Raw genomic sequence first — 72089 nt, forward strand, 5'->3', positions numbered from 1 at the left:
CTCTTGCCCCAAGAGAGAGCCACAGATGTTGGTTTTTGCTCCACTCAGAAGCACCGAAGGCAGGATGTCGGCTCCGATAAGTACATCTATTTGTGCGCTCTCATAGAACTTTGGATCCGCCAATGGAAAATCGGGAAGATCCCGAAGGAAATTTTGCGGAATTGGGTAGGAAGGCAGATTTCCGGCTAGTTGAGGGAGGACATAGGCCGTCGTCTCCAACTGCAACGCGGGCCTAGTCGGAGATCGGATGGTGAAACTGCAGAGCTTCTTGGACTGAGCAGCTACTGTTTGGTTTAAGCCCGAGACTTGGGCTTGAACCACCTGGAATGGCAATCTAATTAGATTGAACAGTCGCTCGGTTATGAATGTCGCCTCTGATCCGGAGTCGATCAGGGCGCGTGCCTTAAAGTTAGTGCCAAGATGGGAAATATTGATTATGGCAGTGCCAAGAAGGATAGCTCTTGAGCCTGTGGCGAAATAATTCTGAACACCGGCTTGCTCATTTGGAACGAAATTGGCCTGATTAGCGGAAATTGGCCTTGCAGGATTTGAAGGGCTTGAATTGCTGGAACAGAGGTTGTTTCGGTGCAACAACGTGTGATGCCGGCCACGGCAAGTAAAACAATTGTGAGTGCTTTTGCACTCACGAAGCTGATGTCCCTTTGCGAAGCAGTTTAAGCATAACTGCTTCCGTTTAATGTAGGCTGACCGGTCGTCAACCGACATTTGGAGAAAACGCGGATGTCCGCGTTTGTACTCGGACAGGATGGTTCTCCTTGTTGCACAAGTCGCAACTTTTCAATTTTGGAGCCACTCTCGTCTCATAGGAATTTAATTTTCTAGAGGGCCCACTTGAGTTTATCGCTTTGGAATGCGACTGACTCGGTACGGACGGTCTCACATCATCGATGGCCTCTAAGGTTCGATGACGTTCTGTAAGGAAGGTGTTCAGCTCTCCCCATGTCGGGATGTCGGCTTTCTTATGTAGCGACTGCTCCCATAAGGAGAGAGTTATCTTCGGGAGCTTGGATGAGCACAGATATACCAGCAGGCAGTCCCAGTTCTCAGTGTTGATGCCTGACAGTTCTAAGGCAGTCAAGCAACCTTGAACAGTACTTTGCAGTACCTTCAAGGCCGCCCCAGATTCCTGTGGTATCGACTGCACATTAAACAGTATTTTCAATTGACTGTTTACCAACAATCGTTTATTTTCGAAACGCTCTATCAGGTTTTCCCACGCAGAGCGGAAACCCTCGTTGGTGAGAGGCGAAATCGAAACTATGGCATGCGCGTCGCCACTTGTTTTGGCATTTAAATGGAATAACTTTTCAACCGGAGTCAGCCGTGGATTATTGATATAAATGGCTGTGAAAAGATCCCGGAAAGTCGGCCAGCGAAGATAGTCGCCTGTGAAAACTTCTGTATCGCATGGAGGCAACCGACAGCCAGAGGAAATGTAGGCCTGGGGCGCAGCGTTCGCGGTTGGGATGGACTGAGAAGTGCCCTGCTCGATTTTATCAACGAGCTGGGCAACACACATTTCATAGACTGAATAGCAATAATTGTATTTATCGCCTGCTGACACAAGGCACTCTGAGCAGAGATCGTATTCCTTTTCAACCTTGTCCCATAGGGTTCGGACTTGGTCGCGACGGACGCCAAGCATCGTGACAGTTGGAGCTGCGGATTCCGGAGTGTTGATCTGAGCCTCAAATTCGCTTAAGCGGTCAGAAACCGAAATGAATTTGGCTAGCGCTAGATCTGAAGCAGCCATATTTTTAGCTATGCGCTGTACTGTGGCTTTGGATGGAGTAGCACAGTCGTCGGAAATCTGCGCAGGCGTTCTCACCGAAATGCTTGGGATTCTTGGACTCTTGGGCCCTTGTGGTGAAAAAATAGACCTGGGCTTGTCAGCGGACAATTTCTTCTTATCGTCCCCGATGGGCATAATCGAAGAAATACGAAATGGAAGGGAAGCGGTTTTGGAGCCCGGTCAAACTTTTGAAAAAGTAGACAGATTCCTCAGACTGCACTTAATAATTTAAGTGGTGTAAAATTTACGAAGTGGAAACGTCGTAGTTTAGACTGATCGGACAGGTGACTCGGAGTGAACAGCGAATTGTATAAATGACCTGTGATTTACGGTAATTGGGTCCACCTTATTTATGGAACCCTTGGAAATTGGAACACGGTGATATAAAATGTTTATTAGAAGGAAGAAAATTTTATTCTTTTATTTACAACTGGAAACGGAGAAAATGGAATGACTGGAATTGAAGTCTTTTCTCCGCGCTGTAAATACTTCTAAAACAACCACAAACTAATATCCCAGCAATACGAAAAGGAAATATTTGTCGGGTGAACGACTTGTATTTGGCCGTATTATTTATTTATGGATGATTATTTTTTTGAAAATTTTCAAAAAAATTTAAAAAATAATTTAATAAATATTAAAAAATGTTTAATTTAATTTAAAATGTATTTATTGTTCGGAAATTAATTTGGAAATTTACGGAAAAACATTGATGGAAAATAAAACGCCTTTTCCGCGTCGGCACTTGGAATAAATTTTATTTGTGGTATGGACTTGCCGACGGGAAACAATCAAAACTTAGGTAAACTTTGGTTATACGCCTTTTCCGCGTCGGCACTTGGGAACAGGCAATGTAAACTTTGGTACACTTTGGTTAAAGGGAATGCAGATAATCTGCGCAATGTATGTCGCTAATATGTGTGATGTATATGGAGATGTGTGCGTATATGTATTTATATGGAGATGTAATGCATGCAATGTATATGGGTAAATGGCGGGTAAATATTTAATTAATATTTTACTTGGAATGGCCAGAGGGTATGTGTTGTTTATTGTTGTATTTGAATGTATAGCGAATTGTGTTAAGCGGACTGCGGAGTTGAAGCAAAAAATGTGCGAAATTTGCGAAAAGAATTTGGCTTGCGTTGGACACAGTGAAAACGAGAATAGAATTTTTGCCACTTTTGGCAGAGTGTTGGACTTTAGGAATTTTCACTGAACTTGGCACAAATTAATTTCACTTTCTTCACATTTGGAATTTTTCATTTTTTGGACTGAATGAATATTTAAATATATTCGGAAAATTGGGACTTAGAAATTTAGAACGGTGGGTAATACGGCGGCGCCCGTGAGAATGGATAAGTACTTTTCTTTAATTGCCTTTTGTCGGATAAATCCGTTTGATTTGACAATAAATCTCAGCAAATTGAACGAAATTGGATTTTCGAACCTTTTGCTGCAGACCGGCAATTAAAGGGGATGGAAGTTTCGTACTTATCTTATAAGTTGGTCGCTGGTGGACAAACTTGAAAAATCCAGGATATCCGGCTCGAAGGACCAAAATGTTAGGGTGATGGGGTTGCTGGTCCTGGAAATTTCCTAGTTTGCTGAAAATCGAACACTCGGAGAAAAGCGAACACTTGACTTTGTAAATGCGCGGGCGCGACCGGGCGTACGTTTATTGATCGTGGTAGTAATTTCACACTAAAGCTTATTCTAATGAGTTGGGTTCTCCCAAGCGCAGCGGAGACTCCTCGGAGACTCTGTGGTGAAGAGCGGGAGAGCGTGAGAGGGAGTGGGGAGCGTAAGAGGGAGCGGAGAGCGGGTGACAGTCCACACCCCGTAACTTGAACATTCCGCCACCCTTGCAATCACTGGGGTTGCAACATAGCCATCCTACGGCAGGCTGCAGGCAACGGACACGATCCACCCAAACACAGTTTTTTGAGCGACCGGCATTCCCTCGTCGAAGGTCAGGAATCCGGATTGGATAACCTTAGGATAAACATCTGCTCCTAAGACCATGGAGACGGTAGCCGGCCGATGGAACTGTTCATCAGCCAGCATGATGTCCCGGTACTTGGATACTATGGTGTCGCTCACTGCCCGGACAGGTGTGCGGATCCGCACCCTGGGCTCGATCTTGAGCACGACCTCCAGCTTAGTATTCGCGTCGATCCTGGAGCGGATCGTCGTCGTGCAGACCTTCTCGTCGCCAACATTGGTCATCGGAAGCGTAAAGGCTGACGCCAACGAAGCGTCGATGCAGCTCATGGGGCTGCACGGATCGATCAGTGCTGCGGTCTCGAAGGTCTTCGTCCCGGTCTCCAACTTGACCAGCGCTGTGGGAAGGATGTTCACGCTGTGGCGTTGCAGCAACGACGAGAGCGATGGGCCTGGCGTGGTCGATTCCGGGCGTCGTGGCGATGAACTCCTACGCTGAGTTGGCGGATTGTGCCGGCGGGAACGTTGGGACGAGGCCGAAGCTGCTTGCCGGGTTGGCACCGGTTGGAGACGTGAGCGCGCTCGCGACCGCGACAACGAGCTAACCTGCTCGTGCATGTGGAGCAGCGTGTGGTGGGATCGGTCGCACTTCTTGCAACGATCACCGCTTCGGCAGTCTCCCGTGGAATGCTCGTGAGCGAGGCAATTGGCGCAGTATTTGTTAATGAGGACTGCTCGCAAACGCTTTTCAGCGCTGAGCTTTAGGAACCTCGCGCACTTCCGAAGAGGATGGATACCGCGGCAGACTCGGCATCGGTAGGATTGAATACCTCGGGTACGTCTGCTCTCCACGGCACGAGCACTGCGTGCGTTTTGTTGACGAGGGGCCATGCTGCGCGTAGTCGAATGTCGAACGGAGATCGAAAACGAAATGAAAAATAATGGATGATTAGTGGATGATAATGGATAGCTAGTGAACTACAACTAAGGACGATAGGAGCGCCTATTATTGTCGAGATTCGGAAGACTCCGTCGGCAAAAGCACCACTTTTGCTACTGGACGTTTAACAACTCCACGCGCAGTACGGATATTTACTACACGGACGTTGCCGTCGGCTCCTGGGAAAACAGACTCAATTCTGCCGAGCCGCCATTCATTAGAGGGCAAGTTGTCGTCCTTGATGACGACCATGTCATCGATGCGGAGATTTTTGGACGGGGCCTGCCATTTGGAGCGCTTGTGGAGTTCTTTGAGGTACTCTTCTTTCCATCGCACACGGAACTGCTGATGAAGAGCTTTCAAATGCTGCCACCGATTAAGAATGGATTTCGTTTCCCCCTTTACTTCGGGTTCCACCGTGGACATAAGGGGTCCCCCGACAAGGAAATGACCTGGCGTCAGAGCCAGCAAATCTGTCGGGTCCTCAGACATGGGAGAGAGCGGCCTGGAGTTAAGGCACGCTTCTATTTTTGCCAAGAGCGTGGAGAGCTCTTCGAACGTGTATTTTCGTGTGGCAGTGCATTTGTAAAATAGCGTCTTGAAACTTTTTACGCCTGCTTCCCAAAGGCCTCCCATATGGGGTGCCCCCGGAGGAATAAATTGCCATTGCATCTCTTGATGAATATAGGCATTCGTCACCGACTCTTTTACGGCTTGAAGGAAATCGCGGGAAAGCAGGGTGGCAGCGCCAACAAAGGTTTTGCCATTGTCTGATTGGACTTGACGTGGACACCCTCTTCTGGATACAAAACGAGAGAAAGCGGCAAGAAACTTCTCGGTCGTTAAGTCAGATGTAGGCTCTAAGTGGATGGCCTTGGTGGAGAAACAAACAAAAACTAACACATACCCCTTTGTAATAAGACATGCTCTTCCCGTATAGTTCTTTATATCGAACGGACCGGCGTAATCCATGCCCGTATACGTGAATGGTCGGGAGAACGATGCTCTTTCTTTTGTCAGGACACCCATCAGTTGGCTTTGCAGCCGCTTTTTGTGGATCACACATACTTTGCACGAATTAACTACTGCTTTCATCAGGTTCTTAATTCTCGGAATCCAGTATTTCGACCGAATGAGGCGCACCATTAACTGGTTACCACCATGGAGAGTTATGCGATGAGTGAAATTCGCAAGGAGGCGAGAAAGCAGGCAGTTGTACGGAAGAATCACTGGATGGCGTTCATTGTATTGAAGGCTTTCGGAAGCCGCCACACGGCCGCATGCCCTGATCAGTCCTTGCGGATCTAGAAACGGGTTCAGGCTTAGGATGGCACTTGAACTTGGCACTGGACGCTTTTCACTTAGGCAGTGATATTCCACAGGGAATTCTCTGCGCTGAGTGTTTGAAATTAGGAACCGCTCGGCGGCGGCGATTTCAGTGGCTAGTAGATGCACATCAGATGGAGATGTCTGCTTCCTGCACCGCTGAATGAAGCGATAAACATAAGCAAGGACTCGTAGAGCTTTCTCTAGCTTGGAGAAACGTGCCAACAACTCTTCAGAAGGAGCTGCGAGATGTACTTTTAGAGCACGCTTCTCCAGGTCGGTCACCGGAGCGTTGTCGACCTGAGTTGGCCATTGGTTACGTGGATTTTGCAACCAAGTCGGTCCGTGCCACCATAAGTGGCTATCGGCTAGATCTTGGAGGGAAACTCCTCTACTTGCCAGGTCTGCTGGATTATGCTCAGATTGAACATGAGACCAATTCTCTGTTTTTGTGGCCTGGGCGGGAGAGAATTCCGGCGGAATTCAGAGCGTCTCGGAGCTCTAGCACCATGAGCTGAGCGTCTTCCGTGGAGTCCGCTCCGGCTAGAACATCATCCACATACATGAAATTTCGAATGACATTGCTAGCTTTTGGATGGCTGAGTTCTACGTCAGCTGCTAGCTGCTGCAGTACTCGGATGGCCAGGAAAGGCGCGCAATTGACTCCAAAGTTTACTGTTTTCAGTTCGAAATCTCTGATTTCCCCTCTATTGTTACGGAAAAGTATTCGCTGGAATGGAGTGTGTCTCGGATCTACCCAGATCTGCCGATACATTTTCTCGATATCGGCGTTGAACACGTATCGGAAATAGCGCCACTTCAGAATTTGAATGGTCAAGTCGGACTGTAAGACAGGGCCAGCATGAAGGATATCATTTAAACTGGTACCATTCGATGAAGGGCTGGAGGCATTGAATACTACACGGAGTTTAGTAGTTACGCTCTCCTTTTTTAAGACGGCGTGATGTGGCATATAATAGGCATTGCAATCATGCGTAGGAAGAACTTGTCGCATGTGCTTTAAGTCGAGATATTCCTGGATCACCGAATCGTATCTCGCTTTCAAGGCCTCATCTCTTTTTAGACGCTGCTCATTTCTTAAGAACTGAGCCAACGCGAAAGACCTAGAATGCCCTAGCCCGGAACCGATATGTTCTGGGTCGCGAAAGGGCAGAGTAACGACATATTTGCCGCACTCGTTTCTCGTGGTCGTTTGGAGGAAATTCTTCTCGCACATGGAATCGGATTCTTTTACCAACTTTGTTGGTATATCCTCCACCTCCCAAAATTTTGTGAGGAGTTTGTCCAGTGAATTATCGTACGCGTGGGAGATCTGCGTCGAAAAAGAGGAAATTCTGCTTTGGGCTGAGGCTGACACTGGCCCAGTTAGTACCCAGCCGAAAATGGTCTCTTGCCCCAAGAGAGAGCCACAGATGTTGGTTTTTGCTCCACTCAGAAGCACCGAAGGCAGGATGTCGGCTCCGATAAGTACATCTATTTGTGCGCTCTCATAGAACTTTGGATCCGCCAATGGAAAATCGGGAAGATCCCGAAGGAAATTTTGCGGAATTGGGTAGGAAGGCAGATTTCCGGCTAGTTGAGGGAGGACATAGGCCGTCGTCTCCAACTGCAACGCGGGCCTAGTCGGAGATCGGATGGTGAAACTGCAGAGCTTCTTGGACTGAGCAGCTACTGTTTGGTTTAAGCCCGAGACTTGGGCTTGAACCACCTGGAATGGCAATCTAATTAGATTGAACAGTCGCTCGGTTATGAATGTCGCCTCTGATCCGGAGTCGATCAGGGCGCGTGCCTTAAAGTTAGTGCCAAGATGGGAAATATTGATTATGGCAGTGCCAAGAAGGATAGCTCTTGAGCCTGTGGCGAAATAATTCTGAACACCGGCTTGCTCATTTGGAACGAAATTGGCCTGATTAGCGGAAATTGGCCTTGCAGGATTTGAAGGGCTTGAATTGCTGGAACAGAGGTTGTTTCGGTGCAACAACGTGTGATGCCGGCCACGGCAAGTAAAACAATTGTGAGTGCTTTTGCACTCACGAAGCTGATGTCCCTTTGCGAAGCAGTTTAAGCATAACTGCTTCCGTTTAATGTAGGCTGACCGGTCGTCAACCGACATTTGGAGAAAACGCGGATGTCCGCGTTTGTACTCGGACAGGATGGTTCTCCTTGTTGCACAAGTCGCAACTTTTCAATTTTGGAGCCACTCTCGTCTCATAGGAATTTAATTTTCTAGAGGGCCCACTTGAGTTTATCGCTTTGGAATGCGACTGACTCGGTACGGACGGTCTCACATCATCGATGGCCTCTAAGGTTCGATGACGTTCTGTAAGGAAGGTGTTCAGCTCTCCCCATGTCGGGATGTCGGCTTTCTTATGTAGCGACTGCTCCCATAAGGAGAGAGTTATCTTCGGGAGCTTGGATGAGCACAGATATACCAGCAGGCAGTCCCAGTTCTCAGTGTTGATGCCTGACAGTTCTAAGGCAGTCAAGCAACCTTGAACAGTACTTTGCAGTACCTTCAAGGCCGCCCCAGATTCCTGTGGTATCGACTGCACATTAAACAGTATTTTCAATTGACTGTTTACCAACAATCGTTTATTTTCGAAACGCTCTATCAGGTTTTCCCACGCAGAGCGGAAACCCTCGTTGGTGAGAGGCGAAATCGAAACTATGGCATGCGCGTCGCCACTTGTTTTGGCATTTAAATGGAATAACTTTTCAACCGGAGTCAGCCGTGGATTATTGATATAAATGGCTGTGAAAAGATCCCGGAAAGTCGGCCAGCGAAGATAGTCGCCTGTGAAAACTTCTGTATCGCATGGAGGCAACCGACAGCCAGAGGAAATGTAGGCCTGGGGCGCAGCGTTCGCGGTTGGGATGGACTGAGAAGTGCCCTGCTCGATTTTATCAACGAGCTGGGCAACACACATTTCATAGACTGAATAGCAATAATTGTATTTATCGCCTGCTGACACAAGGCACTCTGAGCAGAGATCGTATTCCTTTTCAACCTTGTCCCATAGGGTTCGGACTTGGTCGCGACGGACGCCAAGCATCGTGACAGTTGGAGCTGCGGATTCCGGAGTGTTGATCTGAGCCTCAAATTCGCTTAAGCGGTCAGAAACCGAAATGAATTTGGCTAGCGCTAGATCTGAAGCAGCCATATTTTTAGCTATGCGCTGTACTGTGGCTTTGGATGGAGTAGCACAGTCGTCGGAAATCTGCGCAGGCGTTCTCACCGAAATGCTTGGGATTCTTGGACTCTTGGGCCCTTGTGGTGAAAAAATAGACCTGGGCTTGTCAGCGGACAATTTCTTCTTATCGTCCCCGATGGGCATAATCGAAGAAATACGAAATGGAAGGGAAGCGGTTTTGGAGCCCGGTCAAACTTTTGAAAAAGTAGACAGATTCCTCAGACTGCACTTAATAATTTAAGTGGTGTAAAATTTACGAAGTGGAAACGTCGTAGTTTAGACTGATCGGACAGGTGACTCGGAGTGAACAGCGAATTGTATAAATGACCTGTGATTTACGGTAATTGGGTCCACCTTATTTATGGAACCCTTGGAAATTGGAACACGGTGATATAAAATGTTTATTAGAAGGAAGAAAATTTTATTCTTTTATTTACAACTGGAAACGGAGAAAATGGAATGACTGGAATTGAAGTCTTTTCTCCGCGCTGTAAATACTTCTAAAACAACCACAAACTAATATCCCAGCAATACGAAAAGGAAATATTTGTCGGGTGAACGACTTGTATTTGGCCGTATTATTTATTTATGGATGATTATTTTTTTGAAAATTTTCAAAAAAATTTAAAAAATAATTTAATAAATATTAAAAAATGTTTAATTTAATTTAAAATGTATTTATTGTTCGGAAATTAATTTGGAAATTTACGGAAAAACATTGATGGAAAATAAAACGCCTTTTCCGCGTCGGCACTTGGAATAAATTTTATTTGTGGTATGGACTTGCCGACGGGAAACAATCAAAACTTAGGTAAACTTTGGTTATACGCCTTTTCCGCGTCGGCACTTGGGAACAGGCAATGTAAACTTTGGTACACTTTGGTTAAAGGGAATGCAGATAATCTGCGCAATGTATGTCGCTAATATGTGTGATGTATATGGAGATGTGTGCGTATATGTATTTATATGGAGATGTAATGCATGCAATGTATATGGGTAAATGGCGGGTAAATATTTAATTAATATTTTACTTGGAATGGCCAGAGGGTATGTGTTGTTTATTGTTCTATTTGAATGTATAGCGAATTGTGTTAAGCGGACTGCGGAGTTGAAGCAAAAAATGTGCGAAATTTGCGAAAAGAATTTGGCTTGCGTTGGGCACAGTGAAAACGAGAATAGAATTTTTGCCACTTTTGGCAGAGTGTTGGACTTTAGGAATTTTCACTGAACTTGGCACAAATTAATTTCACTTTCTTCACATTTGGAATTTTTCATTTTTTGGACTGAATGAATATTTAAATATATTCGGAAAATTGGGACTTAGAAATTTGGAACGGTGGGTAATATGGCGGCGCCCGTGAGAATGGATAAGTACTTTTCTTTAATTGCCTTTTGTCGGATAAATCCGTTTGATTTGACAATAAATCTCAGCAAATTGAACGAAATTGGATTTTCGAACCTTTTGCTGCAGACCGGCAATTAAAGGGGATGGAAGTTTCGTACTTATCTTATAAGTTGGTCGCTGGTGGACAAACTTGAAAAATCCAGGATATCCGGCTCGAAGGACCAAAATGTTAGGGTGATGGGGTTGCTGGTCCTGGAAATTTCCTAGTTTGCTGAAAATCGAACACTCGGAGAAAAGCGAACACTTGACTTTGTAAATGCGCGGGCGCGACCGGGCGTACGTTTATTGATCGTGGTAGTAATTTCACACTAAAGCTTATTCTAATGAGTTGGGTTCTCCCAAGCGCAGCGGAGACTCCTCGGAGACTCTGTGGTGAAGAGCGGGAGAGCGTGAGAGGGAGTGGGGAGCGTAAGAGGGAGCGGAGAGCGGGTGACAGTCCACACCCCGTAACTTGAACAGTATCTCACAATGTAATTAAAACAGATCCTGAGAAAATCTCCACAATTATGAAGTATCCGATTCCACAAAACATTAGAGCTATTACCGTAAATTTGTCCGAAATTATGCAAAAATTGCCAAACCTTTAACCAAATACCTAGGAGGAGATAATGGAAAAATTTCTAGGAGAATGTCAACTAAAATTTCAATACAGTTAGACGACCCAGCTGTTAAAGCTTTTAAAGAACTTAAAGATAATTTAATAGCACAAGTGGAATTAGTTCAACCAGATTATAACAAAAAATTCACTTTAACGACAGACGCATCAGATGTAGCTATCGGAGCAGTTTTATCACAGGATAATAAACCAATTACTTTCATATCCAAAACTTTAAAGAAAACCGAACAGCTTTATGCCACAAATAAAAAAGAATTGTTGGCAATAGTTTGGGCTCTTAAAAATCTCAGGAATTACTTATATGGTGTAATTGGTATAGAAATACAAACAGACCATCAATCTTTATCTTTCACAATCTCAGATAAAAACCCGAACGTAGAAATGAAAAGATGGTACTCCTTTATAGAAAGTTTCACCCCGAAAATAATATATAAACCCGGAACAACTAATTTCGTAGCCGACGCATTATCTCGAATAAAAATAAATAATATTACTAACAGCGACTTAGAACAATCAAACTCACATCAAAATACACAGCATTCTGCCGAAAGTAGTTTTGAAAATGTAATACAAGAGACCCGAAAACCGTTAAATCAGTTTCAACAACAACTGTTATTAACAAAGGGGAGGTATACAATACATGAGTCATTGAATGTTTTTAATAAGACAAGACATATAATTGAATATGATACGCCAGAAAACTTAATAGAAATATTAAGGGAATATCTAAAACCAAACATAACGGTAGGAATTCATTGCACTTTAGAAGATCTTTTTCATATTCAATTACCATTAAAAAATAACTTTACCAACAAATTTCTTTATACTAAAATATTTCTACAAGACGTGGAAAATAACGAAGATAAGGCTATCATAATAGAAGAAATACATAGTCGTGCTCACAGAGGACTAGACGAAAATTATAAACAAATCAATAGATTATTTTATTGGCCAAATTTATATATCAAATTAAAGGAATATATAAAAAATTGTACAATTTGCAACGAAAACAAATACAACCGGCATCCTATTAAAATCCCTATTGGGGAAGCTCCTATTCCAACTAAAGAAGGAGAGAATTTACACATCGACATTTATTACGCGCAAAGTCTTATTTTCTTAACCTGTATTGACGCATATTCAAAATTCCTCGTTGTAAAAGAAATTCAAAATAAACTAAACAACGAGAATAAAGTAATGGAATTACTCCAACAGTTTCCCCACGCCAAAGTAATTATGACTGATAATGAACCGAGCTTCACCTCTGCTCAATTTAAATCTTTTGCACAAAGATGTGGTTTAACTCTACATTTCGCCGACCCCAGACACAGTACCTCGAACGGACAAGTAGAAAGGGCACATTCAACATTAACAGAATTAGCTCGTTGTATAAAAGAAGAATTTAATCTCACTGACTATTCTGAAATAATTATTAGAGCCGCAAAAGAATTCAATCAAAGCATTCATTCCACAACAAACCAAAAACCTTTTGATATTCTATATAATAAAGTTGATCACGAAAATATTTAAAGAATTCTAAAGAACACACAAGAAAAAATGTTAGTAACACACAATGAAGGTCGTAAAGAAAAAGAATATCATGTAGGTCAAGTTGTTTATGAGAAGAAACACGGAGAAAGAAATAAGCTAAAAACTAGATACAAAAAATAGGTTGTTAAGGAAAACTTACCTAACAAAGTTATAATCAATAATAGAAACAGGACTATTCACAAAGACAACATTAAGTTTTAACAAATACCATATTTTTTTTATTAAATTACAGAAAATGCATTTCGTATTACTTTTAATAACATTCGCAATGATAACCACTTCAGAAATAATTGATTACTCCAATCACGAATTCTTCCTGTTCAAGGACAAAAAGGATGTCCTTACCTATGAATCATATGCTGACTTATTCCACGTAACTAACTTAAGTTTTTATAAAGAAATAATCAATCTAGAATCAGGATATGTAAGAAAAGATAAAAATATACGGACACAATGGGAAATAACTTACGAAATACAGATAATAGAATTAATTTTGTCACAACTGATACCAACTAGATCTAAAAGGGGAATAAATGAGTTAGGTACTGTTTGGAAATGGTTAGCTGGAACTCCGGATCACGATGATTTCATTAAAATACAGAATAAAATAAATGATTTAATTGAAAACAATAACCAACAATTTATTATTAATTCCAAATTGTTTAAAGAGATAAAATCACTTTCCGATCATTTTAAAAACATTTTTATCGACCAAGAATTGCCATTAAGAAAACATCGTTTACGTTTATTAACATTTGACTTACAAAACATTATTGATACTATCACACTGGCCAAAATTGATTTATTCAACACAAAAAATGAAATGAAGACATTAAAGAAATATTAGATCACGAACAACAGCCTGTACTTATTGCAGACCTAATGGACATCGCCATATTCAAAATTGTATTGCATAAAGAACTCTTAGTAATTTATATAAAATACCCCGCTTACTAAATGGAGAAAAATCAATTTGCACAAAAATTTTAGAAAAAAATAAGAATATAGATATCATTCAAGAAGGAGCCATTCTAATAAATGGAAATAATATTGTGAGCGATTCTCATTTAAACAGGTCATATTTAATAACATTTAACAGCACAACTACAATAAATAATATTTCATACACCAATTCAGAAAACAAAATACTTGAGTACATAACTACCAACCACTTTAAAAACTTAGAAATATCAGAATTTATAAAATCCAACAATTCAGAACTTTCTCTTGACAACATTAATATTTTAAACCCATTTATTGAAATTTATAATTGGAAAATTTCAATTTAATTTATATTATTAATTTTAATCATTTTGTATTTCATTACTATATTAATAATAAAATTCAGATATTATATATTTGTAACCAAACAAAAACGGCCAGAACCAGAAAAACCAAATAATGATGTAGAATTTTTAACAGAATTAAATGAGCGTTTGAACGAAATTAATAATGAAGCGGGACGCGTCATTTTAGAAGGGGGAGAGTTATCCAACCCATGAACATAACTCCCTTCCACAGTTTATAAACAAATTTCAATTCTCAATCTCGTCGGCATTTCCTTTGTCTTTGTTTTTGTCATTGCCTTTGCCAGCACTCAGCTACCCGCTAACATAAGCTACCCAAACTTAACGTAAACACAGCTTCCGCTTGGAGACCAAACCACGGCCGACTTATTGCATATCAATCAAAAACTGCATCGATCAGCATAATTGCTTTCCAGCATAAAGCTTTTATCGAAAGTTCGGTAATTTTCCGAAAGAAAAGCTTCTGGCCGAGGTTGATTGGATTAGGACTTAGAATTTGAAGATCAGTCAGTCGGAGTCGGAGTCTGAATCGGGACGAGATCGTCAACAGCTCGAAGCTAAAGATAAGCTACCAACAGTATAACAGTGTCTCGTAATAGTATAAGTGAAAAAGTTTATCACCAAATAAATGTTAAATAATAAAAAATAAAATTTATTTTTTTAAATAAATAAAGAGTAACAATTTTAATTTGCATGTGAATTCGTTTCTTCGATCAGAATTGATTTTGGCCCGTCTTCTAGCACAAGTACGCATACATATACACGTTCTCGTCTATTGTTTTTACTCACACAAGCAAGCTAATTTTTAGATTTCTTACGCTCTCAGCGTAAGCGAGCGGACAAAGAGCAATTTTGGCCGTCACCAAAAAAGTGGCTGCATAGTGCCAAACCAATGTATGGCCGTTACGCATCTTGTTATTCTAGTGTCATTGCTATTACCGTCCCAGGCAGACGTTATATCAATTAATAGTCATGCCTTTTGGGTATCTAGTATTTCTGGCCTGGTCTCGTTTCTGATGTCAGGGCCTATATAAGTGCAGGCTTGTATGAGTACTAAAGCACCAAATTTTACTCTCAGACCGCCGCTAGGAATAGCGCCTGAGTCTCAGCAATTCTGTCAACGTTTATTCATCGATTTTTTCGGTCCGTATTCTAGGTCAAGGAGGTATCTTCTTTGTTCTGAATCATTTTTCGAAGTACGTTTTCTTGAAGCCAGTAAAAAAATCGATTCCAGCGTCGTCATAAAGTATCTGGAAAACGAATTTTTCATGACGTTCGGAGTCCCCGAAGTGATACTATGAAACATCGGTTCTCAATTTCGAGCTAGAGTGTTCCAGAAACTGATGGAGCGGTACGGCGTTAACCACAAGATGACCGCTGTTCACTCGCCTGAGGAAAACTCTTCTGAGCGTGTAAACCGGCCCGTAATTACTGCAATCAGGGCATATCTACGCCGCGACTAAAAAGATTGGGATGAATTCCTCAGTCGAATATGTTGTACATAAAGGTCAGCAGTATATTCTAGGATTAGTACAAGTCCTTATTATATGGTATTTGGGCAGCACATGATCACTTCAGGGTCGACATACTCGTTGATTAGACGATTAAATCTTTTGGGCGATCGTTCTCTGACGTTCGAAAGGCCCGATTCTTTCGAGATAATGCTGACCAGATACGAAATTAAGCACGACGAGAACGAAAAACGATTTAATCTCCGTTCTCGTATGGTATCGTTTGTCGAAGGGTAAGAAGCTTATCGGCGTAATTTCGAGCAAAGCTGCTTTCAAGCAGGTTAAAACGCCAAGTTCGAACCTACGTTCGTTAAATATCGAGCTCGTTAGACGATCGGCAACTCGTAGTACGAGCTGGAAGACCTCCAAGGAAGAGTTGTGCGTACATATCATGCCAAGGATATTCAACAAAAAGGTGCCTTCTTTAGAGTACCATAGTCTGAGTGTAGCGGGCGGTTTTGTATTGCCGACTTAAGCTGATATTTTAGATTAATGTGAAACCTCCTGATAGGCAATCTTTAGGAAGCTTGAGCTAGGGAAGCATCGGGAATATACTAGACGAGGTGCAACTCTTCATCAGCTGCACCCGGAAAGTTTTGGGATAATTTGGCTATCGTAAATAGAGTGACTTTCAGCTGATCGTGATTTCCGATAATGGCCTAGACCCCGGCTTGAGTTTCCGTTTTATTTATTTTCTAATAAAATAGTCGTGGAGCACCCGTGGATCACCCCTTTCCATCGAGAAACTGAAGCCTAGAGAAGCAACCGCAGCGGGACAGCAGCCGAAAAACAAAATTTAGACCCTGTGATCTGTATTTAATTTAATTGCTAGAAATATGTATTAATAAAAAAAGAGCCCAAAGTAAGGTTAAGCACGCGGACAAAAATATCAGGGTTAGGAGACAAGAATACACTGGAAAAACTGTCTGATGAAGTAAACATATGAAAAATCAAAAATATATAAATTTGGTTAAATTTGGGAAGAAAAAGTTTATGTAATGTCGATTTGTTTCGAAATTCGAGTGAAAGTATTTGTATGTTCATATTTTTTCAAAGTATTCGTGGGAGTGCCACGCTTTTATTTTAGCTCATCTGCGCCGGGAGATCGATCTTTCGCCGAGGATTACAAATTTGAGTGAGTTCATAAAAAATGTATGTTGGAAATGACAAACTGCGAAAAATTACGAAGAGAAGTCAAAACAATTACAAAAAAAATTTTGTTTTCCAATCATACACCGGGAAAAATCATGGATGCTAAATAGACAAATGTAAATAAATTAAACATTTTTTTAAATTTATTTTAGAACTTTGATTTAAACCACATGATTTAAAAAAAAATCTAATGAATACACTGCGAACAATTTATTGGACCCTAATGATATTGCGGAAGCAAACAATTAAATATTTATTAAAATTTAACCGAATTTACTCGCAACATACTCTGCTACTGTCGTCGTGCGTCACATGGAGTTGCCTTAAACGGCTACCCCACGCATTGGTTCCCGAAAGAAAGGGCAGACTAATCCGTGGTAGTAGAACACGTTTTATTCTGGAAGAATTCAATGTTTCACAATTGCAACTAACTTAACTTATTAGCTCATCGCAGTGTGTCCTCCAACTCTTACACGACAATGAAAAGCTAAATTTTCCCGGCAATTTACAATGGCGAGGCCGTATTCCTCGAGCTAGTTTCGCTGTTTGCGGCACCAGCGCGCAAACCGTAGGACCCAGGCTGTGGTCCTCACCAGGCGACTGAAGCTCGAGAATCTCTGAAACGGAATAACAAAATCGTCTGCCGCAACTAATGCAAACTCACTGGGCATCTCTTCTTCATCAGGGGCATCTGGAACACGCTCAGTTCCTTCCTCAGGCCCCGGCCAGCTGGCTGCTGGCTGCCTCAAAAATGCAGGTCCTCTTAGCCACCTTGATTCCTGGCTGAGGTCATCATCAGCCGCATTGTCGGCTGTAGGCACCCATCTCCATTGGGAAACCTTCGACGACTCCAAAATCTCCGCCACTCGGTTGCCAACAAACTGCTTATACCGGCTTAGAGTCCGTCCATAACACCAGGTCCGTGATGACCACACTGTGCTCCTCCTTGACAGTGTTCATCAGCCTGGTTCCAAGAACTGCTGCCTGTAGCTCCAGCCGTAGGATCGTCATCGTTCTCATTGGGGCACACTTCGTCTTCGCACTCACGAAGCTCACCTGCACGTCGTCGTCCTCATATGTGACCCTCCAATAGGCCACCGCCGCGAATGCTGCCTGACTAGCATCCACGAAGACGTGCAACTCTACGGCCCAGACTGCTCCACGCCTAAAATAATGGCGCGGACATCGGAACTGTCCCACGGCGTCCATCTCTTTGCGCCAAATCGCAAAGGCTTTGCTTAACTCCTCCGGTAGTGGTTCGTCCCACTGGATCTTCTGCCTCCAAATCTCTCGCAGCAGCAGCTTCGCTGTAACCATGAGGCAGCACAGGAATCCCAGGGGATCAAACGTTGACATCACCAGGCTCAAATATTCCCTCTTCGTAGGGACTCGATCTCCACTCAGGACGCTGCTTGGCACTCGATGATACTCCACGTTGAATCTGAAGTCATCTGTTGCTACTTGCCAACGCATTCCGAGGATCTTCTCTTCAGCCTCACCCCATCCCACGTTCTTGACTCGACCAGGTCCTAAAGCCGTCTCCACGGCGGGTGAGCTGGATGAAAACTGGCATAATTCGAATCCAGCATCCTTGTGTATCTCCTTCACTCGGGTAGATACGCTGATAGCCTCGCTCTCTGTAGCGAAACTGTCCACATAGTCATCGACATAATGGTAGTCGGTGATGGCCTTGACCGCTCACGGATCCGAATCGCGATACTTCAGGGCATTCATAGTCTTCACGTAATGCGCAACGCTCGGCGAGCAGGCTGCTCCAAACGTCATTACGTTCATCTCATAGACATCCGGATCTCTCTCGTCGTCGCCATCTCTCCAGAGGGATCGTTGGGAACATCTATCCTCGGGTCGGATCAGCACTTGGTGGAACATCTCCTTGATGTCACCGCAGACTCCGACGGCTCCCTCTCTGAAATGAAAGAGCACAGCTGGCAAAGGCTTATAGTGCTGAGGCCCTTTGTCCAGCTCCGAGTTTAGCGAGGTTCCTCCAACTTTGGCTGCAGCATCAAACACAAGCCGTACCTTGCCGGGCTTGTTTGGGTTTTCGACACCAAAATGTTGCAAATACCATAGGCGATCGCTCCTTACCGCGACCTCCTCCGTCTGCAGCCTCCTCGCGTATCCTTCAGACACGTAATCCTTTATAATCCCATCGTATTCCTGCGCCAACGGCTTGTTGCGCTTCATCTTCTTCTCGACGTTGACCAGCCTCCTGTACGCCATCTCATAGCTCGGTGGCAGCACAACGTGGTCGTCCTTCCAGAATAATCCCGTCTGGTAGCGACGTCCCACTTTCACCGTGGTGTCTTCGAGTATCCTTTGGGCCCGAACATCGTCGCTGGCTGCGACCGGCGGCGCGGTCTTCACTTCAAAGTTCTCCATGTCGAAATAGTCCTCCACCATCCACTGACACGGCAAGTAGGCAGGACCTCGGTGACGGCGTGGTCGGTTGCCCACTTACAGGCCCAAACACAACCCAGCCCAGCTCGGTTGCGGCCGGATACGGTCCCTCTCGAGCGAACCGCCTCGTCTTAAGTGGCAACCCCAGATGTCCGTGATCCAGGCCGATGAGCAGCTTCGGCACCACGTTGTTGTAAGGCTTCATCGGCAGACGCGCATCCCTGTGCACGCCCTGGACATCTCGTCGGCTCAATGTCTGCATCGGCAAACTCAAACTCGAAACGGCATAAACGTTTCTCAATACATGGCGAGTGGGCTTTCCAACTCCACTTATCTTCAGACTCACCACGTTGGTAGGCTCTCTGGTTGCCTTACCTCCAAACCATTGGATATTTAGCTGCCGACGCTCTCCTTGCACTCCAAGATCCCTTCGTAGTTCGTCATCGATCATCGTGACGGAGGATCCCTCATCTAGGAGCGCAGACGTATCCACCTTTCGCCCCGCTCCGTACAGCGTAACCGGCAGTATACGGAACAGTAGATGGCCTCCTTCGGCGTCAACGCAGCTCAAATTCCTCTGCATGCATTCCTCTCCCGCTTCACGCGGAGCTCCTCTCTCCAGGCTGTTACTGGGAACGGCTGGCTGCCGGTTCCTCTCCTGGTCCCTGTGACCATCTCCGTCACGATGATCAATGACGAACTACGAAGGGATCTTGGAGTGCAAGGAGAGCGTCGGCAAGGAGGCTGGCTGCCGGTTCCTCTCCTGGTCCCTGTGACCATCTCGTAGCGAAGGCCTCCTGGCCGGGCTGCGTCTGGAAACTGCTGGCTGCTGGTTCCCTTCGTGACGTCTGAAGCCACCTCGCTGCAGCGGCCTTCGCTCCTCGTCCGCACCATGTAGCAGACGGTGATGGACGGCCCTTCGGCATCCATTAATCTGGCACTCACCTTGCGTATAGCAGGATCTAGCCGTGTGCCCGCTTCGCAGGCAATTGAAGCAGAGCCGATGCCTCTTCACATTGCTCCACCTTTCCTGTGGCGAAGCTCCAATAAATTTTCTGCAGTTCAATATTCCATGCTATCCTCCACAGATGGGACAACCTCCATGCCGATCATCCTGTTGATCGCATTCATTATGGTCGACGCTTGCATGTAGAAGTCGACGCCTCGGCTCCTTTCCCTCGACGTCCAAAACCGTGCACACCACGTTTGCGTACTCCTGTAGCCACGCGCTACCCACTGCGCTTGGGCCAACTGCGATTGGCGCGCAATTGGCGGTGCTCACACTTTCCAGGGATCGAGCCTTCTCCAGCTCCCTTTCCAACGCTGCGATCCTCTCCATGAGTTCCAACACGAGGGGCTGGTTCACCTCCGGTACTGAACTCGCAGCTGTGACAGCAGTACTTCTAGGTTGGGAAGCTACTGTAGTCACCGTAGTGGCCGGGCAAGGAATCGACGCCGCCGTGATGTTCACCCGCGTCCGAGTTCCTGCTCCACTACTGGCTGGCTGCTGACTCACTGTTGTTACAGGGGTGGCTTCCCCTCCGTTCAGCCGGGCACTCTTCCTGGGGGAATGCTGCATCTTCCCCAGCTCCAAAATGGCGGCGCCTCTGCGCGTCCAAAATGGCGTCTCTGACGCCTCGTGCCGCTGGCTGCGGCCACGGATGCTTGGCGCTCCTTGCGCCTTCTGACCGCTGGCTGCGGTCTCCATAAATGACGCTTCTTGCGTCTCCTTGTCGCTGGCTGCGACTCGTTCGTACCGGCGTTCGTCGCTGACTGCGACGCCACTGTCGCTGGCTGCGACTCCTCTGCCGGTACGTAGCGCTGGCTGCGCTCACACAAATCCTGGCTGGCCGTCTAAACCGTCACCCCAGCTCTGGCAACTCTCTAGCTGGCCGTCTATACCGTCATTCCAGCGCGAGTTGCCCCTGCAGTCGCCCTAGGACTGCGAATAAAAGGTTGTCGTCGTGCGTCACATGGAGTTGCCTTAAACGGTTACCCCACGCATTGGTTCCCGAAAGAAAGGGCAGACTAATCCGTGGTTGTAGAACACGTTTTATTCTGGAAGAATTCAATGTTTCACAATTGCAACTAACTTGAAAAATAGTGAAATAATAATAGAAATAGTGAAAAAGAACAACACTGAAAAAAACTAAAAACCGAAATATGGGAAAATTTTAAAAAAAATATTTGTTCCTTTTTTAGAATTATAATTTTTGTTTTTTATAATTTTTTTTTTGAATTTACATAATAAGAAATGTTTTCTTAACTTACATTAGTTTTATTAGTTATTATAAATATTTGACGGAGCGTAGATTTAATCCAAATTGTGAAGCGTGTCCCTGTAGTTTTCCTCTTATTGATTCTTGCCGCTGCGTGTGTGTGCTTTTCCTCGTTCTTTTCTCGATAGACACGCACGGCCACACACTATCAGGGCCACACTCGATCTCAATGTTATTGAAATCTCACAATCGATTACAACTCGTCCTATCGATAAGTCTCGTGAACAGTTGACCATCGATAGGGCGCCTATTTCAAAATATCATTCCCTTCTCCGACACGGCCATTCTGATAAATTACACGCCCTCGTGTATGAGCTAGCTACCTGCAATAAATCAACCTTCAACCTTCAGTTGTACTCTTAATGTGACAATCTTATTCATTAACGACTTTGAATTTTTTTTAACTTAATCTTTAACATTCATTATTCATTTCTTAGAATTCTTCAATTTCTTGACTATTTCGTTCATTTAAGCAATTTCTTTTCAAATCAAAATTTTATTAATTTTCCTTCTTTCATCTCGTCTTTACTTATTCTATTTTCTCATTTTCTTTTCTCATTTTCGTCTCCTATTTTCTTCTCTCATTTTCTTTTCTCATTTTCGTCTCTTATTTTCTTCTCTCATTTTCTTTTCTCATTTTCGTCTCTTATTTTCTTCTCTCATTTTTTTTTCTCATTTTCTAACAACATTATCATTTTACCACTCAGGGTCAGGTACCGCCACGTAGCCATCGATAAACTGTGTACTTCCATACACCTTCCGCCAACTGTCTCTTTCAACAGTTTCCATTTCATATCTTTCAACAACTTCACTTACTGTCTCTTTCAACAGTTTCCATACCATTTCTTTCAACAACTTCTCTTACTGTCTCTTTCAACAGTTTACATATCATCTCTTTCATCAACATCACTACTGTCTCTTTCAACAGTTTCACCTGGCGGGCTAACATCGATCTCCAGCTCGCTTGGCACCTGCCCATCTGGCAATCTTCTTAATCTCTCATGCGCATACTTATACCGCCTATTACTTTTCAAACTTTTTAAAGTATATCTGTCATTATCCAATACCTCAATAATCTCAAATGGTCCTCTATATTTAGCTTCTAACTTAGTCTGGTTTCTCTCACTATTATTTAGCAACACAAAATCTCCAACACTGAATTTTACTATCTTAGCTCTGCCTTTATCAAATCTTTCCTTCTCATCTAGCAGTACAATTAATAGCTAATTGCACGTCACCCAATGCCTCTTGCAACGATCGAGAACTCATTTCAACAGCTGTTAATAAATTTTTCAAGGTACTCATAACTCTCTCAACCTGGCCATTACCTCGGCTTGCTCCTGTTGCTATCAAATGTAATTTTATCTTTTGTGAAGAGCAAAATTCAACGAACTTAGCACCTGTAAAACGTCTTCCCTGATCAGCCACAATACGAATAGGGACTCCGAACAACGAAATTGCTGATTTTAACGCCATTACACAGCTTTCTGCACTTAATGTGAACGTGTGATAGAGATAAACATACTTGGTAAATGCATCTATCTGTACAATAACATATTCTTTACGATCGCTCTTACCACTAAGCTTGCCTGATATGTCTATGTGAACAGTATGCCACGGAATGTTTACTTTGGGAATAGGATGTAATTCCATTTGTAATTTTCCAGAAGATGATTTGGACACTCGGCAGGTTATACAATTTTCAACAAATCTTCGAACGTATTTGGCCATGCCCTCAAACCAATAGTAATCGTAAACCTTGTCAAGTGTTTTCTCCCAGCCCAGATGCATTATGGATTCATGTACTTGGTTAATAACTGACCATCTAAACCCACGAGGCACCACTGGCAAACATAGGGTCTTGCCATTTCTTTGTATGATTCTATACAAAACTCCAGCTCTCAAATCATATGTCTTAGCCAAATCGAATGGACATTCATCATTGTTCAGCTTGGCAACGATTTCTACGATATCTTGATCTTTCTGTTGCTCTGCACAAATCCAATCCTCAGATACTTCAGTTAAGTCGATTCGCTTTTCAACAACTTTCGCATATTCAGGGAAATTTTCCGGAGGAAAATTTTCTGGAAAAGAAATCAGCATGAGCCATACGCTTGCCTTCTCTATACTGTATGTCAAAATCGAATGTCTGTAAATAAGCCCACCAGCGATAGACTCTAGGCAACAACTCAATCTTATTTCGTGATGATTTTAAAGAATTACAATCAGTGAATATTACAAACTTTCTGCCAAGTAAGTAGTGCCGGAAATGCTTGACTGCATTTACCACCGCAAGAGTTTCCAACTCATACGAAGTATATTTAGATTCGCATACACTTGTTGTCTTACTGTAGTATTCCACTACATACGGTTTATTTTCAATTCTGTGCAAGAGTATAGCACCATATCCGATTGCACTCGCATCGGTGTGTAACTCTATTGGATATTGCGGGTCAAAGATAATCAAAACTGGTTTATTAGTAAGAATGTGAATAATTTTTCTACGAATTTCCTCATGTTCTATATTCCACTCAAATTTATTTTTCTCTGAGGTGAGAAAATATAAAGGCTTCATTAGCTGTGAAAATCCTGGAACAAACTGACGAAAGTACGATGCTAACCCAATGAACTGTCTCAATGTTGTCACTGACCTAGGAGGTGGCAAGGCATTCAAAGATTCTACTTTGCGAGTATTTGGACTAATCTCACCTGCTCGTATTTCGAATCCTAAATATTGGACAGAAGTCCTCAGAAAGAAGCATTTTTCAGCATTGAATGAAAATCCTGCCTTTGATAAAATATCCAAAACAATCTTTAACCTTTCGAGTGCCGTTTCCTTGTTTGGAGCTACAATCATTATGTCGTCCATATACACAATGACATACGAATAAGCGACCTCGCTTAATGCCTTTATAACTGCTCTTTGAAAGACTGATGGCGCATTCTTAAGTCCAAATGGCATCGACAGGAACTCATATTGGCCGTCAGGGGTGACAAATGCCGTGTACTCGACAGAGTTCGGATGCATAGGAACCTGATAATAGCCACTTGCCATGTCCAAGCAGGTAAAGAACTTTGCACCACGCAACCTGATCAGATATTAAAGGCAACGGAAACTTGTCAGCTACTGTATTCGAATTCAATTCTCTATAATCCACACAAAGCCTAGCTGATCCATTCTTCTTCTTCACCAATAGAACAGGGCTCGCAAAAGGGGAGCTACTCGGTACTCGGCTACTTGAACTTTGTTTCGAACCACATCTCTCTCACTGGGGCTCAATCTATATGGTCTTCTCTGTACCGTTTTTGTCTCATCAATCAATCGAATTTTCATTTCTCCCGAATTTACGCGAGTCTGAGGCGTTCCCTGTATAAAAGAATCTGAGTAGGATTTCAACAATGTTGTTATCGATTTGAATTGTACTGCAAACATTTGCATTTCCAATACCTTTCAGGCTTACTACGTTATTTATTATTTTACCGCTTATGTTTTTAGCAAAACTCTCTTTAATCAAAGAGCACTCTGCTCCAGAGTCAAAGATAATTGGAAAGTTCTCACCTCGTAGCAGCATACTTGTCTTTGGTTCATCCACCACGCACAGCTCAGCTCTCTTCTCGTTCCGAAATCCAGCTCCACCACTTGCCATATTTTTGGGGCATTGTGAAGCTATATGACCTTGCTCCTGGCAGCGATAGCAAGTTATACTGCCTTTAGAATGCTGCTGAAATGATTGGCTTCCTCGGTGATCCTGTCTCGACATGCCAGCGCTCTGCTTCCTGTTTCGGCAGTCAATCATCTTGTGCCCCATTTTACCACAAAGATGGCACTTCAAGGGCGCGAACTTAGCTCGCTTTCCTCCAGATTCCTCATCTCCAGAATGATGTGTGCGCCTGTCAAAAGCGAAGACCTGCAACTCAGCCTGTAAGTCGCGTCTATTCTTGATCTCGGCAGTGTAGGCAATTCTTTGTAATCGGCGATCAAAGTTGGCTAAATGTCCCAAAATCACAGACACAGCAATCCTCTCGGTATCCAAGCCCTTCCATTTGCAAACGAGTGACGTCACCATGCGACTAGCATATATGGCAAGGCATTCACGGTTGCCTGGGCGACTGTTCAGTAACTGTAAAAACATGGCGTCTGGCGTCTCTGCATTTGCATAGCGTTGTTGGAATAACTGCTTAAATTCCAACCATGTCACACCAGCATAGCACACTTCTGACAGCCATTGGGACGCACTTCCTTCCAGCGATTTTGTTAAGGCCAATATTAATGCACTGCCTTCCAGAGGTTTTTCAGCCAAAATAATATCAACCGTAGAGCACCATTGAGTAGCGTCGGCGCCTGGAATGTCGGCGTTAAACTTTGGCAATGTGACGACGCCATTTTGTGCCGGTTCTCACACAGACGCTTACAGTGTTTTTGCCAATTCCAAGAAACTTTGGTTTTGGTGCTCCATCAAGATGCGCAGTTGTTCCTCCATGGTGTGCAGACGAAGGCACAATCCTACTTCTGATGACGGAGCGTAGATTTAATCCAAATTGTGAAGCGTGTCCCTGTAGTTTTCCTCTTATTGATTCTTGCCGCTGCGTGTGTGTGCTTTTCCTCGTTCTCTTCTCGATAGACACGCACGGCCACACACTATCAGGGCCACACTCGATCTCAATGTTATTGAAATCTCACAATCGATTACAACTCGTCCTATCGATAAGTCTCGTGAACAGTTGACCATCTATAGGGCGCCTATTTCAAAATATCATTCCCTTCTCCGACATATTTTTATTAATTATTAGTCACTAACATGAATACAAAAATTTAAATACAGAACTGGGCTGATGTTTCTTCGGACATAGGGCACCTAAAATTTTGTTGTAAATAAAGCGAAATTTAAAAAGTAATTAAATTCAACATCTTATATTATAAATTGTATTTAATATTGGGTAAGTAGACTTGTAGTTGGTTGAAAACGAATAGATATACTAAATAAATCTTTGGGTGGGGTAATGGGTTTCAATGCCGTAAAAAAAAGCATGAATTCCGAGTACATATGTACATAATTACACGCTAATGTTTTATTACTAAAGGAAGGTCGTTAATAAATAAGGTAAAAAGAAGCGGACCAAGGTGGCTCCGTTGTGGAACGCCGGATGTGACTCGGAAAATACAAGAACGAGGAAATCCAATTTAAAAGATTAACAGGGAAACCTAATAAATCAAGTTTCCTTACTAGAAGAAAATGATTGACAGAGTCATATGCTTTACTAAAGTCAGTGTAGATGACATAAGTTTGAAGATTAATTTTGAAGCCCTAACTTACGAAGGAAGTTAGCTCCAAAAGGTGAGTGGTTGTTCATCTGACATGACATGGTGATATAATTGACCTCAAAGGTGGTGCAAATGAGGAGTGAACTTTAACGAACTGTTTTTTTTCGGTTCTGCTCGCTACGAGTTGCAGCGGCTAGCTCAGAGAGTTTGTGTGTTCGTCCGACCAAATTAAGGATTTGTGTGATTGGCCAACCAAGGACAGAGTTTCATTTTAAAAAAGCTTTATTGGCCGATACTTCGACAATGGATTCATTCGGCGATCGCCATCTGCCGCGCCATGTTGCTCCTTCTTTGTCTTTCCTGCGTTGTTCTTAACAATGGACCCCGTGCGGCTAAGCCAACGCTCCTCCTGGGACCCCCTGTGCCGACCACTGACTTCACTGTCCCTTTTAACCACGACATGCCCTTGAAGGAGCTTAAGATGCTATGGGGCAGGCTGTATCTTCCTCTAGGTTAAGCTAACGCTCTTCATGGAGGGACCACCTGCGCCGACCACTGACCCTGCTCCGACAATCGCTCTTTACTTGCTTTGAATCCTTGTCGAACGGACACACACTCACTGGCTGATTTCACTGATCATATCTTTATATTACATTACGATTACATTATTATTATTCAAATATAGCTTAGAAATAACCGAATACATAATATACCAAAATAAATTTCACAAATGTCTATATTAGAATATTTGTCATTAGAGTATTTACCGTGCGACGTGTGAAAAATTAATAAGGCAATGATTGTTGAGTGCTTGTGTCCGCACCTCGTGCCTCAATATATGACTTTTGCAACAAACTGTTTTCATATTTTTATTTATTTTATACATTTTTTTTACTTTAATTTTTATACTTCGCAAAACTAAAAAAAAATATTATATATATTTGTAAAATACACATTAAAGATTTTGAAATATTTTTAAAAATAATAAAGACAAATGTGTATAAAAAATTTATTGTTGAGCATTAGGTGCACGAATAAAAGTAGTGCTTTCTCATAATGGTTTTATGAAAATAAAGAATGTTATTTGTATATATTACAAATAATTAATTATTAACATAAATACAAATATATAAAAGGTAGCTAATTCGAGCCTCGATTTTAACAAACGAATTTAAAGAACTTTAAAATTATAATAGTCTAGTAGTAATAGTAGGAATTTTTAATTATTATTTTATTTTATCATATTGCTACGAAATTGGCCAAAACTTCAAATATGTATGTGAATTCGTTTCTTCGATCAGAATTGATTTTGGCCCGTCTTCTAGCACAAGTACGCATACATATACATGTTCTCGTCTATTGTTTTTACTCACACAAGCAAGCTAATTTTTAGATTTCTTACGCTCTCAGCGTAAGCGAGCGGACAAAGAGCAATTTTGGCCGTCACCAAAAAAGTGGCTGCATAGTGCCAAACCAATGTATGGCCGTTACGCATCTTGTTATTCTAGTGTCTTTGCTATTACCGTCCCAGGCAGACCGTTATATCAATTAATAGTCATGCCTTTTGGGTATCTAGTATTTCTGGCCTGGTCTCGTTTCTGATGTCAGGGCCTATATAAGTGCAGGCTTGTATGAGTACTAAAGCACCAAATTTTACTCTCAGACCGCCGCTAGGAATAGCGCCTGAGTCTCAGCAATTCTGTCAACGTTTATTCATCGATTTTTTCGGTCCGTATTCTAGGTCAAGGAGGTATCTTCTTTGTTCTGGATCATTTTTCGAAGTACGTTTTCTTGAAGCCAGTAAAAAAATCGATTCCAGCGTCGTCATAAAGTATCTGGAAAACGAATTTTTCATGACGTTCGGAGTCCCCGAAGTGATACTATGAAACATCGGTTCTCAATTTCGAGCTAGAGTGTTCCAGAAACTGATGGAGCGGTACGGCGTTAACCACAAGATGACCGCTGTTCACTCGCCTGAGGAAAACTCTTCTGAGCGTGTAAACCGGCCCGTAATACTGCAATCAGGGCATATCTACGCCGCGACTAAAAAGATTGGGATGAATTCCTCAGTCGAATATGTTGTGCATAAAGGTCTGCAGTATATTCTAGGATTGGTACAAGTCCTTATTATATGGTATTTGGGCAGCACATGATCACTTCAGGGTCGACATACTCGTTGATTAGACGATTAAATCTTTTGGGCGATCGTTCTCTGACGTTCGAAAGGCCCGATTCTTTCGAGATAATGCTGACCAGATACGAAATTAAGCACGACGAGAACGAAAAACGATTTAATCTCCGTTCTCGTATGGTATCGTTTTTCGAAGGGTAAGAAGCTTATCGGCGTAATTTCGAGCAAAGCTGCTTTCAAGCAGGTTAAAACGCCAAGTTCGAACCTACGTTCGTTAAATATCGAGCTCGTTAGACGATCGGCAACTCGTAGTACGAGCTGGAAGACCTCCAAGGAAGAGTTGTGCGTACATATCATGCCAAGGATATTCAACAAAAAGGTGCCTTCTTTAGAGTACCCTAGTCTGAGTGGGGGGGGGGTTTTGTATTGCCGACTTAAGCTGATATTTTAGATTAATGTGAAACCTCCTGATAGGCAATCTTTAGGAAGCTTGAGCTTACCTGTGGGATTCTAATTTAGGGTAATATTAAATGCAGTATTATGCATCGGGAATATACTAGACGAGGTGCAACTCTTCATCAGCTGCACCCGGAAAGTTTTGGGATAATTTGGCTATCGTAAATAGAGTGACTTTCAGCTGATCGTGATTTCCGATAATGGCCTAGACCCCGGCTTGAGTTTCCGTTTTATTTATTTTCTAATAAAATAGTCGTGGAGCACCCGTGGATCACCCCTTTCCATCGAGAAACTGAAGCCTAGAGAAGCAACCGCAGCGGGACAGCAGCCGAAAAACAAAATTTAGACCCTGTGATCTGTATTTAATTTAATTGCTAGAAATATGTATTAATAAAAAAAGAGCCCAAAGTAAGGTTAAGCACGCGGACAAAAATATCAGGGTTAGGAGACAAGAATACACTGGAAAAACTGTCTGATGAAGTAAACATATGAAAAATCAAAAATATATAAATTTGGTTAAATTTGGGAAGAAAAAGTTTATGTAATGTCGATTTGTTTCGAAATTCGAGTGAAAGTATTTGTATGTTCATATTTTTTCAAAGTATTCGTGGGAGTGCCACGCTTTTATTTTAGCTCATCTGCGCCGGGAGATCGATCTTTCGCCGAGGATTACAAATTTGAGTGAGTTCATAAAAAATGTATGTTGGAAATGACAAACTGCGAAAAATTACGAAGAGAAGTCAAAACAATTACAAAAAAAATTTTGTTTTCCAATCATACACCGGGAAAAATCATGGATGCTAAATAGACAAATGTAAATAAATTAAACATTTTTTTAAATTTATTTTAGAACTTTGATTTAAACCACATGATTTAAAAAAAAATCTAATGAATACACTGCGAACAATTTATTGGACCCTAATGATATTGCGGAAGCAAACAATTAAATATTTATTAAAATTTAACCGAATTTACTCGCAACATACTCTGCTACTGTCGTCGTGCGTCACATGGAGTTGCCTTAAACGGCTACCCCACGCATTGGTTCCCGAAAGAAAGGGCAGACTAATCCGTGGTAGTAGAACACGTTTTATTCTGGAAGAATTCAATGTTTCACAATTGCAACTAACTTAACTTATTAGCTCATCGCAGTGTGTCCTCCAACTCTTACACGACAATGAAAAGCTAAATTTTCCCGGCAATTTACAATGGCGAGGCCGTATTCCTCGAGCTAGTTTCGCTGTTTGCGGCACCAGCGCGCAAACCGTAGGACCCAGGCTGTGGTCCTCACCAGGCGACTGAAGCTCGAGAATCTCTGAAACGGAATAACAAAATCGTCTGCCGCAACTAATGCAAACTCATTGGGCATCTCTTTTTCATCAGGGGCATCTGGAACACGCTCAGTTCCTTCCTCAGGCCGCGGCCAGCTGGCTGCTGGCTGCCTCAAAAATGCAGGTCCTCTTAGCCACCTTGATTCCTGGCTGAGGTCGACTCCTTTCTGCGACCGCGTCGCATCATCAGCCGCATTGTCGGCTGTAGGCACCCATCTCCATTGGGAAACCTTCGACGACTCCAAAATCTCCGCCACTCGGTTGCCAACAAACTTCTTATACCGGCGGTGGGTGCTGCCGATCCATCTCAGCACCGTCTTAGAGTCCGTCCATAACACCAGGTCCGTGATGACCACACTGTGCTCCTCCTTGACAGTGTACATCAGCCTGGTTCCAAGAACTGCTGCCTGTAGCTCCAGCCGTGGGATCGTCATCGTTCTCATTGGGGCACACTTCGTCTTCGCACTCACGAAGCTCACCTGCACGTCGTCGTCCTCATATGTGACCCTCCAATAGGCCACCGCCGCGAATGCTGCCTGACTAGCATCCACGAAGACGTGCAACTCTACGGCCCGGACTGCTCCACGCCCAAAATATTGGCGCGGACATCGGAACTGTCCCACGGCGTCCATCTCTTTGCGCCAAATCGCAAAGGCTTTGCTTAACTCCTCCGGTAGTGGTTCGTCCCACTGGATCTTCTGGCTCCAAATCTCTCGCAGCAGCAGCTTCGCTGTAACCATGAGGCAGCACAGGAATCCCAGGGGATCAAACGTTGACATCACCAGGCTCAAATATTCCCTCTTCGTAGGGACTCGATCTCCACTCAGGACGCTGCTTGGCACTCGATGATACTCCACGTTGAATCTGAAGTCATCTGTTGCTACTTGCCAACGCATTCCGAGGATCTTCTCTTCAGCCTCACCCCATCCCACGTTCTTGACTCGACCAGGTCCTAAAGCCGTCTCCACGGCGGGTGAGCTGGATGAAAACTGGCATAATTCGAATCCAGCATCCTTGTGTATCTCCTTCACTCGGGTAGATACGCTGATAGCCTCGCTCTCTGTAGCGAAACTGTCCACATAGTCATCGACATAATGGTAGTCGGTGATGGCCTTGACCGCTCACGGATCCGAATCGCGATACTTCAGGGCATTCATAGTCTTCACGTAATGCGCAACGCTCGGCGAGCAGGCTGCTCCAAACGTCATTACGTTCATCTCATAGACATCCGGATCTCTCTCGTCGTCGCCATCTCTCCAGAGGGATCGTTGGGAACATCTATCCTCGGGTCGGATCAGCACTTGGTGGAACATCTCCTTGATGTCACCGCAGACTCCGACGGCTCCCTCTCTGAAATGAAAGAGCACAGCTGGCAAAGGCTTATAGTGCTGAGGCCCTTTGTCCAGCTCCGAGTTTAGCGAGGTTCCTCCAACTTTGGCTGCAGCATCAAACACAAGCCGTACCTTGCCGGGCTTGTTTGGGTTTTCGACACCAAAATGTTGCAAATACCATAGGCGATCGCTCCTTACCGCGACCTCCTCCGTCTGCAGCCTCCTCGCGTATCCTTCAGACACGTAATCCTTTATAATCCCATCGTATTCCTGCGCCAACGGCTTGTTGCGCTTCATCTTCTTCTCGACGTTGACCAGCCTCCTGTACGCCATCTCATAGCTCGGTGGCAGCACAACGTGGTCGTCCTTCCAGAATAATCCCGTCTGGTAGCGACGTCCCACTTTCACCGTGGTGTCTTCGAGTATCCTTTGGGCCCGAACATCGTCGCTGGCTGCGACCGGCGGCGCGGTCTTCACTTCAAAGTTCTCCATGTCGAAATAGTCCTCCACCATCCACTGACACGGCAAGTAGGCAGGACCTCGGTGACGGCGTGGTCGGTTGCCCACTTACAGGCCCAAACACAACCCAGCCCAGCTCGGTTGCGGCCGGATACGGTCCCTCTCGAGCGAACCGCCTCGTCTTAAGTGGCAACCCCAGATGTCCGTGATCCAGGCCGATGAGCAGCTTCGGCACCACGTTGTTGTAAGGCTTCATCGGCAGACGCGCATCCCTGTGCACGCCCTGGACATCTCGTCGGCTCAATGTCTGCATCGGCAAACTCAAACTCGAAACGGCATAAACGTTTCTCAATACATGGCGAGTGGGCTTTCCAACTCCACTTATCTTCAGACTCACCACGTTGGTAGGCTCTCTGGTTGCCTTACCTCCAAACCATTGGATATTTAGCTGTCGACGCTCTCCTTGCACTCCAAGATCCCTTCGTAGTTCGTCATCGATCATCGTGACGGAGGATCCCTCATCTAGGAGCGCAGACGTATCCACCTTTCGCCCCGCTCCGTACAGCGTAACCGGCAGTATACGGAACAGTAGATGGCCTCCTTCGGCGTCAACGCAGCTCAAATTCCTCTGCATGCATTCCTCTCCCGCTTCTCGCGGAGCTCCTCTCTCCAGGCTGTTACTGGGAACGGCTGGCTGCCGGTTCCTCTCCTGGTCCCTGTGACCATCTCCGTCACGATGATCAATGACGAACTACGAAGGGATCTTGGAGTGCAAGGAGAGCGTCGGCAAGGAGGCTGGCTGCCGGTTCCTCTCGTGGTCCCTGTGACCATCTCGTAGCGAAGGCCTCCTGGCCGGGCTGCGTCTGGAAACTGCTGGCTGCTGGTTCCCTTCGTGACGTCTGAAGCCACCTCGCTGCAGCGGCCTTCGCTCCTCGTCCGCACCATGTAGCAGACGGTGATGGACGGCCCTTCGGCATCCATTAATCTGGCACTCACCTTGCGTATAGCAGGATCTAGCCGTGTGCCCGCTTCGCAGGCAATTGAAGCAGAGCCGATGCCTCTTCACATTGCTCCACCTTTCCTGTGGCGAAGCTCCAATAAATTTTCTGCAGTTCAATATTCCATGCTATCCTCCACAGATGGGACAACCTCCATGCCGATCATCCTGTTGATCGCATTCATTATGGTCGACGCTTGCATGTAGAAGTCGACGCCTCGGCTCCTTTCCCTCGACGTCCAAAACCGTGCACACCACGTTTGCGTACTCCTGTAGCCACGCGCTACCCACTGCGCTTGGGCCAACTGCGATTGGCGCGCAATTGGCGGTGCTCACACTTTCCAGGGATCGAGCCTTCTCCAGCTCCCTTTCCAACGCTGCGATCCTCTCCATGAGTTCCAACACGAGGGGCTGGTTCACCTCCGGTACTGAACTCGCAGCTGTGACAGCAGTACTTCTAGGTTGGGAAGCTACTGTAGTCACCGTAGTGGCCGGGCAAGGAATCGACGCCGCCGTGATGTTCACCCGCGTCCGAGTTCCTGCTCCACTACTGGCTGGCTGCTGACTCACTGTTGTTACAGGGGTGGCTTCCCCTCCGTTCAGCCGGGCACTCTTCCTGGGGGAATGCTGCATCTTCCCCAGCTCCAAAATGGCGGCGCCTCTGCGCGTCCAAAATGGCGTCTCTGACGCCTCGTGCCGCTGGCTGCGGCCACGGATGCTTGGCGCTCCTTGCGCCTTCTGACCGCTGGCTGCGGTCTCCACAAATGACGCTTCTTGCGTCTCCTTGTCGCTGGCTGCGACTCGTTCGTACCGGCGTTCGTCGCTGACTGCGACGCCACTGTCGCTGGCTGCGACTCCTCTGCCGGTACGTAGCGCTGGCTGCGCTCACACAAATCCTGGCTGGCCGTCTAAACCGTCACCCCAGCTCTGGCAACTCTCTAGCTGGCCGTCTAAACCGTCATTCCAGTGCGAGTTGCCCCTGCAGTCGCCCTAGGACTGCGAATAAAAGGTTGTCCTCGTGCGTCACATGGAGTTGCCTTAAACGGTTACCCCACGCATTGGTTCCCGAAAGAAAGGGCAGACTAATCCGTGGTTGTAGAACACGTTTTATTCTGGAAGAATTCAATGTTTCACAATTGCAACTAAGTTGAAAAATAGTGAAATAATAATATAAATAGTGAAAAAGAACAACACTGAAAAAAACTAAAAACCGAAATATGGGAAAATTTAAAAAAAAATATTTGTTCCTTTTTTAGAATTATAATTTTTGTTTTTTATAATTTTTTTTTTGAATTTACATAATAAGAAATGTTTTCTTAACTTACATTAGTTTTATTAGTTATTATAAATATTTGACGGAGCGTAGATTTAATCCAAATTGTGAAGCGTGTCCCTGTAGTTTTCCTCTTATTGATTCTTGCCGCTGCGTGTGTGTGCTTTTCCTCGTTCTTTTCTCGATAGACACGCACGGCCACACACTATCAGGGCCACACTCGATCTCAATGTTATTGAAATCTCACAATCGATTACAACTCGTCCTATCGATAAGTCTCGTGAACAGTTGACCATCGATAGGGCGCCTATTTCAAAATATCATTCCCTTCTCCGACACGGCCATTCTGATAAATTACACGCCCTCGTGTATGAGCTAGCTACCTGCAATAAATCAACCTTCAACCTTCAGTTGTACTCTTAATGTGACAATCTTATTCATTAACGACTTTGAATTTTTTTTAACTTAATCTTTAACATTCATTATTCATTTCTTAGAATTCTTCAATTTCTTGACTATTTCGTTCATTTAAGCAATTTCTTTTCAAATCAAAATTTTATTAATTTTCCTTCATTCATCTCGTCTTTACTTATTCTATTTTCTCATTTTCTTTTCTCATTTTCGTCTCTTATTTTCTTCTCTCATTTTCTTTTCTCATTTTCGTCTCTTATTTTCTTCTCTCATTTTCTTTTCTCATTTTCTAACAACATTATCATTTTACCACTCAGGGTCAGGTACCGCCACGTAGCCATCGATAAACTGTGTACTTCCATACACCTTCCGCCAACTGTCTCTTTCAACAGTTTCCATTTCATATCTTTCAACAACTTCACTTACTGTCTCTATCAACAGTTTCCATACCATTTCTTTCAACAACTTCTCTTACTGTCTCTTTCAACAGTTTACATATCATCTCTTTCATCAACATCACTACTGTCTCTTTCAACAGTTTCACCTGGCGGGCTAACATCGATCTCCAGCTCGTTTGGCACCTGCCCATCTGGCAATCTTCTTAATCTCTCATGCGCATACTTATACCGCCTATTACTTTTCAAACTCTTTAAAGTATATCTGTCATTATCCAATACCTAAATAATCTCAAATGGTCCTCTATATTTAGCTTCTAACTTAGTCTGGTTTCTCTCACTATTATTTAGCAACACAAAATCTCCAACACTGAAATTTACTATCTTAGCTCTGCCTTTATCAAATCTTTCCTTCTCATACTTTCCTGATCTTTCTATATTCTCTAAAGCTTGGGTTCTTATCTTAGTCAGATCTATTTCAGTTTCTGGTTCATGAATGGGAACAAGGCCTAAAGGTCGAGCAACCTTTCCCATTAATAATTCTAATGGACTCGCTTTTGTTATCTTATTAGCAGTACAATTAATAGCTAATTGCACGTCACCCAATGCCTCTTGCAACGATCGAGAACTCATTTCAACAGCTGTTAATAAATTTTTCAAGGTACTCATAACTCTCTCAACCTGGCCATTACCTCGGCTTGCTCCTGTTGCTATCAAATGTAATTTTATCTTTTGTGAAGAGCAAAATTCAACGAACTTAGCACCTGTAAAACTTCTTCCCTGATCAGCCACAATACGAATAGGGACTCCGAACAACGAAATTGCTGATTTTAACGCCATTACACAGCTTTCTGCACTTAATGTGAACGTGTGATAGAGATAAACATACTTGGTAAATGCATCTATCTGTACAATAACATATTCTTTACGATCGCTCTTACCACTAAGCTTGCCTGATATGTCTATGTGAACAGTATGCCACGGAATGTTTACTTTGGGAATAGGATGTAATTCCATTTGTAATTTTCCAGAAGATGATTTGGACACTCGGCAGGTTATACAATTTTCAACAAATCTTCGAACGTATTTGGCCATGCCCTCAAACCAATAGTAATCGTAAACCTTGTCAAGTGTTTTCTCCCAGCCCAGATGCATTATGGATTCATGTACTTGGTTAATAACTGACCATCTAAACCCACGAGGCACCACTGGCAAACATAGGGTCTTGCCATTTCTTTGTATGATTCTATACAAAACTCCAGCTCTCAAATCATATGTCTTAGCCAAATCGAATGGACATTCATCATTGTTCAGCTTGGCAACGATTTCTACGATATCTTGATCTTTCTGTTGCTCTGCACAAATCCAATCCTCAGATACTCCAGTTAAGTCGATTCGCTTTTCAACAACTTTCGCATATTCAGGGGAATTTTCCGGAGGAAGTGGATTTCTGGAAAAGAAATCAGCATGAGCCATACGCTTGCCTTCTCTATACTGTATGTCAAAATCGAATGTCTGTAAATAAGCCCACCAGCGATAGACTCTAGGCAACAACTCAATCTTATTTCGTGATGATTTTAAAGAATTACAATCAGTGAATATTACAAACTTTCTGCCATGTAAGTAGTGCCGGAAATGCTTGACTGCATTTACCACCGCAAGAGTTTCCAACTCATACGAAGTATATTTAGATTCGCATACACTTGTTGTCTTACTGTAGTATTCCACTACATACGGTTTATTTTCAATTCTGTGCAAGAGTATAGCACCATATCCGATTGCACTCGCATCGGTGTGTAACTCTATTGGATATTGCGGGTCAAAGATAATCAACACTGGTTTATTAGTAAGAATGTGAATAATTTTTCTACGAATTTCCTCATGTTCTATATTCCACTCAAATTTATTTTTCTCTGAGGTGAGAAAATATAAAGGCTTCATTAGCTGTGAAAATCCTGGAACAAACTGACGAAAGTACGATGCTAACCCAATGAACTGTCTCAATGTTGTCACTGACCTAGGAGGTGGCAAGGCATTCAAAGATTCTACTTTGCGAGTATTTGGACTAATCTCACCTGCTCGTACTTCGAATCCTAAATATTGGACAGAAGTACTCAGAAAGAAGCATTTTTCAACATTGAATGAAAATCCTGCCTTAAATAAAATATCCAAAACAATCTTTAACCTTTCGAGTGCCGTTTCCTTGATTGGAGCTACAATCATTATGTCGTCCATATACACAATGACATACGAATAAGCGACCTCGCTTAATGCCTTTATAACTGCTCTTTGAAAGACTGATGGCGCATTCTTAAGTCCAAATGGCATCGACAGGAACTCATATTGGCCGTCAGGGGTGACAAATGCCGTGTACTCGACAGAGTTCGGATGCATAGGAACCTGATAATAGCCACTTGCCATGTCCAAGCAGGTAAAGAACTTTGCACCACGCAACCTGATCAGATATTAAAGGCAACGGAAACTTGTCAGCTACTGTATTCGAATTCAATTCTCTATAATCCACACAAAGCCTAGCTGATCCATTCTTCTTCTTCACCAATAGAACAGGGCTCGCAAAAGGGGAGCTACTCGGTACTCGGCTACTTGAACTTTGTTTCGAACCACATCTCTCTCACTGGGGCTCAATCTATATGGTCTTCTCTGTACCGTTTTTGTCTCATCAATCAATCGAATTTTCATTTCTCCCGAATTTACGCGAGTCTGAGGCGTTCCCTGTATAAAAGAATCTGAGTAGGATTTCAACAATGTTGTTATCGATTTGAATTGTACTGCAAACATTTGCATTTCCAATACCTTTCAGGCTTACTACGTTATTTATTATTTTACCGCTTATGTTTTTAGCAAAACTCTCTTTAATCAAAGAGCACTCTGCTCCAGAGTCAAAGATAATTGGAAAGTTCTCACCTCGTAGCAGCATACTTGTCTTTGGTTCATCCACCACGCACAGCTCAGCTCTCTTCTCGTTCCGAAATCCAGCTCCACCACTTGCCATATTTTTGGGGCATTGTGAAGCTATATGACCTTGCTCCTGCCAGCGATAGCAAGTTATACTGCCTTTAGAATGCTGCTGAAATGATTGGCTTCCTCGGTGATCCTGTCTCGACATGCCAGCGCTCTGCTTCCTGTTTCGGCAGTCAATCATCTTGTGCCCCATTTTACCACAAAGATGGCACTTCAAGGGCGCGAACTTAGCTCGCTTTCCTCCAGATTCCTCATCTCCAGAATGAGGACAGGCTCGCGCCTGTCAAAAGCGAAGACCTGCAACTCAGCCTGTAAGTCGCGTCTATTCTTGATCTCGGCAGTGTAGGCAATTCTTTGTAATCGGCGATCAAAGTTGGCTAAATGTCCCAAAATCACAGACACAGCAATCCTCTCGGTATCCAAGCCCTTCCATTTGCAAACGAGTGACGTCACCATGCGACTAGCATATATGGCAAGGCATTCACGGTTGCCTGGGCGACTGTTCAGTAACTGTAAAAACATGGCGTCTGGCGTCTCTGCATTTGCATAGCGTTGTTGGAATAACTGACAGCCATTGGGACGCACTTCCTTCCAGCGATTTTGTTAAGGCCAATATTAATGCACTGCCTTCCAGAGGTTTTTCAGCCACAATAATATCAACCGTAGAGCACCATTGAGTAGCGTCGGCGCCTGGAATGTCGGCGTTAAACTTTGGCAATGTGACGACGCCATTTTGTGCCGGTTCTCGCACAGACGCTTACAGTGTTTTTGCCAATTCCAAGAAACTTTGGTTTTGGTGCTCCATCAAGATGCGCAGTTGTTCCTCCATGGTGTGCAGACGAAGGCACAATCCCACTTCTGATGACGGAGCGTAGATTTAATCCAAATTGTGAAGCGTGTCCCTGTAGTTTTCCTCTTATTGATTCTTGCCGCTGCGTGTGTGTGCTTTTCCTCGTTCTCTTCTCGATAGACACGCACGGCCAAACACTATCAGGGCCACACTCGATCTCAATGTTATTGAAATCTCACAATCGATTACAACTCGTCCTATCGATAAGTCTCGTGAACAGTTGACCATCGATAGGGCGCCTATTTCAAAATATCATTCCCTTCTCCGACATATTTTTATTAATTATTAGTCACTAACATGAATACAAAAATTTAAATACAGAACTGGGCTGATGTTTCTTCGGACATAGGGCCCCTAAAATGTTGTTGTAAATAAAGCGAAATTTTAAAAGTAATTAAATTCAACATCTTATATTATAAATTGTATTTAATATTGGGTAAGTAGACTTGTAGTTGGTTGAAAACGAATAGATATACTAAATAAATCTTTGGGTGGGGTAATGGGTTTCAATGCCGTAAAAAAAAGCATGAATTCCGAGTACATATGTACATAATTACACGCTAATGTTTTATTACTAAAGGAAGGTCGTTAATAAATAAGGTAAAAAGAAGCGGACCAAGGTGGCTCCGTTGTGGAACGCCGGATGTGACTCGGAAAATACAAGAACGAGGAAATCCAATTTAAAAGATTAACAGGGAAACCTAATAAATCAAGTTTCCTTACTAGAAGAAAATGATTGACAGAGTCATATGCTTTACTAAAGTCAGTGTAGATGACATAAGTTTGAAGATTAATTTTGCAGCCCTAACTTACGAAGGAAGTTAGCTCCAAAAGGTGAGTGGTTGTTCATCTGACATGACATGGTGATATAATTGACCTCAAAGGTGGTGCGAATGAGGAGCGAACTGTAACGAACTGTTTTTTTCGGTTCTGCTCGCTACGAGTTGCAGCGGCTAGCTCAGAGAGTTTGTGTGTTCGTCCGACCAAATTAAGGATTTGTGTGATTGGCCAACCAAGGACAGAGTTTCATTTTAAAAAAGCTTTATTGGCCGATACTTCGACAATGGATTCATTCGGCGATCGCCATCTGCCGCGCCATGTTGCTCCTTCTTTGTCTTTCCTGCGTTGTTCTTAACAATGGACCCCGTGCGGCTAAGCCAACGCTCCTCCTGGGACCCCCTGTGCCGACCACTGACTTCACTGTCCCTTTTAACCACGACATGCCCTTGAAGGAGCTTAAGATGCTATGGGGCAGGCTGTATCTTCCTCTAGGTTAAGCTAACGCTCTTCATGGAGGGACCACCTGCGCCGACCACTGAACCTGCTTTTTTAGATTTCTTACGCTCTCAGCGTAAGCGAGCGGACAAAGAGCAATTTTGGCCGTCACCAAAAAAGTGGCTGCATAGTGCCAAACCAATGTATGGCCGTTACGCATCTTGTTATTCTAGTGTCTTTGCTATTACCGTCCCAGGCAGACCGTTATATCAATTAATAGTCATGCCTTTTGGGTATCTAGTATTTCTGGCCTGGTCTCGTTTCTGATGTCAGGGCCTATATAAGTGCAGGCTTGTATGAGTACTAAAGCACCAAATTTTACTCTCAGACCGCCGCTAGGAATAGCGCCTGAGTCTCAGCAATTCTGTCAACGTTTATTCATCGATTTTTTCGGTCCGTATTCTAGGTCAAGGAGGTATCTTCTTTGTTCTGGATCATTTTTCGAAGTACGTTTTCTTGAAGCCAGTAAAAAAATCGATTCCAGCGTCGTCATAAAGTATCTGGAAAACGAATTTTTCATGACGTTCGGAGTCCCCGAAGTGATACTATGAAACATCGGTTCTCAATTTCGAGCTAGAGTGTTCCAGAAACTGATGGAGCGGTACGGCGTTAACCACAAGATGACCGCTGTTCACTCGCCTGAGGAAAACTCTTCTGAGCGTGTAAACCGGCCCGTAATACTGCAATCAGGGCATATCTACGCCGCGACTAAAAAGATTGGGATGAATTCCTCAGTCGAATATGTTGTGCATAAAGGTCTGCAGTATATTCTAGGATTGGTACAAGTCCTTATTATATGGTATTTGGGCAGCACATGATCACTTCAGGGTCGACATACTCGTTGATTAGACGATTAAATCTTTTGGGCGATCGTTCTCTGACGTTCGAAAGGCCCGATTCTTTCGAGATAATGCTGACCAGATACGAAATTAAGCACGACGAGAACGAAAAACGATTTAATCTCCGTTCTCGTATGGTATCGTTTTTCGAAGGGTAAGAAGCTTATCGGCGTAATTTCGAGCAAAGCTGCTTTCAAGCAGGTTAAAACGCCAAGTTCTAACCTACGTTCGTTAAATATCGAGCTCGTTAGACGATCGGCAACTCGTAGTACGAGCTGGAAGACCTCCAAGGAAGAGTTGTGCGTACATATCATGCCAAGGATATTCAACAAAAAGGTGCCTTCTTTAGAGTACCCTAGTCTGAGTGTAGCGGGGGGTTTTGTATTGCCGACTTAAGCTGATATTTTAGATTAATGTGAAACCTCCTGATAGGCAATCTTTAGGAAGCTTGAGCTTACCTGTGGGATTCTAATTTAGGGTAATATTAAATGCAGTATTATGCATCGGGAATATACTAGACGAGGTGCAACTCTTCATCAGCTGCACCCGGAAAGTTTTGGGATAATTTGGCTATCGTAAATAGAGTGACTTTCAGCTGATCGTGATTTCCGATAATGGCCTAGACCCCGGCTTGAGTTTCCGTTTTATTTATTTTCTAATAAAATAGTCGTGGAGCACCCGTGGATCACCCCTTTCCATCGAGAAACTGAAGCCTAGAGAAGCAACCGCAGCGGGACAGCAGCCGAAAAACAAAATTTAGACCCTGTGATCTGTATTTAATTTAATTGCTAGAAATATGTATTAATAAAAAAAGAGCCCAAAGTAAGGTTAAGCACGCGGACAAAAATATCAGGGTTAGGAGACAAGAATACAATGGAAAAACTGTCTGATGAAGTAAACATATGAAAAATCAAAAATATATAAATTTGGTTAAATTTGGGAAGAAAAAGTTTATGTAATGTCGATTTGTTTCGAAATTCGAGTGAAAGTATTTGTATGTTCATATTTTTTCAAAGTATTCGTGGGAGTGCCACGCTTTTATTTTAGCTCATCTGCGCCGGGAGATCGATCTTTCGCCGAGGATTACAAATTTGAGTGAGTTCATAAAAAATGTATGTTGGAAATGACAAACTGCGAAAAATTACGAAGAGAAGTCAAAACAATTACAAAAAAAATTTTGTTTTCCAATCATACACCGGGTAAAATCATGGATGCTAAATAGACAAATGTAAATAAATTAAACATTTTTTTAAATTTATTTTAGAACTTTGATTTAAACCACATGATTTTAAAAAAAATCTAATGAATACACTGCGAACAATTTATTGGACCCTAATGATATTGCGGAAGCAAACAATTAAATATTTATTAAAATTTAACCGAATTTACTCGCAACATACTCTGCTACTGTCGTCGTGCGTCACATGGAGTTGCCTTAAACGGCTACCCCACGCATTGGTTCCCGAAAGAAAGGGCAGACTAATCCGTGGTAGTAGAACACGTTTTATTCTGGAAGAATTCAATGTTTCACAATTGCAACTAACTTAACTTATTAGCTCATCGCAGTGTGTCCTCCAACTCTTACACGACAATGAAAAGCTAAATTTTCCCGGCAATTTACAATGGCGAGGCCGTATTCCTCGAGCTAGTTTCGCTGTTTGCGGCACCAGCGCGCAAACCGTGGGACCCAGGCTGTGGTCCTCACCAGGCGACTGAAGCTCGAGAATCTCTGAAACGGAATAACAAAATCGTCTGCCGCAACTAATGCAAACTCACTGGGCATCTCTTCTTCATCAGGGGCATCTGGAACACGCTCAGTTCCTTCCTCAGGCCCCGGCCAGCTGGCTGCTGGCTGCCTCAAAAATGCAGGTCCTCTTAGCCACCTTGATTCCTGGCTGAGGTCGACTCCTTTCTGCGACCGCGTCGCATCATCAGCCGCATTGTCGGCTGTAGGCACCCATCTCCATTGGGAAACCTTCGACGACTCCAAAATCTCCGCCACTCGGTTGCCAACAAACTGCTTATACCGGCGGTGGGTGCTGCCGATCCATCTCAGCACCGTCTTAGAGTCCGTCCATAACACCAGGTCCGTGATGACCACACTGTGCTCCTCCTTGACAGTGTTCATCAGCCTGGTTCCAAGAACTGCTGCCTGTAGCTCCAGCCGTGGGATCGTCATCGTTCTCATTGGGGCACACTTCGTCTTCGCACTCACGAAGCTCACCTGCACGTCGTCGTCCTCATATGTGACCCTCCAATAGGCCACCGCCGCGAATGCTGCCTGACTAGCATCCACGAAGACGTGCAACTCTACGGCCCAGACTGCTCCACGCCTAAAATAATGGCGCGGACATCGGAACTGTCCCACGGCGTCCATCTCTTTGCGCCAAATCGCAAAGGCTTTGCTTAACTCCTCCGGTAGTGGTTCGTCCCACTGGATCTTCTGCCTCCAAATCTCTCGCAGCAGCAGCTTCGCTGTAACCATGAGGCAGCACAGGAATCCCAGGGGATCAAACGTTGACATCACCAGGCTCAAATATTCCCTCTTCGTAGGGACTCGATCTCCACTCAGGACGCTGCTTGGCACTCGATGATACTCCACGTTGAATCTGAAGTCATCTGTTGCTACTTGCCAACGCATTCCGAGGATCTTCTCTTCAGCCTCACCCCATCCCACGTTCTTGACTCGACCAGGTCCTAAAGCCGTCTCCACGGCGGGTGAGCTGGATGAAAACTGGCATAATTCGAATCCAGCATCCTTGTGTATCTCCTTCACTCGGGTAGATACGCTGATAGCCTCGCTCTCTGTAGCGAAACTGTCCACATAGTCATCGACATAATGGTAGTCGGTGATGGCCTTGACCGCTCACGGATCCGAATCGCGATACTTCAGGGCATTCATAGTCTTCACGTAATGCGCAACGCTCGGCGAGCAGGCTGCTCCAAACGTCATTACGTTCATCTCATAGACATCCGGATCTCTCTCGTCGTCGCCATCTCTCCAGAGGGATCGTTGGGAACATCTATCCTCGGGTCGGATCAGCACTTGGTGGAACATCTCCTTGATGTCACCGCAGACTCCGACGGCTCCCTCTCTGAAATGAAAGAGCACAGCTGGCAAAGGCTTATAGTGCTGAGGCCCTTTGTCCAGCTCCGAGTTTAGCGAGGTTCCTCCAACTTTGGCTGCAGCATCAAACACAAGCCGTACCTTGCCGGGCTTGTTTGGGTTTTCGACACCAAAATGTGGCAAATACCATAGGCGATCGCTCCTTACCGCGACCTCCTCCGGCTGCAGCCTCCTCGCGTATCCTTCAGACACGTAATCCTTTATAATCCCATCGTATTCCTGCGCCAACGGCTTGTTGCGCTTCATCTTCTTCTCGACGTTGACCAGCCTCCTGTACGCCATCTCATAGCTCGGTGGCAGCACAACGTGGTCGTCCTTGCAGAGTAATCCCGTCTGGTAGCGACGTCCCACTTTCACCGTGGTGTCTTCGAGTATCCTTTGGGCCCGAACATCGTCGCTGGCTGCGACCGGCGGCGCGGTCTTCACTCCAAAGTTCTCCATGTCGAAATAGTCCTCCACCATCCACTGACACGGCAAGTAGGCAGGACCTCGGTGACGGCGTGGTCGGTTGCCCACTTACAGGCCCAAACACAACCCAGCCCAGCTCGGTTGCGGCCGGATACGGTCCCTCTCGAGCGAACCGCCTCGTCTTAAGTGGCAACCCCAGATGTCCGTGATCCAGGCCGATGAGCAGCTTCGGCACCACGTTGTTGTAAGGCTTCATCGGCAGACGCGCATCCCTGTGCACGCCCTGGACATCTCGTCGGCTTAATGTCTGCATCGGCAAACTCAAACTCGAAACGGCATAAACGTTTCTCAATACATGGCGAGTGGGCTTTTCAACTCCACTTACCTTCAGACTCACCACGTTGGTAGGCTCTCTGGTTGCCTTACCTTCAAACCATTGGATATTTAGCTGCCGACGCTCTCCTTGCACTCCAAGATCCCTTCGTAGTTCGTCATCGATCATCGTGACGGAGGATCCCTCATCTAGGAGCGCATACGTATCCACCTTTCGCCCCGCTCCGTACAGCGTAACCGGCAGTATACGGAACAGTAGATGGCCTCCTTCGGCGTCAAAGCAGCTCAAATTCCTCTGCATGCATTCCTCTCCCGCTTCACGCGGAGCTCCTCTCTCCAGGCTGTTACTGGGAACGGCTGGCTGCCGGTTCCTCTCCTGGTCCCTGTGACCATCTCCGTCACGATGATCGATGACGAACTACGAAGGGATCTTGGAGTGCAAGGAGAGCGTCGGCAAGGAGGCTGGCTGCCGGTTCCTCTCGTGGTCCCTGTGACCATCTCGTAGCGAAGGCCTCCTGGCCGGGCTGCGTCTGGAAACTGCTGGTTCCCTTCGTGGCGTCTGAAGCCACCTCGCTGCAGCGGCCTTCGCTCCTCGTCCGCACCATGTAGCAGACGGTGATGGACGGCCCTTCGGCATCCATTAATCTGGCACTCACCTTGCGTATAGCAGGATCTAGCCGTGTGCCCGCTTCGCAGGCAATTGAAGCAGAGCCGATGCCTCTTCACATTGCTCCACCTTTCCTGTGGCGAAGCTCCAATAAATTTTCTGCAGTTCAATATTCCATGCTATCCTCCACAGATGGGACAACCTCCATGCCGATCATCCTGTTGATCGCATTCATTATGGTCGACGCTTGCATGTAGAAGTCGACGCCTCGGCTCCTTTCCCTCGACGTCCAAAACCGTGCACACCACGTTTGCGTACTCCTGTAGCCACGCGCTACCCACTGCGCTTGGGCCAACTGCGATTGGCGCGCAATTGGCGGTGCTCACACTTTCCAGGGATCGAGCCTTCTCCAGCTCCCTTTCCAACGCTGCGATCCTCTCCATGAGTTCCAACACGAGGGGCTGGTTCACCTCCGGTACTGAACTCGCAGCTGTGACAGCAGTACTTCTAGGTTGGGAAGCTACTGTAGTCACCGTAGTGGCCGGGCAAGGAATCGACGCCGCCGTGATGTTCACCCGCGTCCGAGTTCCTGCTCCACTACTGGCTGGCTGCTGACTCACTGTTGTTACAGGGGTGGCTTCCCCTCCGTTCAGCCGGGCACTCTTCCTGGGGGAATGCTGCATCTTCCCCAGCTCCAAAATGGCGGCGCCTCTGCGCATCCAAAATGGCGTCTCTGACGCCTCGTGCCGCTGGCTGCGGCCACGGATGCTTGGCGCTCCTTGCGCCTTCTGACCGCTGGCTGCGGTCTCCACAAATGACGCTTCTTGCGTCTCCTTGTCGCTGGCTGCGACTCGTTCGTACCGGCGTTCGTCGCTGACTGCGACGCCAGTGTCGCTGGCTGCGACTCCTCTGCCGGTACGTAGCGCTGGCTGCGCTCACACAAATCCTGGCTGGCCGTCTAAACCGTCACCCCAGCTCTGGCAACTCTCTAGCTGGCCGTCTAAACCGTCATTCCAGCGCGAGTTGCCCCTGCAGTCGCCCTAGGACTGCGAATAAAAGGTTGTCGTCGTGCGTCACATGGAGTTGCCTTAAACGGTTACCCCACGCATTGGTTCCCGAAAGAAAGGGCAGACTAATCCGTGGTTGTAGAACACGTTTTATTCTGGAAGAATTCAATGTTTCACAATTGCAACTAAGTTGAAAAATAGTGAAATAATAATAGAAATAGTGAAAAAGAACAACACTGAAAAAAACTAAAAACCGAAATATGGGAAAATTTTAAAAAAAATATTTGTTCCTTTTTTAGAATTATAATTTTTGTTTTTTATAATTTTTTTTTTTGAATTTACATAATAAGAAATGTTTTCTTAACTTACATTAGTTTTATTAGTTATTATAAATATTTGACGGAGCGTAGATTTAATCCAAATTGTGAAGCGTGTCCCTGTAGTTTTCCTCTTATTGATTCTTGCCGCTGCGTGTGTGTGCTTTTCCTCGTTCTCTTCTCGATAGACACGCACGGCCACATACTATCAGGGCCACACTCGATCTCAATGTTATTGAAATCTCACAATCGATTACAACTCGTTCTATCGATAAGTCTCGTGAACAGTTGACCATCGATAGGGCGCCTATTTCAAAATATCATTCCCTTCTCCGACACGGCCATTCTGATAAATTACACGCCCTCGTGTATGAGCTAGCTACCTGCAATAAATCAACCTTCAACCTTCAGTTGTACTCTTAATGTGACAATCTTATTCATTAACGACTTTGAATTTTTTTTAACTTAATCTTTAACATTCATTATTCATTTCTTAGAATTCTTCAATTTCTTGACTATTTCGTTCATTTAAGCAATTTCTTTTCAAATCAAAATTTTATTAATTTTCCTTCTTTCATCTCGTCTTTACTTATTCTATTTTCTCATTTTCTTTTCTCATTTTCGTCTCTTATTTTCTTCTCTCATTTTCTTTTCTCATTTTCGTCTCTTATTTTCTTCTCTCATTTTCTTTTCTCATTTTCTAACAACATTATCATTTTACCACTCAGGGTCAGGTACCGCCACGTAGCCATCGATAAACTGTGTACTTCCATACACCTTCCGCCAACTGTCTCTTTCAACAGTTTCCATTTCATATCTTTCAACAACTTCACTTACTGTCTCTTTCAACAGTTTCCATACCATTTCTTTCAACAACTTCTCTTACTGTCTCTTTCAACAGTTTACATATCATCTCTTTCATCAACATCACTACTGTCTCTTTCAACAGTTTCACCTGGCGGGCTAACATCGATCTCCAGCTCGCTTGGCACCTGCCCATCTGGCAATCTTCTTAATCTCTCATGCGCATACTTATACCGCCTATTACTTTTCAAACTCTTTAAAGTATATCTGTCATTATCCAATACCTAAATAATCTCAAATGGTCCTCTATATTTGCTTCTAACTTAGTCTGGTTTCTCTCACTATTATTTAGCAACACAAAATCTCCAACACTGAAATTTACTATCTTAGCTCTGCCTTTATCAAATCTTTCCTTCTCATACTTTCCTGATCTTTCTATATTCTCTAAAGCTTGGGTTCTTATCTTAGTCAGATCTATTTCAGTTTCTGGTTCATGAATGGGAACAAGGCCTAAAGGTCGAGCAACCTTTCCCATTAATAATTCTAATGGACTCGCTTTTGTTATCTTATTAGCAGTACAATTAATAGCTAATTGCACGTCACCCAATGCCTCTTGCAACGATCGAGAACTCATTTCAACAGCTGTTAATAAATTTTTCAAGGTACTCATAACTCTCTCAACCTGGCCATTACCTCGGCTTGCTCCTGTTGCTATCAAATGTAATTTTATCTTTTGTGAAGAGCAAAATTCAACGAACTTAGCACCTGTAAAACTTCTTCCCTGATCAGCCACAATACGAATAGGGACTCCGAACAACGAAATTGCTGATTTTAACGCCATTACACAGCTTTCTGCACTTAATGTGAACGTGTGATAGAGATAAACATACTTGGTAAATGCATCTATCTGTACAATAACATATTCTTTACGATCGCTCTTACCACTAAGCTTGCCTGATATGTCTATGTGAACAGTATGCCACGGAATGTTTACTTTGGGAATAGGATGTAATTCCATTTGTAATTTTCCAGAAGATGATTTGGACACTCGGCAGGTTATACAATTTTCAACAAATCTTCGAACGTATTTGGCCATGCCCTCAAACCAATAGTAATCGTAAACCTTGTCAAGTGTTTTCTCCCAGCCCAGATGCATTATGGATTCATGTACTTGGTTAATAACTGACCATCTAAACCCACGAGGCACCACTGGCAAACATAGGGTCTTGCCATTTCTTTGTATGATTCTATACAAAACTCCAGCTCTCAAATCATATGTCTTAGCCAAATCGAATGGACATTCATCATTGTTCAGCTTGGCAACGATTTCTACGATATCTTGATCTTTCTGTTGCTCTGCACAAATCCAATCCTCAGATACTTCAGTTAAGTCGATTCGCTTTTCAACAACTTTCGCATATTCAGGGGAATTTTCCGGAGGAAGTGGATTTCTGGAAAAGAAATCAGCATGAGCCATACGCTTGCCTTCTCTATACTGTATGTCAAAATCGAATGTCTGTAAATAAGCCCACCAGCGATAGACTCTAGGCAACAACTCAATCTTATTTCGTGATGATTTTAAAGAATTACAATCAGTGAATATTACAAACTTTCTGCCATGTAAGTAGTGACGGAAATGCTTGACTGCATTTACCACCGCAAGAGTTTCCAACTCATACGAAGTATATTTAGATTCGCATACACTTGTTGTCTTACTGTAGTATTCCACTACATACGGTTTATTTTCAATTCTGTGCAAGAGTATAGCACCATATCCGATTGCACTCGCATCGGTGTGTAACTCTATTGGATATTGCGGGTCAAAGAAAAAGATGGTTTATTAGTAAGAATGTGAATAATTTTTCTACGAATTTCCTCATGTTCTATATTCCACTCAAATTTATTTTTCTCTGAGGTGAGAAAATATAAAAGGCTTAATTAGCTGTGAAAATCCTGGAACAAACTGACGAAAGTAGGATGCTAACCCAATGAACTGTCTCAATGTTGTCACTGACCTAGGAGGTGGCAAGGCATTCAAAGATTCTACTTTGCGAGTATTTGGACTAATCTCACCTGCTCGTACTTCGAATCCTAAATATTGGACAGAAGTCCTCAGAAAGAAGCATTTTTCAGCATTGAATGAAAATCCTGCCTTTGATAAAATATCCAAAACAATCTTTAACCTTTCGAGTGCCGCTACAATCATTATGTCGTCCATATACACAATGACATACGAATAAGCGACCTCGCTTAATGCCTTTATAACTGCTCTTTGAAAGACTGATGGCGCATTCTTAAGTCCAAATGGCATCGACAGGAACTCATATTGGCCGTCAGGGGTGACAAATGCCGTGTACTCGACAGAGTTCGGATGCATAGGAACCTGATAATAGCCACTTGCCATGTCCAAGCAGGTAAAGAACTTTGCACCACGCAACCTGATCAGATATTAAAGGCAACGGAAACTTGTCAGCTACTGTATTCGAATTCAATTCTCTATAATCCACACAAAGCCTAGCTGATCCATTCTTCTTCTTCACCAATAGAACAGGGCTCGCAAAAGGGGAGCTACTCGGTACTCGGCTACTTGAACTTTGTTTCGAACCACATCTCTCTCACTGGGGCTCAATCTATATGGTCTTCTCTGTACCGTTTTTGTCTCATCAATCAATCGAATTTTCATTTCTCCCGAATTTACGCGAGTCTGAGGCGTTCCCTGTATAAAAGAATCTGAGTAGGATTTCAACAATGTTGTTATCGATTTGAATTGACCTGCAAACATTTGCATTTCCAATACCTTTCAGGCTTACTACGTTATTTATTATTTTACCGCTTATGTTTTTAGCAAAACTCTCTTTAATCAAAGAGCACTCTGCTCCAGAGTCAAAGATAATTGGAAAGTTCTCACCTCGTAGCAGCATACTTGTCTTTGGTTCATCCACCACGCACAGCTCAGCTCTCTTCTCGTTCCGAAATCCAGCTCCACCACTTGCCATATTTTTGGGGCATTGTGAAGCTATATGACCTTGCTCCTGGCAGCGATAGCAAGTTATACTGCCTTTAGAATGCTGCTGAAATGATTGGCTTCCTCGGTGATCCTGTCTCGACATGCCAGCGCTCTGCTTCCTGTTTCGGCAGTCAATCATCTTGTGCCCCATTTTACCACAAAGATGGCACTTCAAGGGCGCGAACTTAGCTCGCTTTCCTCCAGATTCCTCATCTCCAGAATGATGTGTGCGCCTGTCAAAAGCGAAGACCTGCAACTCAGCCTGTAAGTCGCGTCTATTCTTGATCTCTGCAGTGTAGGCAATTCTTTGTAATCGGCGATCAAAGTTGGCTAAATGTCCCAAAATCACAGACACAGCAATCCTCTCGGTATCCAAGCCCTTCCATTTGCAAACGAGTGACGTCACCATGCGACTAGCATATATGGCAAGGCATTCACGGTTGCCTGGGCGACTGTTCAGTAACTGTAAAAACATGGCGTCTGGCGTCTCTGCATTTGCATAGCGTTGTTGGAATAACTGACAGCCATTGGGACGCAATTCCTTCCAGCGATTTTGTTAAGGCCAATATTAATGCACTGCCTTCCAGAGGTTTTTCAGCCACAATAATATCAACCGTAGAGCACCATTGAGTAGCGTCGGCGCCTGGAATGTCGGCGTTAAACTTTGGCAATGTGACGACGCCATTTTGTGCCGGTTCTCGCACAGACGCTTACAGTGTTTTTGCCAATTCCAAGAAACTTTGGTTTTGGTGCTCCATCAAGATGCGCAGTTGTTCCTCCATGGTGTGCAGACGAAGGCACAATCCCACTTCTGATGACGGAGCGTAGATTTAATCCAAATTGTGAAGCGTGTCCCTGTAGTTTTCCTCTTATTGATTCTTGCCGCTGCGTGTGTGTGCTTTTCCTCGTTCTCTTCTCGATAGACACGCACGGCCAAACACTATCAGGGCCACACTCGATCTCAATGTTATTGAAATCTCACAATCGATTACAACTCGTCCTATCGATAAGTCTCGTGAACAGTTGACCATCGATAGGGCGCCTATTTCAAAATATCATTCCCTTCTCCGACATATTTTTATTAATTATTAGTCACTAACATGAATACAAAAATTTAAATACAGAACTGGGCTGATGTTTCTTCGGACATAGGGCACCTAAAATTTTGTTGTAAATAAAGCGAAATTTAAAAAGTAATTAAATTCAACATCTTATATTATAAATTGTATTTAATATTGGGTAAGTAGACTTGTAGTTGGTTGAAAACGAATAGATATACTAAATAAATCTTTGGGTGGGGTAATGGGTTTCAATGCCGTAAAAAAAAGCATGAATTCCGAGTACATATGTACATAATTACACGCTAATGTTTTATTACTAAAGGAAGGTCGTTAATAAATAAGGTAAAAAGAAGCGGACCAAGGTGGCTCCGTTGTGGAACGCCGGATGTGACTCGGAAAATACAAGAACGAGGAAATCCAATTTAAAAGATTAACAGGGAAACCTAATAAATCAAGTTTCCTTACTAGAAGAAAATGATTGTCAGAGTCATATGCTTTTCTAAAGTCAGTGTAGATGACATAAGTTTGAAGATTAATTTTGAAGCCCTAACTTACGAAGGAAGTTAGCTCCAAAAGGTGAGTGGTTGTTCATCTGACATGACATGGTGATATAATTGACCTCAAAGGTGGTGCAAATGAGGAGTGAACTTTAACGAACTGTTTTTTTTTCGGTTCTGCTCGCTACGAGTTGCAGCGGCTAGCTCAGAGAGTTTGTGTGTGGCCAACCAAGGACAGAGATTCATTTTAAAAAAGCTTTATTGGCCGATACTTCGACAATGGATTCATTCGGCGATCGCCATCTGCCGCGCCATGTTGCTCCTTCTTTGTCTTTCCTGCGTTGTTCTTAACAATGGACCCCGTGCGGTTAAGCCAACGCTCCTCCTGGGACCCCCTGTGCCGACCACTGACTGCACTGTCCCTTTTAACCACGACATGCCCTTGAAGGAGCTTAAGATGCTATGGGGCAGGCTGTATCTTCCTCTAGGTTAAGCTAACGCTCTTCATGGAGGGACCACCTGCGCCGACCACTGACCCTGCTCCGACAATCGCTCTTTACTTGCTTTGAATCCTTGTCGAACGGACACACACTCACTGGCTGATTTCACTGATCATATCTTTATATTACATTACGATTACATTATTATTATTCAAATATAGCTTAGAAATAACCGAATACATAATATACCAAAATAAATTTCACAAATGTCTATATTAGAATATTTGTCATTAGAGTATTTACCGTGCGACGTGTGAAAAATTAATAAGGCAATGATTGTTGAGTGCTTGTGTCCGCACCTCGTGCCTCAATATATGACTTTTACAACAAACTGTTTTCATATTTTTATTTATTTTATACATTTTTTTTACTTTAATTTTTATACTTCGCAAAACTAAAAAAAAAATATTATATATATTTGTAAAATACACATTAAAGATTTTGAAATATTTTTAAAAATAATAAAGACAAATGTGTATAAAAAATTTATTGTTGAGCATTAGGTGCACGAATAAAAGTAGTGCTTTCTCATAATGGTTTTATGAAAATAAAGAATGTTATTTGTATATATTACAAATAATTAATTATTAACATAAATACAAATATATAAAAGGTAGCTAATTCGAGCCTCGATTTTAACAAACGAATTTAAAGAACTTTAAAATTATAATAGTCTAGTAGTAATAGTAGGAATTTTTAATTATTATTTTATTTTATCATATTGCTACGAAATTGGCCAAAACTTCAAATATGTATGTGAATTCGTTTCTTCGATCAGAATTGATTTTGGCCCGTCTTCTAGCACAAGTACGCATACATATACATGTTCTCGTCTATTGTTTTTACTCACACAAGCAAGCTAATTTTTAGATTTCTTACGCTCTCAGCGTAAGCGAGCGGACAAAGAGCAATTTTGGCCGTCACCAAAAAAGTGGCTGCATAGTGCCAAACCAATGTATGGCCGTTACGCATCTTGTTATTCTAGTGTCTTTGCTATTACCGTCCCAGGCAGACCGTTATATCAATTAATAGTCATGCCTTTTGGGTATCTAGTATTTCTGGCCTGGTCTCGTTTCTGATGTCAGGGCCTATATAAGTGCAGGCTTGTATGAGTACTAAAGCACCAAATTTTACTCTCAGACCGCCGCTAGGAATAGCGCCTGAGTCTCAGCAATTCTGTCAACGTTTATTCATCGATTTTTTCGGTCCGTATTCTAGGTCAAGGAGGTATCTTCTTTGTTCTGGATCATTTTTCGAAGTACGTTTTCTTGAAGCCAGTAAAAAAATCGATTCCAGCGTCGTCATAAAGTATCTGGAAAACGAATTTTTCATGACGTTCGGAGTCCCCGAAGTGATACTATGAAACATCGGTTCTCAATTTCGAGCTAGAGTGTTCCAGAAACTGATGGAGCGGTACGGCGTTAACCACAAGATGACCGCTGTTCACTCGCCTGAGGAAAACTCTTCTGAGCGTGTAAACCGGCCCGTAATACTGCAATCAGGGCATATCTACGCCGCGACTAAAAAGATTGGGATGAATTCCTCAGTCGAATATGTTGTGCATAAAGGTCTGCAGTATATTCTAGGATTGGTACAAGTCCTTATTATATGGTATTTGGGCAGCACATGATCACTTCAGGGTCGACATACTCGTTGATTAGACGATTAAATCTTTTGGGCGATCGTTCTCTGACGTTCAAAGGCCCGATTCTTTCGAGATAATGCTGACCAGATACGAAATTAAGCACGACGAGAACGAAAAACGATTTAATCTCCGTTCTCGTATGGTATCGTTTTTCGAAGGGTAAGAAGCTTATCGGCGTAATTTCGAGCAAAGCTGCTTTCAAGCAGGTTAAAACGCCAAGTTCGAACCTACGTTCGTTAAATATCGAGCTCGTTAGACGATCGGCAACTCGTAGTACGAGCTGGAAGACCTCCAAGGAAGAGTTGTGCGTACATATCATGCCAAGGATATTCAACAAAAAGGTGCCTTCTTTAGAGTACCCTAGTCTGAGTGTAGCGGGGGGTTTTGTATTGCCGACTTAAGCTGATATTTTAGATTAATGTGAAACCTCCTGATAGGCAATCTTTAGGAAGCTTGAGCTTACCTGTGGGATTCTAATTTAGGGTAATATTAAATGCAGTATTATGCATCGGAAATATACTAGACGAGGTGCAACTCTTCATCAGCTGCACCCGGAAAGTTTTGGGATAATTTGGCTATCGTAAATAGATTGACTTTCAGCTGATCGTGATTTCCGATAATGGCCTAGACCCCGGCTTGAGTTTCCGTTTTATTTATTTTCTAATAAAATAGTCGTGGAGCACCCGTGGATCACCCCTTTCCATCGAGAAACTGAAGCCTAGAGAAGCAACCGCAGCGGGACAGCAGCCGAAAAACAAAATTTAGACCCTGTGATCTGTATTTAATTTAATTGCTAGAAATATGTATTAATAAAAAAAGAGCCCAAAGTAAGGTTAAGCACGCGGACAAAAATATCAGGGTTAGGAGACAAGAATACACTGGAAAAACTGTCTGATGAAGTAAACATATGAAAAATCAAAAATATATAAATTTGGTTAAATTTGGGAAGAAAAAGTTTATGTAATGTCGATTTGTTTCGAAATTCGAGTGAAAGTATTTGTATGTTCATATTTTTTCAAAGTATTCGTGGGAGTGCCACGCTTTTATTTTAGCTCATCTGCGCCGGGAGATCGATCTTTCGCCGAGGATTACAAATTTGAGTGAGTTCATAAAAAATGTATGTTGGAAATGACAAACTGCGAAAAATTACGAAGAGAAGTCAAAACAATTACAAAAAAAATTTTGTTTTCCAATCATACACCGGGAAAAATCATGGATGCTAAATAGACAAATGTAAATAAATTAAACATTTTTTTAAATTTATTTTAGAACTTTGATTTAAACCACATGATTTAAAAAAAAATCTAATGAATACACTGCGAACAATTTATTGGACCCTAATGATATTGCGGAAGCAAACAATTAAATATTTATTAAAATTTAACCGAATTTACTCGCAACATACTCTGCTACTGTCGTCGTGCGTCACATGGAGTTGCCTTAAACGGCTACCCCACGCATTGGTTCCCGAAAGAAAGGGCAGACTAATCCGTGGTAGTAGAACACGTTTTATTCTGGAAGAATTCAATGTTTCACAATTGCAACTAACTTAACTTATTAGCTCATCGCAGTGTGTCCTCCAACTCTTACACGACAATGAAAAGCTAAATTTTCCCGGCAATTTACAATGGCGAGGCCGTATTCCTCGAGCTAGTTTCGCTGTTTGCGGCACCAGCGCGCAAACCGTAGGACCCAGGCTGTGGTCCTCACCAGGCGACTGAAGCTCGAGAATCTCTGAAACGGAATAACAAAATCGTCTGCCGCAACTAATGCAAACTCATTGGGCATCTCTTCTTCATCAGGGGCATCTGGAACACGCTCAGTTCCTTCCTCAGGCCCCGGCCAGCTGGCTGCTGGCTGCCTCAAAAATGCAGGTCCTCTTAGCCACCTTGATTCTTGGCTGAGGTCGACTCCTTTCTGCGACCGCGTCGCATCATCAGCCGCATTGTCGGCTGTAGGCACCCATCTCCATTGGGAAACCTTCGACGACTCCAAAATCTCCGCCACTCGGTTGCCAACAAACTGCTTATACCGGCGGTGGGTGCTGCCGATCCATCTCAGCACCGTCTTAGAGTCCGTCCATAACACCAGGTCCGTGATGACCACACTGTGCTCCTCCTTGACAGTGTTCATCAGCCTGGTTCCAAGAACTGCTGCCTGTAGCTCCAGCCGTGGGATCGTCATCGTTCTCATTGGGGCACACTTCGTCTTCGCACTCACGAAGCTCACCTGCACGTCGTCGTCCTCATATGTGACCCTCCAATAGGCCACCGCCGCGAATGCTGCCTGACTAGCATCCACGAAGACGTGCAACTCTACGGCCCGGACTGCTCCACGCCCAAAATATTGGCGCGGACATCGGAACTGTCCCACGGCGTCCATCTCTTTGCGCCAAATCGCAAAGGCTTTGCTTAACTCCTCCGGTAGTGGTTCGTCCCACTGGATCTTCTGCCTCCAAATCTCTCGCAGCAGCAGCTTCGCTGTAACCATGAGGCAGCACAGGAATCCCAGGGGATCAAACGTTGACATCACCAGGCTCAAATATTCCCTCTTCGTAGGGACTCGATCTCCACTCAGGACGCTGCTTGGCACTCGATGATACTCCACGTTGAATCTGAAGTCATCTGTTGCTACTTGCCAACGCATTCCGAGGATCTTCTCTTCAGCCTCACCCCATCCCACGTTCTTGACTCGACCAGGTCCTAAAGCCGTCTCCACGGCGGGTGAGCTGGATGAAAACTGGCATAATTCGAATCCAGCATCCTTGTGTATCTCCTTCACTCGGGTAGATACGCTGATAGCCTCGCTCTCTGTAGCGAAACTGTCCACATAGTCATCGACATAATGGTAGTCGGTGATGGGCTTGACCGCTCACGGATCCGAATCGCGATACTTCAGGGCATTCATAGTCTTCACGTAATGCGCAACGCTCGGCGAGCAGGCTGCTCCAAACGTCATTACGTTCATCTCATAGACATCCGGATCTCTCTCGTCGTCGCCATCTCTCCAGAGGGATCGTTGGGAACATCTATCCTCGGGTCGGATCAGCACTTGGTGGAACATCTCCTTGATGTCACCGCAGACTCCGACGGCTCCCTCTCTGAAATGAAAGAGCACAGCTGGCAAAGGCTTATAGTGCTGAGGCCCTTTGTCCAGCTCCGAGTTTAGCGAGGTTCCTCCAACTTTGGCTGCAGCATCAAACACAAGCCGTACCTTGCCGGGCTTGTTTGGGTTTTCGACACCAAAATGTGGCAAATACCATAGGCGATCGCTCCTTACCGCGACCTCCTCCGGCTGCAGCCTCCTCGCGTATCCTTCAGACACGTAATCCTTTATAATCCCATCGTATTCCTGCGCCAACGGCTTGTTGCGCTTCATCTTCTTCTCGACGTTGACCAGCCTCCTGTACGCCATCTCATAGCTCGGTGGCAGCACAACGTGGTCGTCCTTGCAGAGTAATCCCGTCTGGTAGCGACGTCCCACTTTCACCGTGGTGTCTTCGAGTATCCTTTGGGCCCGAACATCGTCGCTGGCTGCGACCGGCGGCGCGGTCTTCACTCCAAAGTTCTCCATGTCGAAATAGTCCTCCACCATCCACTGACACGGCAAGTAGGCAGGACCTCGGTGACGGCGTGGTCGGTTGCCCACTTACAGGCCCAAACACAACCCAGCCCAGCTCGGTTGCGGCCGGATACGGTCCCTCTCGAGCGAACCGCCTCGTCTTAAGTGGCAACCCCAGATGTCCGTGATCCAGGCCGATGAGCAGCTTCGGCACCACGTTGTTGTAAGGCTTCATCGGCAGACGCGCATCCCTGTGCACGCCCTGGACATCTCGTCGGCTTAATGTCTGCATCGGCAAACTCAAACTCGAAACGGCATAAACGTTTCTCAATACATGGCGAGTGGGCTTTCCAACTCCACTTATCTTCAGACTCACCACGTTGGTAGGCTCTCTGGTTGCCTTACCTTCAAGCCATTGGATATTTAGCTGCCGACGCTCTCCTTGCACTCCAAGATCCCTTCGTAGTTCGTCATCGATCATCGTGACGGAGGATCCCTCATCTAGGAGCGCATACGTATCCACCTTTCGCCCCGCTCCGTACAGCGTAACCGGCAGTATACGGAACAGTAGATGGCCTCCTTCGGCGTCAAAGCAGCTCAAATTCCTCTGCATGCATTCCTCTCCCGCTTCACGCGGAGCTCCTCTCTCCAGGCTGTTACTGGGAACGGCTGGCTGCCGGTTCCTCTCCTGGTCCCTGTGACCATCTCCGTCACGATGTTCAATGACGAACTACGAAGGGATCTTGGAGTGCAAGGAGAGCGTCGGCAAGGAGGCTGGCTGCCGGTTCCTCTCCTGGTCCCTGTGACCATCTCGTAGCGAAGGCCTCCTGGCCGGGCTGCGTCTGGAAACTGCTGGTTCCCTTCGTGACGTCTGAAGCCACCTCGCTGCAGCGGCCTTCGCTCCTCGTCCGCACCATGTAGCAGACGGTGATGGACGGCCCTTCGGCATCCATTAATCTGGCACTCACCTTGCGTATAGCAGGATCTAGCCGTGTGCCCGCTTCGCAGGCAATTGAAGCAGAGCCGATGCCTCTTCACATTGCTCCACCTTTCCTGTGCCGAAGCTCCAATAAATTTTCTGCAGTTCAATATTCCATGCTATCCTCCACAGATGGGACAACCTCCATGCCGATCATCCTGTTGATCGCATTCATTATGGTCGACGCTTGCATGTAGAAGTCGACGCCTCGGCTCCTTTCCCTCGACGTCCAAAACCGTGCACACCACGTTTGCGTACTCCTGTAGCCACGCGCTACCCACTGCGCTTGGGCCAACTGCGATTGGCGCGCAATTGGCGGTGCTCACACTTTCCAGGGATCGAGCCTTCTCCAGCTCCCTTTCCAACGCTGCGATCCTCTCCATGAGTTCCAACACGAGGGGCTGGTTCACCTCCGGTACTGAACTCGCAGCTGTGACAGCAGTACTTCTAGGTTGGGAAGCTACTGTAGTCACCGTAGTGGCCGGGCAAGGAATCGACGCCGCCGTGATGTTCACCCGCGTCCGAGTTCCTGCTCCACTACTGGCTGGCTGCTGACTCACTGTTGTTACAGGGGTGGCTTCCCCTCCGTTCAGCCGGGCACTTTTCCTGGGGGAATGCTGCATCTTCCCCAGCTCCAAAATGGCGGCGCCTCTGCGCGTCCAAAATGGCGTCTCTGACGCCTCGTGCCGCTGGCTGCGGTCTCCACAAATGACGCTTCTTGCGTCTCCTTGTCGCTGGCTGCGACTCGTTCGTACCGGCGTTCGTCGCTGACTGCGACGCCACTGTCGCTGGCTGCGACTCCTCTGCCGGTACGTAGCGCTGGCTGCGCTCACACAAATCCTGGCTGGCCGTCTAAACCGTCACCCCAGCTCTGGCAACTCTCTAGCTGGCCGTCTAAACCGTCATTCCAGCGCGAGTTGCCCCTGCAGTCGCCCTAGGACTGCGAATAAAAGGTTGTCGTCGTGCGTCACATGGAGTTGCCTTAAACGGTTACCCCACGCATTGGTTCCCGAAAGAAAGGGCAGACTAATCCGTGGTTGTAGAACACGTTTTATTCTGGAAGAATTCAATGTTTCACAATTGCAACTAACTTGAAAAATAGTGAAATAATAATAGAAATAGTGAAAAAGAACAACACTGAAAAAAACTAAAAACCGAAATATGGGAAAATTTAAAAAAAATATTTGTTCCTTTTTTAGAATTATAATTTTTGTTTTTTATAATTTTTTTTTTTGAATTTACATAATAAGAAATGTTTTCTTAACTTACATTAGTTTTATTAGTTATTATAAATATTTGACGGAGCGTAGATTTAATCCAAATTGTGAAGCGTGTCCCTGTAGTTTTCCTCTTATTGATTCTTGCCGCTGCGTGTGTGTGCTTTTCCTCGTTCTCTTCTCGATAGACACGCACGGCCACACACTATCAGGGCCACACTCGATCTCAATGTTATTGAAATCTCACAATCGATTACAACTCGTCCTATCGATAAGTCTCGTGAACAGTTGACCATCGATAGGGCGCCTATTTCAAAATATCATTCCCTTCTCCGACACGGCCATTCTGATAAATTACACGCCCTCGTGTATGAGCTAGCTACCTGCAATAAATCAACCTTCAACCTTCAGTTGTACTCTTAATGTGACAATCTTATTCATTAACGACTTTGAATTTTTTTTAACTTAATCTTTAACATTCATTATTCATTTCTTAGAATTCTTCAATTTCTTGACTATTTCGTTCATTTAAGCAATTTCTTTTCAAATCAAAATTTTATTAATTTTCCTTCTTTCATCTCGTCTTTACTTATTCTATTTTCTCATTTTCTTTTCTCATTTTCGTCTCTTATTTTCTTCTCTCATTTTCTTTTCTCATTTTCGTCTCTTATTTTCTTCTCTCATTTTCTTTTCTCATTTTCTAACAACATTATCATTTTACCACTCAGGGTCAGGTACCGCCACGTAGCCATCGATAAACTGTGTACTTCCATACACCTTCCGCCAACTGTCTCTTTCAACGGTTTCCATTTCATATCTTTCAACAACTTCACTTACTGTCTCTTTCAACAGTTTCCATACCATTTCTTTCAACAACTTCTCTTACTGTCTCTTTCAACAGTTTACATATCATCTCTTTCATCAACATCACTACTGTGTCTTTCAACAGTTTCACCTGGCGGGCTAACATCGATCTCCAGCTCGCTTGGCACCTGCCCATCTGGCAATCTTCTTAATCTCTCATGGGCATACTTATACCGCCTATTACTTTTCAAACTCTTTAAAGTATATCTGTCATTATCCAATACCTAAATAATCTCAAATGGTCCTCTATATTTAGCTTCTAACTTAGTCTGGTTTCTCTCACTATTATTTAGCAACACAAAATCTCCAACACTGAAATTTACTATCTTAGCTCTGCCTTTATCAAATCTTTCCTTCTCATACTTTCCTGATCTTTCTTTCTATATTCTCTTTCTTTCTATATTCTCTAAAGCTTGGGTTCTTATCTTAGTCAGATCTATTTCAGTTTCTGGTTCATGAATGGGAACAAGGCCTAAAGGTCGAGCAACCTTTCCCATTAATAATTCTAATGGACTCGCTTTTGTTATCTTATTAGCAGTACAATTAATAGCTAATTGCACGTCACCCAATGCCTCTTGCAACGATCGAGAACTCATTTCAACAGCTGTTAATAAATTTTTCAAGGTACTCATAACTCTCTCAACCTGGCCATTACCTCGGCTTGCTCCTGTTGCTATCAAATGTAATTTTATCTTTTGTGAAGAGCAAAATTCAACGAACTTAGCACCTGTAAAACGTCTTCCCTGATCAGCCACAATACGAATAGGGACTCCGAACAACGAAATTGCTGATTTTAACGCCATTACACAGCTTTCTGCACTTAATGTGAACGTGTGATAGAGATAAACATACTTGGTAAATGCATCTATCTGTACAATAACATATTCTTTACGATCGCTCTTACCACTAAGCTTGCCTGATATGTCTATGTGAACAGTATGCCACGGAATGTTTACTTTGGGAATAGGATGTAATTCCATTTGTAATTTTCCAGAAGATGATTTGGACACTCGGCAGGTTATACAATTTTCAACAAATCTTCGAACGTATTTGGCCATGCCCTCAAACCAATAGTAATCGTAAACCTTGTCAAGTGTTTTCTCCCAGCCCAGATGCATTATGGATTCATGTACTTGGTTAATAACTGACCATCTAAACCCACGAGGCACCACTGGCAAACATAGGGTCTTGCCATTTCTTTGTATGATTCTATACAAAACTCCAGCTCTCAAATCATATGTCTTAGCCAAATCGAATGGACATTCATCATTGTTCAGCTTGGCAACGATTTCTACGATATCTTGATCTTTCTGTTGCTCTGCACAAATCCAATCCTCAGATACTTCAGTTAAGTCGATTCGCTTTTCAACAACTTTCGCATATTCAGGGGAATTTTCCGGAGGAAGTGGATTTCTGGAAAAGAAATCAGCATGAGCCATACGCTTGCCTTCTCTATACTGTATGTCAAAATCGAATGTCTGTAAATAAGCCCACCAGCGATAGACTCTAGGCAACAACTCAATCTTATTTCGTGATGATTTTAAAGAATTACAATCAGTGAATATTACAAACTTTCTGCCATGTAAGTAGTGCCGGAAATGCTTGACTGCATTTACCACCGCAAGAGTTTCCAACTCATACGAAGTATATTTAGATTCGCATACACTTGTTGTCTTACTGTAGTATTCCACTACATACGGTTTATTTTCAATTCTGTGCAAGAGTATAGCACCATATCCGATTGCACTCGCATCGGTGTGTAACTCTATTGGATATTGCGGGTCAAAGATAATCAAAACTGGTTTATTAGTAAGAATGTGAATAATTTTTCTACGAATTTCCTCATGTTCTATATTCCACTCAAATTTATTTTTCTCTGAGGTGAGAAAATATAAAAGGCTTCATTAGCTGTGAAAATCCTGGAACAAACTGACGAAAGTACGATGCTAACCCAATGAACTGTCTCAATGTTGTCACTGACCTAGGAGGTGGCAAGGCATTCAAAGATTCTACTTTGCGAGTATTTGGACTAATCTCACCTGCTCGTACTTCGAATCCTAAATATTGGACAGAAGTCCTCAGAAAGAAGCATTATTCAGCATTGAATGAAAATCCTGCCTTTGATAAAATATCCAAAACAATCTTTAACCTTTCGAGTGCCGCTACAATCATTATGTCGTCCATATACACAATGACATACGAATAAGCGACCTCGCTTAATGCCTTTATAACTGCTCTTTGAAAGACTGATGGCGCATTCTTAAGTCCAAATGGCATCGACAGGAACTCATATTGGCCGTCAGGGGTGACAAATGCCGTGTACTCGACAGAGTTCGGATGCATAGGAACCTGATAATAGCCACTTGCCATGTCCAAGCAGGTAAAGAACTTTGCACCACGCAACCTGATCAGATATTAAAGGCAACGGAAACTTGTCAGCTACTGTATTCGAATTCAATTCTCTATAATCCACACAAAGCCTAGCTGATCCATTCTTCTTCTTCACCAATAGAACAGGGCTCGCAAAAGGGGAGCTACTCGGTACTCGGCTACTTGAACTTTGTTTCGAACCACATCTCTCTCACTGGGGCTCAATCTATATGGTCTTCTCTGTACCGTTTTTGTCTCATCAATCAATCGAATTTTCATTTCTCCCGAATTTACGCGAGTCTGAGGCGTTCCCTGTATAAAAGAATCTGAGTAGGATTTCAACAATGTTGTTATCGATTTGAATTGTACTGCAAACATTTGCATTTCCAATACCTTTCAGGCTTACTACGTTATTTATTATTTTACCGCTTATGTTTTTAGCAAAACTCTCTTTAATCAAAGAGCACTCTGCTCCAGAGTCAAAGATAATTGGAAAGTTCTCACCTCGTAGCAGCATACTTGTCTTTGGTTCATCCACCACGCACAGCTCAGCTCTCTTCTCGTTCCGAAATCCAGCTCCACCACTTGCCATATTTTTGGGGCATTGTGAAGCTATATGACCTTGCTCCTGGCAGCGATAGCAAGTTATACTGCCTTTAGAATGCTGCTGAAATGATTGGCTTCCTCGGTGATCCTGTCTCGACATGCCAGCGCTCTGCTTCCTGTTTCGGCAGTCAATCATCTTGTGCCCCATTTTACCACAAAGATGGCACTTCAAGGGCGCGAACTTAGCTCGCTTTCCTCCAGATTCCTCATCTCCAGAATGATGTGTGCGCCTGTCAAAAGCGAAGACCTGCAACTCAGCCTGTAAGTCGCGTCTATTCTTGATCTCGGCAGTGTAGGCAATTCTTTGTAATCGGCGATCAAAGTTGGCTAAATGTCCCAAAATCACAGACACAGCAATCCTCTCGGTATTCAAGCCCTTCCATTTGCAAACGAGTGACGTCACCATGCGACAAGCATATATGGCAAGGCATTCACGGTTGCCTGGGCGACTGTTCAGTAACTGTAAAAACATGGCGTCTGGCGTCTCTGCATTTGCATAGCGTTGTTGGAATAACTTTTTTTTTTGTGCCGGTTCTCGCACAGACGCTTACAGTGTTTTTGCCAATTCCAAGAAACTTTGGTTTTGGTGCTCCATCAAGATGCGCAGTTGGTCCTCCATGGTGTGCAGACGAAGGCACAATCCCACTTCTGATGACGGAGCGTAGATTTAATCCAAATTGTGAAGCGTGTCCCTGTAGTTTTCCTCTTATTGATTCTTGCCGCTGCGTGTGTGTGCTTTTCCTCGTTCTCTTCTCGATAGACACGCACGGCCAAACACTATCAGGGCCACACTCGATCTCAATGTTATTGAAATCTCACAATCGATTACAACTCGTCCTATCGATAAGTCTCGTGAACAGTTGACCATCGATAGGGCGCCTATTTCAAAATATCATTCCCTTCTCCGACATATTTTTATTAATTATTAGTCACTAACATGAATACAAAAATTTAAATACAGAACTGGGCTGATGTTTCTTCGGACATAGGGCACCTAAAATTTTGTTGTAAATAAAGCGAAATTTAAAAAGTAATTAAATTCAACATCTTATATTATAAATTGTATTTAATATTGGGTAAGTAGACTTGTAGTTGGTTGAAAACGAATAGATATACTAAATAAATCTTTGGGTGGGGTAATGGGTTTCAATGCCGTAAAAAAAAGCATGAATTCCGAGTACATATGTACATAATTACACGCTAATGTTTTATTACTAAAGGAAGGTCGTTAATAAATAAGGTAAAAAGAAGCGGACCAAGGTGGCTCCGTTGTGGAACGCCGGATGTGACTCGGAAAATACAAGAACGAGGAAATCCAATTTAAAAGATTAACAGGGAAACCTAATAAATCAAGTTTCCTTACTAGAAGAAAATGATTGACAGAGTCATATGCTTTACTAAAGTCAGTGTAGATGACATAAGTTTGAAGATTAATTTTGAAGCCCTAACTTACGAAGGAAGTTAGCTCCAAAAGGTGAGTGGTTGTTCATCTGACATGACATGGTGATATAATTGACCTCAAAGGTGGTGCAAATGAGGAGTGAACTTTAACGAACTGTTTTTTTTCGGTTCTGCTCGCTACGAGTTGCAGCGGCTAGCTCAGAGAGTTTGTGTGTTCGTCCGACCAAATTAAGGATTTGTGTGATTGGCCAACCAAGGACAGAGTTTCATTTTAAAAAAGCTTTATTGGCCGATACTTCGACAATGGATTCATTCGGCGATCGCCATCTGCCGCGCCATGTTGCTCCTTCTTTGTCTTTCCTGCGTTGTTCTTAACAACCCCTGGGACCCCCTGTGCCGACCACTGACTTCACTGTCCCTTTTAACCACGACATGCCCTTGAAGGAGCTTAAGATGCTATGGGGCAGGCTGTATCTTCCTCTAGGTTAAGCTAACGCTCTTCATGGAGGGACCACCTGCGCCGACCACTGACCCTGCTCCGACAATCGCTCTTTACTTGCTTTGAATCCTTGTCGAACGGACACACACTCACTGGCTGATTTCACTGATCATATCTTTATATTACATTACGATTACATTATTATTATTCAAATATAGCTTAGAAATAACCGAATACAAAATATACCAAAATAAATTTCACAAATGTCTATATTAGAATATTTGTCATTAGAGTATTTACCGTGCGACGTGTGAAAAATTAATAAGGCAATGATTGTTGAGTGCTTGTGTCCGCACCTCGTGCCTCAATATATGACGTAGTGCTTTCTCATAATGGTTTTATGAAAATAAAGAATGTTATTTGTATATATTACAAATAATTAATTATTAACATAAATACAAATATATAAAAGGTAGCTAATTCGAGCCTCGATTTTAACAAACGAATTTAAAGAACTTTAAAATTATAATAGTCTAGTAGTAATAGTAGTAATTTTTAATTATTATTTTATTTTATCATATTGCTACGAAATTGGCCAAAACTTCAAATATGTATGTGAATTCGTTTCTTCGATCAGAATTGATTTTGGCCCGTCTTCTAGCACAAGTACGCATACATATACATGTTCTCGTCTATTGTTTTTACTCACACAAGCAAGCTAATTTTTAGATTTCTTACGCTCTCAGCGTAAGCGAGCGGACAAAGAGCAATTTTGGCCGTCACCAAAAAAGTGGCTGCATAGTGCCAAACCAATGTATGGCCGTTACGCATCTTGTTATTCTAGTGTCTTTGCTATTACCGTCCCAGGCAGACCGTTATATCAATTAATAGTCATGCCTTTTGGGTATCTAGTATTTCTGGCCTGGTCTCGTTTCTGATGTCAGGGCCTATATAAGTGCAGGCTTGTATGAGTACTAAAGCACCAAATTTTACTCTCAGACCGCCGCTAGGAATAGCGCCTGAGTCTCAGCAATTCTGTCAACGTTTATTCATCGATTTTTTCGGTCCGTATTCTAGGTCAAGGAGGTATCTTCTTTGTTCTGGATCATTTTTCGAAGTACGTTTTCTTGAAGCCAGTAAAAAAATCGATTCCAGCGTCGTCATAAAGTATCTGGAAAACGAATTTTTCATGACGTTCGGAGTTCCCGAAGTGATACTATGAAACATCGGTTCTCAATTTCGAGCTAGAGTGTTCCAGATACGGTACGGCGTTAACCACAAGATGACCGCTGTTCACTCGCCTGAGGAAAACTCTTCTGAGCGTGTAAACCGGCCCGTAATACTGCAATCAGGGCATATCTACGCCGCGACTAAAAAGATTGGGATGAATTCCTCAGTCGAATATGTTGTGCATAAAGGTCTGCAGTATATTCTAGGATTGGTACAAGTCCTTATTATATGGTATTTGGGCAGCACATGATCACTTCAGGGTCGACATACTCGTTGATTAGACGATTAAATCTTTTGGGCGATCGTTCTCTGACGTTCGAAAGGCCCGATTCTTTCGAGATAATGCTGACCAGATACGAAATTAAGCACGACGAGAACGAAAAACGATTTAATCTCCGTTCTCGTATGGTATCGTTTGTCGAAGGGTAAGAAGCTTATCGGCGTAATTTCGAGCAAAGCTGCTTTCAAGCAGGTTAAAACGCCAAGTTCGAACCTACGTTCGTTAAATATCGAGCTCGTAGTACGAGCTGGAAGACCTCCAAGGAAGAGTTGTGCGTACATATCATGCCAAGGATATTCAACAAAAAGGTGCCTTCTTTAGAGTACCCTAGTCTGAGTGTAGCGGGGGGTTTTGTATTGCCGACTTAAGCTGATATTTTAGATTAATGTGAAACCTCCTGATAGGCAATCTTTAGGAAGCTTGAGCTTACCTGTGGGATTCTAATTTAGGGTAATATTAAATGCAGTATTATGCATCGGGAATATACTAGACGAGGTGCAACTCTTCATCAGCTGCACCCGGAAAGTTTTGGGATAATTTGGCTGTCGTAAATAGAGTGACTTTCAGCTGATCGTGATTTCCGATAATGGCCTAGACCCCGGCTTGAGTTTCCGTTTTATTTATTTTCTAATAAAATAGTCGTGGAGCACCCGTGGATCACCCCTTTCCATCGAGAAACTGAAGCCTAGAGAAGCAACCGCAGCGGGACAGCAGCCGAAAAACAAAATTTAGACCCTGTGATCTGTATTTAATTGAATTGCTAGAAATATGTATTAATAAAAAAAGAGCCCAAAGTAAGGTTAAGCACGCGGACAAAAATATCAGGGTTAGGAGACAAGAATACACTGGAAAAACTGTCTGATGAAGTAAACATATGAAAAATCAAAAATATATAAATTTGGTTAAATTTGGGAAGAAAAAGTTTATGTAATGTCGATTTGTTTCGAAATTCGAGTGAAAGTATTTGTATGTTCAAATATTTTCAAAGTATTCGTGGGAGTGCCACGCTTTTATTTTAGCTCATCTGCGCCGGGAGATCGACCTTTCGCCGAGGATTACAAATTTGAGTGAGTTTTATTTACATAAAAAATTTATGTTGGAAATGACAAACTGAGAAAAATTAAGAAGAGAAGTCAAAACAATTACAAAAAAAATTTTGTTTTCCAATCATACACCGGGAAAAATCATGGATGCTAAATAGACAAATGTAAATAAATTAAACATTTTTTTAAATTTATTTTAGAACTTTGATTTAAACCACATGATTTAAAAAAAAAAAGTCTAATGAATACACTGCGAACAATTTATTGGACCCTAATGATTTAAAGAAACTGATTTGACTGACACGGCAAGTAGGCAGGACCTCGGTGACGGCGTGTTACAGGCCCAAACACAACCCAGCCCAGCTCGGTTGCGGCCGGATACGGTCCCTCTCGAGCGAACCGCCTCGTCTTAAGTGGCAACCCCAGATGTCCGTGATCCAGGCCGATGAGCAGCTTCGGCACCACGTTGTTGTAAGGCTTCATCGGCAGACGCGCATCCCTGTGCACGCCCTGGACATCTCGTCGGCTTAATGTCTGCATCGGCAAACTCAAACTCGAAACGGCATAAACGTTTCTCAATACATGGCGAGTGGGCTTTCCAACTCCACTTATCTTCAGACTCACCACGTTGGTAGGCTCTCTGGTTGCCTTACCTTCAAACCATTGGATATTTAGCTGCCGACGCTCTCCTTGCACTCCAAGATCCCTTCGTAGTTCGTCATCGATCATCGTGACGGAGGATCCCTCATCTATGAGCGCATACGTATCCACCTTTCGCCCCGCTCCGTACAGCGTAACCGGCAGTATACGGAACAGTAGATGGCCTCCTTCGGCGTCAACGCAGCTCAAATTCCTCTGCATGCATTCCTCTCCCGCTTCACGCGGAGCTCCTCTCTCCAGGCTGTTACTGGGAACGGCTGGCTGCCGGTTCCTCTCCTGGTCCCTGTGACCATCTCCGTCACGATGATCGATGACGAACTACGAAGGGATCTTGGAGTGCAAGGAGAGCGTCGGCAAGGAGGCTGGCTGCCGGTTCCTCTCCTGGTCCCTGTGACCATCTCGTAGCGAAGGCCTCCTGGCCGGGCTGCGTCTGGAAACTGCTGGTTCCCTTCGTGGCGTCTGAAGCCACCTCGCTGCAGCGGCCTTCGCTCCTCGTCCGCACCATGTAGCAGACGGTGATGGACGGCCCTTCGGCATCCATTAATCTGGCACTCACCTTGCGTATAGCAGGATCTAGCCGTGTGACCGCTTCGCAGGCAATTGAAGCAGAGCCGATGCCTCTTCACATTGCTCCACCTTTCCTGTGGCGAAGCTCCAATAAATTTTCTGCAGTTCAATATTCCATGCTATCCTCCACAGATGGGACAACCTCCATGCCGATCATCCTGTTGATCGCATTCATTATGGTCGACGCTTGCATGTAGAAGTCGACGCCTCGGCTCCTTTCCCTCGACGTCCAAAACCTTGCACACCACGTTTGCGTACTCCTGTAGCCACGCGCTACCCACTGCGCTTGGGCCAACTGCGATTGGCGCGCAATTGGCGGTGCTCACACTTTCCAGGGATTGAGCCTTCTCCAGCTCCCTTTCCAACGCTGCGATCCTCTCCATGAGTTCCAACACGAGGGGCTGGTTCACCTCCGGTACTGAACTCGCAGCTGTGACAGCAGTACTTCTAGGTTGGGAAGCTACTGTAGTCACCGTAGTGGCCGGGCAAGGAATCGACGCCGCCGTGATGTTCACCCGCGTCCGAGTTCCTGCTCCACTACTGGCTGGCTGCTGACTCACTGTTGTTACAGGGGTGGCTTCCCCTCCGTTCAGCCGGGCACTCTTCCTGGGGGAATGCTGCATCTTCCCCAGCTCCAAAATGGCGGCGCCTCTGCGCGTCCAAAATGGCGTCTCTGACGCCTCGTGCCGCTGGCTGCGGTCTCCACAAATGACGCTTCTTGCGTCTCCTTGTCGCTGGCTGCGACTCGTTCGTACCGGCGTTCGTCGCTGACTGCGACGCCACTGTCGCTGGCTGCGACTCCTCTGCCGGTACGTAGCGCTGGCTGCGCTCACACAAATCCTGGCTGGCCGTCTAAACCGTCACCCCAGCTCTGGCAACTCTCTAGCTGGCCGTCTAAACCGTCATTCCAGCGCGAGTTGCCCCTGCAGTCGCCCTAGGACTGCGAATAAAAGGTTGTCGTCGTGCGTCACATGGAGTTGCCTTAAACGGTTACCCCACGCATTGGTTCCCGAAAGAAAGGGCAGACTAATCCGCGGTTGTAGAACACGTTTTATTCTGGAAGAATTCAATGTTTCACAATTGCAACTAAGTTGAAAAATAGTGAAATAATAATAGAAATAGTGAAAAAGAACAACACTGAAAAAAACTAAAAACCGAAATATGGGAAAATTTAAAAAAATTATTTGTTCCTTTTTTAGAATTATAATTTTTGTTTTCTATAATTTTTTTTTTTTTGAATTTACATAATAAGAAATGTTTTCTTAACTTACATTAGTTTTATTAGTTATTATAATTATTTTTATTAATTATTAGTCACCAACATGAATACAAAAATTTAAATACTGAACTGGGCTGATGTTTCTTCGGACATAGGGCACCTAAGGGGACACGCTCTTAAGGAAAGTATACACAGTTACACCGGTGGTTCGCAAGCAACAAATTCTCATGCTTTTCCTCCTCTTCTAGAACTGTCTTCTTCCGAATATATTAATTTGCTTCCTCCGATTTTGTATACTATATTTTTGTCGCAAGACCGCTCAATTTTTGATCTTATTCGTAAATGTCTTTAGTGTAAAATTTTCTGTAGAAGCAATACCACCGCACCCAACGCCATCGAGCTGGAGCCGGATTCTAAAGCGTGCACCCGCCATCACAGGTTCCCTTGCCTTCCATCAATTTTTTTCGATACACGTTACAAAACGCTCTGCCTGGGACCACCTGTGCCGACCACTGACTCAACTGTCCCTTCAAACTTTCTAATGCCAGTTCTTGTGTTCTCCTGCTCTGGAGCGCTCTTCACTTGCAATGAATCCTTGTATATCCATTCGACACCCACTGGCTGATTTCACTGACCGTCATTTTCTACGTGCTTTTCAGCTGACTGACCTTTTAGGCGCGTTCTAGCTAACGGACATTCGCTGTCTCGCCTTCGGACTCTGTTCCGACTGTCTGACTGCGTGGCCGCGTCCTGACCGCGTGATTCGCGCCCCTACTATCCTCGCGTACGTATGGCTCCCAACGTGTTGTGAATAACTGCCTCGAGCTGCACTTGCCCCGTCTCGTTATAGGCCGCCGGTATCCCATTATTTCC

General features: G+C 43.9%; 5 protein-coding genes and 2 pseudogenes across 6 annotated transcripts in view; all 7 read right to left on the reverse strand.

The window, feature by feature from the left end:
- Positions 1 to 20014: 20014 nt before the first annotated feature.
- Positions 20015 to 21502, reverse strand: LOC116801301. Its single transcript, XM_032720092.1, has 2 exons — positions 21467 to 21502; positions 20015 to 21253 (listed from the first exon to the last, which is right to left on the reverse strand). Exon 2 carries the CDS (start codon positions 20901 to 20903, stop codon positions 20271 to 20273), a length of 633 nt encoding a protein of 210 aa, XP_032575983.1. The 5' UTR covers positions 20904 to 21253; positions 21467 to 21502; the 3' UTR covers positions 20015 to 20270.
- Positions 21503 to 21513: 11 nt separating this feature from the next.
- Positions 21514 to 26197, reverse strand: LOC116801305. 2 transcript variants are annotated; one of them, XM_032720097.1, is made up of 3 exons: positions 25888 to 26197; positions 25049 to 25816; positions 21514 to 21797 (listed from the first exon to the last, which is right to left on the reverse strand). In XM_032720097.1, exons 2-3 carry the CDS (start codon positions 25605 to 25607, stop codon positions 21790 to 21792), a joined length of 567 nt encoding a protein of 188 aa, XP_032575988.1. In that variant the 5' UTR covers positions 25608 to 25816; positions 25888 to 26197; the 3' UTR covers positions 21514 to 21789. The 2 variants fall into 2 exon arrangements, with proteins under 2 accessions (XP_032575988.1, XP_032575987.1); XM_032720096.1 differs by having other exon boundaries at positions 25049 to 26197.
- An 8644-nt stretch (positions 26198 to 34841) lies between these two features.
- On the reverse strand, positions 34842 to 39904 carry LOC116801002 (annotated as a pseudogene).
- A 5633-nt stretch (positions 39905 to 45537) lies between these two features.
- On the reverse strand, positions 45538 to 47354 carry LOC116801302. Its single transcript, XM_032720093.1, has 2 exons — positions 47319 to 47354; positions 45538 to 47104 (listed from the first exon to the last, which is right to left on the reverse strand). Exon 2 carries the CDS (start codon positions 46659 to 46661, stop codon positions 46122 to 46124), a length of 540 nt encoding a protein of 179 aa, XP_032575984.1. The 5' UTR covers positions 46662 to 47104; positions 47319 to 47354; the 3' UTR covers positions 45538 to 46121.
- On the reverse strand, positions 47246 to 53251 carry LOC116801003 (annotated as a pseudogene).
- A 5965-nt stretch (positions 53252 to 59216) lies between these two features.
- On the reverse strand, positions 59217 to 60625 carry LOC116801303. Its single transcript, XM_032720094.1, has 2 exons — positions 60590 to 60625; positions 59217 to 60376 (listed from the first exon to the last, which is right to left on the reverse strand). Exon 2 carries the CDS (start codon positions 59941 to 59943, stop codon positions 59440 to 59442), a length of 504 nt encoding a protein of 167 aa, XP_032575985.1. The 5' UTR covers positions 59944 to 60376; positions 60590 to 60625; the 3' UTR covers positions 59217 to 59439.
- A 9117-nt stretch (positions 60626 to 69742) lies between these two features.
- LOC116801304 overlaps positions 69743 to 72089 on the reverse strand; it is an 11907-nt gene continuing 9560 nt past the window's right edge. Inside the window, exon 2 of the mRNA XM_032720095.1 lies at positions 69743 to 71053. Coding sequence (XP_032575986.1) covers positions 70117 to 70620 — 504 coding nt within the window. The 5' untranslated portion in view covers positions 70621 to 71053 and the 3' untranslated portion in view covers positions 69743 to 70116. The remainder of the gene's footprint in view (positions 71054 to 72089) is intronic.

Source organism: Drosophila sechellia, chromosome 3L (assembly GCF_004382195.2).
Source record: "Drosophila sechellia strain sech25 chromosome 3L, ASM438219v1, whole genome shotgun sequence".
NCBI lineage: Eukaryota > Metazoa > Arthropoda > Insecta > Diptera > Drosophilidae > Drosophila > Drosophila sechellia.

Excerpts from the sequence above, each read along its gene's own strand:
- LOC116801301 (XM_032720092.1), bottom strand. The coding sequence starts at position 20,903 with ATGGAGACCGCAGCCAGCGGTCAGAAGGCGCAAGGAGCGCCAAGCATC.
- LOC116801305 (XM_032720097.1), bottom strand. The coding sequence starts at position 25,607 with ATGTTTTTACAGTTACTGAACAGTCGCCCAGGCAACCGTGAATGCCTT.
- LOC116801302 (XM_032720093.1), bottom strand. The coding sequence starts at position 46,661 with ATGCGCAGAGGCGCCGCCATTTTGGAGCTGGGGAAGATGCAGCATTCC.
- LOC116801303 (XM_032720094.1), bottom strand. The coding sequence starts at position 59,943 with ATGCAGCATTCCCCCAGGAAAAGTGCCCGGCTGAACGGAGGGGAAGCC.